Source organism: Alosa alosa, chromosome 15 (genome assembly GCF_017589495.1).
Source record: "Alosa alosa isolate M-15738 ecotype Scorff River chromosome 15, AALO_Geno_1.1, whole genome shotgun sequence".
In the NCBI taxonomy this organism is placed as follows: Eukaryota; Metazoa; Chordata; class Actinopteri; order Clupeiformes; family Clupeidae; genus Alosa; species Alosa alosa.
Window position 1 is genome coordinate 9449523 of NC_063203.1, and position 71536 is coordinate 9521058.

Consider the following 71536-nt stretch of genomic DNA (forward strand, 5'->3'; position numbering starts at 1 on the left):
ATACACAAGTGCAGGCTGTTGATGCAGTGCGACAGGCATTGCAGAAGCTCTTCTGCGTCACTTTCATGTCAACTGACAGGGTCTCCCCATCTCTGTCTCCTGCCAGGGAGAAGGAGAGGGAGAATCTGTTCTTGTCAAGCTCTGCTGCTCCCAAACAGAACACTGACAGTCTTTGTCCAAATGTGGTGCCTGCAGAATGCTTGCTGGAGTCAGGAGATGTGCTGTATGTGATTCTGCCTTACACTCAATATTCTCTTCAGGACATTGTATCATATAGCCCAGCTAAGCTTTCCAACAGCCATGCTAAAGTGCTGTTCATTCTGTACCAAGTGCTCATTGCTATGCGTGCTTGTCAGGCTGCAGGGCTGTCATGCGGTGAGGTGTCTTTGATGGACGTAGCAGTGGATGAGCAGCTCTATAGTCGCCTCAGTGTGTCACTGACACACTATGAGGAGCTGGGTGAGCACAGAGATGCTGCTGACTACATTACAGGTAAACAAGTGCCAAGAAGTATTGCAGTGAAAGACGATGCAGTTGTCAACAGTGGTGTGAGTGGACATCTATGCAGGGATTGTTTTGGGGACCTCAAATCTCTGGTTTTAGACTGGGTCCATGGTCGCGTCAGCAACTTTCGCTATCTGATGGAGTTGAACAGACTGGCTGGAAGACGGGAAGGGGACCCAAACTATCACCCAGTCTTGCCATGGGTTGTTGACTTTACTGTGCCATATGGAAAATTCCGTGACTTGCGGAGGTCTAAATTCCGTCTCAACAAAGGTGACAAACAGCTGGATTTCACTTACGAAATGACCAAAGAAGCCCTTGCAGCAGCAGCAGCTAATGGAGGAAGTGGAGGTAATTTCTCTGGAGATCTCGGTGTGTCAGTGGGAGCTGTTGGCACAGGGCCATCTGACCACCTTCATGTACCCCATCACATCTCTGACGTCTTGTCAGACATCACCTATTATGTGTACAAGGCCAGACAGACCCCCAAATCTGTGCTGTGTAGCCATGTACGATCCCAATGGGAACCCAACGAATACCCAGCCAGCATGGAGCGAATCCACAGCTGGACCCCAGACGAGTGCATCCCAGAGTTCTTCACAGACCCCTCCATATTCCGCTCCATCCACCCAGACATGCCAGACCTAGAGGTGCCTCCCTGGTGTAATTCATGTGAGGAATTTGTGGAGGTGCACAGACGTATCTTGGAGAGCCACGAGGTATCTCAGCAGCTACACCACTGGATCGACCTCACATTTGGCTACAAACTGTCAGGAAAAGAAGCGGTTAAAGCCAAGAACGTATGTTTGCACCTGGTGGATAACCACACTAATCTATCCTGCTATGGGGTGGTGCAGCTGTTTGACCAGCCCCATCCTCCCCGCCTTGCTCCTTATCAGTATTCCCCGCCAGAGCCTCCCTATCTTGGGCCTGCAGCTGTTCCTTCATGGCAAGTCCCAATCATTGCATCTGTGGCAGATGTTGTGGATGGATCGGTGCCAGAGGCCACTGGCTGCGAGTCTGGTGGCTGGACAGTCGTTGACCGGTATGACGACCTTGAACAGGGAATGGAAGCCTTGGACTCTTTAGGCGCACCCTCAGGCATGCCCTCATTAACATCATCCTCTGTTCCAGTTCCTTTAGTGAACCCTGCTGTTGGAAAGGCAGGTCTAGAGCACTCAACGTTGGCAGTATCTCCATCACCAAGTTCCCTGCCAACTGAGGGCTCGGGAAGCATCACCAATGCTTTGGGATCTGGCATTCGCGCCATGAGAGGTAGCACTAACAAGAAGCATGGTGAGAGTAGTCACAGTGCCCCAAATCCAGAGGATTTTAAAATAACCTTGCCAGAGGGATTCAGCCCATTGCAGCCTTTAGAGGAGTTGGAGAAGCTTAATAATTTCCTTGTTAAAGGTCTGCGTGCACACGTTGAGTCTAGCAAGCAGAAGGAACAAATGCAAGCAGCACCAGTGTCACTCACAGATCTCTTTCAGAGGGATATGCAAGCCTTGGGTGTGCTCATTGCAGAGATTTTTTGTTCATGCAAGCTGCGGGGGATAAAATCAGGCTCTCCCTTGAGACAGCGTTTCCAGGCTATCATGAAACTATGCTCTGCCAGCTTTAGGGATGTTCCATTAGCACTGCATCACGCCCTGGAAAATCTTCTGCATATCCACAGACACTCTAAATCAGACAATTTGCACTCCTTTCCATATCCATTACTGTTCAAATATGATCCTGTTTATGAGGGCCTTCCGCCACCAAACCCATGGCAGCTGCTCAGCCCGGCTCTCTCCCCGCTGCCTTTTCCAACATATTTCCCTTCTCTGCACAAGTTCATCTTCTCTTACCATTCCAAGATGGAATCTCCCAGTAGCACCCAAGGTCGCGACATTGTGTTCCATTTATGGCAGCAGCTTGAGACATTGCTGCAGGACAACATTACTGCAGAAGGGCTGGAGATCCTTCTGCCTTTTGTGCTTACATTGATGATGGAAGAGTCCACCGCAGTGTATGCTGCTTGGTACCTCTTCGAACCAGTTGCTAAGGTCCTGGGCCCACGCAATGCTACTAAGTATCTACTGAAGCCACTGATTAGTGTGTATGAGAATCCTAGATGTTTGCGCAGCCGTTTCTACCTCTACACCGACTGCTTTGTGCTGCAGCTGATTGTGCGACTTGGATTGCACGCCTTCCTGGCCAGCCTTCTGTCCCATGTCCTGCAAGTTATCACAGGTTTTGAAGGCTGCAGCAGGAATTCTGGCTCTACCTGGGGGACGGGTAAAGCTCTTAGAGGTGTCCCTGGTTTGGGAGAGGATGAGGAGGAGTACTATGAGTGTGACAATGGCACAACTTCTGCGGTTAGTGCAACTGGAAAGGCCAGAGGTGGTAGTGGCACTGTCAGTGGAGGGGTAGGTGACCCAGGACTGGTGGACTTCTCCTCAGGTGTAAGCCTAACTGACCAGGTCTTCCTGACTGAAGGTGAGGACTTCCAGAACGGATTTTATGTCAACACTGGAACAGCTGGGCCTCCAGGGGAAGTCAGTCTCCCTGTAAAACAACAGAACAGTCAGAATTCTGCAAGTAAAGACACAGACCAGGAATCCCTCAGTGTGGGGAAACTGAGCGACAAGAGCAGCGCCAGTGAAGTTTCCATTGGAGATGGAGACTCAGCCAGGGACCGTGCTAGCTTGAAATCCACTGACAGCAATCAGGACCTCAAGCAGGCTAGTGATGGGGAAGATGGTGGAGAGCTAGATGATGATGAAGACACTGTGGGTGGCAAAGAAGGCACAATGCAAAGAGTGTCCAGCCTGGAGCTTACCGTTTCTGGCTGTTTGGAAGAGTCAGGGGCTACTGTGGTGACACTGGAAGGAGAGTTCCTGAATGGCATGGAGCAAGGGGAGGCAGAAAAAAATATGGTGGCAGGAGATGAGGAGCCTGACTCTTCAGAGGACTCCACAGAAAAGGAGCACAAGATCCTGCTTGGTGAGTTCCCATTTTGTTATCTCAATTTATGGTTAAAACACGCAAAAGTAAATACTCTGTCTGTCTCTCAATGCTGTACTCCGAGTCAATTCAATTCAATTCATATTCATATTCAAGTGTCCTGTGATTCTGTGTTTTACAGATACTGTATGCAAGACAGTCAGATGGCTTTCGGCAAAGCTTGGCCCCACAGTAACCTCCAGATATGTGGCCAGAAATCTCCTGAGGTTGCTCACAACGTGCTATGTTGGTAAGCTGTTACATGACTTGCCACTACAGAGTATCATTTTGACTTGACAGCTTTGATCTCATTTGCCCCTCTTTACCCCTCTTTACCCATAGGACCTGAGAATCACCAGTTTGTACAACCTGTGCCAGAAGAAAGCAGCCTTGAGAGTGTTGGCAGTGTGTATGAAAAGAAACCAGTGGTTGGAGACCAGACGGCTGGCCCAGTTCTAGACTGTCTCATCCATGTAGCCCACCTTTATGGAGAACCTGTGCTGACGTACCAGTATTTGCCCTATATTGGTTACCTGGTAGGAACTGATCACTTTTCCCAAGTATCTGATACTGCCATGTCTATTTTTTTTTCCATTTTGTTATGAGCTGAACTGACCTACTTCCTGTACCATCTCAGGTGTCCCCGCCCTCCTCCTGTCGTCTCAACACAAGGAAAGAGGCGAGTCTGTTGGGGGCGGTGGTGTTAACCCAGAAGATCATTGTCTTTCTCTCGGACACCACATTGATGGATATGCTGATGAAGATCAACCAGGAGGTCCTCTTACCACTGCTGGACCTCTTGACTTCTCCTCAGATGGGGTAGAGCTTCATAACACCATCTAAGTCAATGTCCTAACCACAAAGTGCTTTCCATTAGCGCCGCTATCCGTGTGCTCTGTAATGTAACGTTGCTATAATGTCCCTGTGTGCATTAGCTTTCCCAGTGGGGTGCAGACACGCTCTGCTTTGTGTCTGAAGACCATCAGCCTCATGGCATTGATCTGTCTGCGCATCGGCAGAGAGATGGTGCTGCAGCACATGGCCGACACCCTCCGCAGATTCTTTGAGGTCTTCTCCCTGCTGCAGAGTCTGCAATTACAGGTGAACCATTCAACAGTGTGTCATGAAAAGAAGTGGTTTGATGATTAACTGTTGTTACTGGAAGTTAATGGCATACTTGGAGGTTTCAGAGTCATCATGTTGCATGTTACACTCGATTAATTTGTAAATAATTAGTATGATTTGTTTCTGACTCATAACCTATGCATTACAAGAAGCATGTAATTAGATATGAATTTCATTCCATTTTCAGATGGAGACTGCCCCTCGCAGGGAGGTGGGGGAGTGTATATTTTTGGATGCTTGCAATCAGCATGGCGATGATGTCACCTGTGAGCTCAGGGTCCTAGAGGAGCTGCAGGCTGTGTTCAATCCTGAAATGGCATATGCATCCTACATTCCTTTCTATTGTCTTATTGGTAAGCCCATCGCCTTAGAAATGGCCATTGCATCATGGCAAAATGGAAAATTTGTGATCTTTTTCTCTTTCTCTCTTTTTTTAAAATATATATCTACTCAGTACTTAACTTCCATTTTCATCAACAGGTGATCCAGGAATTTGCAAACTGGTACCCAACCATGAACTGGTTTGGCGTCTCGGGCAGTCATACCATGACAAAATAAACCCAGGTAGCCCAGACCCCAACTCAGCTGCAGGCCACAGACCTGAACAGCCTCCCACCTCTGTGGGACTGTCCCCAGGCTCAGGCCGACGCATCACTCGCAGCCCTTTCCCCACCCCCTCCTCCACTTCCACCCCACTAGGGGGAGACACCCTCCCAGAGTCGGGGACCTTTGGCAGCCATCTCGTGGGCAACCGGATCCAAGTCTCCCGGGAGTCCGAAATGGGAGTGAGCCCGATCTTGTCCAGCATGGACAACTGGGGCCGTGCGCATCCTGCTTACATTCCTCCAGTCACCTCCTCGTTCAGCTCGTCCTCCACTGTCCCGTCCTTCTCCGTCTCCTCCTCCTGGGTGCTGAGCTCCACGCCAGAGGACAGCGCCCTCAAGCAGAACCTGCCCCTGAGCACACGAGCCCTCCAGGGCAACTGGCTGGCCTACTGGCAGTACGAAATCGGGCTCAACCAGCAGGACCATTTCCACTTCCACCAGATCCGACTGCAGAGCTTTCTGGGCCACACAAGCACGGCCAAGTGTCTGGCTCCGCTGGCGGGCGAGGATTACTTCCTGTCGGGCAGCAAGGACAAGACGGTGAAGCTGTGGCCGCTATATAACTATGGCGACGGTACGCGGGAGATGGAGCCCAGGCTCACCTACGTAGAACATCGGAAGTCGGTGTTCTACGTGGGCCAGCTGGAGTCTCTGCAGGAGGTAGTGAGCTGCGATGGAACTGTGCACCTGTGGGACCAGTTCACAGGTGAGAGACAGACCCAACATGCCTGTCATGCACTTACCATGCACTTCCTTTTCTATGTAATATTGTCTCTTTGTTTTACCATTCTTTTGGCTTGTACTTCTGCACTCTCATTTTTGGTTGTCTTGTGGTTAGTGATGGGCAAATGAAGCTTTGGTGAACCACTGAACCACAGCAGTGTGAACCTAGCGACACTAGCTGAAAAGCAAAAAGATGGCCGCCACACATACATTTTTCAACATAAAAGTCCTTAGCAATTTTTTTGGTTACATATACTGGTTTGGGTAAGGACTTTTATGTTGAAAAATCTACATGTGGCAACCATATTGGATTTTTTCATTAGTGTTGCTAGCTTCACACTGCTGTGGTTTAGTGGTTCACCAAATCTTCATTTGCCCATCACTACTTGTGGTGTTTGCAAGGTGGTATTTGTTGGTCGCTTTTTGCAACGTAGCTTGAATGTTAGTCCTCACTGGCAAGTCATTGGATAAAAGCGTCTGCTAAATTAATACATGTGTACAGGTGTGCTGATAATTCTAATTCTTAAAGCAAAATTATTTATTGTTGATGCAGATTACTCCCCAAAATGTATGGCTTAATGGTATGTGTCTGTGTCAATTAAGTGATTTATATTTTCAGTTGCTATTTAGTACAAATGTTGTTAAATAATAGATGTTATATATATATATATATATATATATATATATATATATATATATATATATATATATATATATATATATATATATATATAAAATATATATATATATATATATATTTATAAAAATGTCCTTTGTTGGCCAATCGCTTTTTTATTGTTTTGGTACTAGGTAAGCAGATACGCTCTTATGAGGCATCGGATGGAAAGAACCCCATCACAGCTGTCACCGCCATGCCCGCGCCACATTGCAGCGTGGTGTTCGGTAGTGCCGACTCCGTCCTCCGTTTCATCGACCCTCGCAAACCAGGCCTCCAGGTACTGCCTCTCCGCCATCTTAAGTCTCATCCACTCATTCTGTAGTCAGTTGCGAGACGGGATTCCCCATCCACCCCTCCCTGAGCTCTTTACAAATGTGAAATGCATCCTCAAGGTTATTCCCTCCATACGGTCAAGCGTCTGAATTATTTAAATGGCATGTAATTGCATTGCTTGGCTAGAGTGTTTCCCGTTAATGTGGTTCTCGATGTCTTCTCTTCCTGTCAGCACGAGTTTCGGCTGGCCTACAACAACATGAGCGCGGGGCTGATCCGCAGCCTGGCCGTGAGCCCCGGGGGACGCACTGTAGCGGCGGGCTTCTCCTCGGGCTTCATAGTGCTGCTGGACGCACGCACAGGCCTGGTGCTGCGAGGATGGCCTGCCCATGAGGGAGATATTCTGCAAATGAAGGTATGTGCATGGTTGTATGCACATGTGTGTGTGTGTGTGTGTGTGTGTTTGTGCGCGTGTTTTTACTTTTATCTTTAGCCTATAGGTGTGCTGGTTTGTATTTTGGCTGGCGTGACTATGAGGAAAATATCCTGCAAATGAGGAAGTGTGTGGGTGTATTTGTACGCATGTGTGTGTGTGTATGTATTTCAATGATTATGATTATTTGTATTTCTGTGTGTGAATGTTTTGTGTTAAGTCAGGGTGTGAGAGTATTTATCAGTGTTTGTTGTATGTGTGTGTGTGAGCCTCCCTTTGTGTTGGTTTATTTGTAGGCAAGCCTTATTATTAATTCCTTTTTCTCTGGATGTAATGCTGTTTTGGGTAATGCATTTTAGCCATCCTCATAAGACAAGGGATTACGTGAATGAGTCATTCGGATTGAAGAACCTAATCTATTAATTAATTCATTAATTAATTAATTCATTAATTAATTCATTAATTAATTCATTAATTAATTAATTAACTGCTAGCCACTTCAGTAATCGGTGATGTTACATATTCATTTCTATGCTTAAAGTAGCAAACACCGGCTTTGAAATTGCTTTAGGTTCATGTTTTTGATATAATGGGCAGTTGGTACAATATAAATATTTCGTAAGATGATTCATTATATCACATAAACGGTCAGACCAGGAATCAATTAGTTGATTTCTAATCCTCTGTGTCAGTAATGTAAAAAATGTTTTGTTTTTACAGACACACTACTTATACACTTAGTGTACATGTTCGTACTGATCGCTTGTTGTTTTGTGTAGCTTGTACAAATCTGGGCATCCGTGGCCTACTGGTTAGGGAATCGGACTTGTGAGTGAAGGGTGGCCGGTTCAGTCCCTGACTGGTAGGAAAAATGTGGGTGGGGGGAGTGATTAAAACAGCTCTCCTGGTGCGGTGGTGGAATTGATAACGTAACATAGGTAAAATCAACATCTCTCATCTAGTAGAGTCAGTCATTGATCATCTTGCCTAGCGTTCATGGGCTTCGGAAAAACCTTTTTCCGAGTGAAAACATCATCATTCCGTGTCATTCACGTCACGTAATGTGTGAGTCAAACTGGGGCTAGATTTTGCCAACAGAGTTGCCCAGTTAAGGGCTCGTCATCACTTTTGTCGTCACGTTGTAGTTCGTTTGTAGTCCATGTGGCCTTTCATGTCCAACAGTTTTAATGTGAACTTGGGAATTTGCTGTTTTTGTCACTTGAAAGCTGCATATCTTTCTCTCACGAGCATCTTACACTATATTTTAAGCAAATACAGTTGTTTGTTTAGGATTAGTGAGTGTATGTTTTAACCTTTGTTGTGGCATCCGTGTTTGTCACACATTCCGACGGCAAAGCACTTGAACACTTGCTGTCGGAAAAACAAAGTAGCCATGGGGGCGGTCCTTGTCATTCCGAGGTGCTCTGAATGCACCAATAGTATCCTCAGCCTGCTCTATCCAAGTCTGCTTCAGATAACTAACATGTTAAAAACACCATATGTCGTAGTCATGTATTCGTTACATGCTGAGTGCTAATAGACATTTTGAGCCCATTTTGTTAATTTATAAATCGGGACTGTTGTGAGAAGTTTCAAGTTCTTCATGGTTGGAGTGAAAGTTGTACCCTTGTGGGTTTGTTTGAAGCAGTCAACACACACCAGTAACTAAACAAACTTTATTTAACCCAAATCAACAGGTCAAGGATTTTGACTCAGAGGCCCAGGTTTAGGCAAATATGGACATGGATTAGTCATTATAGAGGCTTCAACACAAGTCTCTATGTTCTTGCATTTGTTTTAGACTAGGTTGTGCCTTCCTAATAAATAAACTCCATTAAATTAAAGAACCTATGTGTGAGATTCGACTTCATCTTAAATGGCTTAAATGTAACAGAATTCTATTCCTAATACAAAGCTTTTGTATACAGATGTTACACAGTGTTCACACATCTGTACCAGGGCCATTCGGCACACATACATACATACAGTAAATGCATACATTTAGGCATGCATACTTCTTGTGCTCAGGGATGTGACGGAAATGAGTGGCAGTGATGAGTGTCATCTTGTGTGTGTGTGTTTGTGTGTCTTGCCAGGCTGCAGAAGGGAACCTGGTCATCAGCTCCTCCTCTGACCACACCTTGACGGTGTGGAAGGACTTGGAGCAGAAGCCTCTGCACCAGTACCGCTCTCCATCGGATCCCATCCACACCTTCGACCTGTACACCTCCCAGATAGTCACCGGCACCGTGGCCAACAAGATAGGCGTCTACTCCATGAACGACATCTCTGCCAGCCCCACCAGCTTGACCAAGCTCAGCTCCGAGAACTTCCGCGGGACCCTCACTAGCCTGGCGGTGCTCCCCACAAAGAGATTGCTGCTGCTGGGCTCAGAGAATGGGGCCATCCGGCTACTGGCCTGAGAGCCAAAGCCCTCAGCAGCAGCAGCAGCAGCAGCAGCAGCAGCGGCAGCTGCAGCCTTGGCCATTGGTTCATGAGTGTCCTTTTCCCCAAAGCCTGTCTGCTGTGTCAGCTGTAGCTCCAACTCAGTTAAGAATGAGACTTAATCTCTGGATAAGACCAGAGGAAATCACTCAATTCTTTTTCTTTTCTTTTTTTTCTGGCTAAACCATGGAGGGCCATGTGACTCTTTCAGCCTTTCAAGCCTCACACAACAAGGACCTCACTTAGTACCCTTAAAGCACTGTTGGTGACCAAAATAGCATTTGTAAGAGAAAACCCACAATCAAGGATGGCTTCATTAGTGAGAATATGTAATGGAAGTCATACAGTTTTATGATTTTTATGGGGTTATCTTAAGAAATGATGACTAGTTACTGAGATATATGAAATTCCTGTCACTTACTGGGTTGAATATTCTTTATTGGAATGGATCGCAAGAACTGCTCAGGAAAGAGGAGCCAAGTCAAAGTGGTGATGTAGTGTTTACACTCTCCAATCAGATGTCTGAGAACACCAAAAAAAATCATCAGAGGAACAGAAAACACAAAGAAAGACACTGTGAGATTCATGGACCTCCCATCATGTCTCCCGATAATGTCACAAAGGCGCTAGATGCACTCAACAGCTATGCAGTATTCATTCGTAATTTTTTTTATTGTTCCATTTGCAGGACACCCAGCGTCTTCTATTTCATCTCTGAATCCCTGTGTGCAATTCGGTAACCTTTTTCAGTGGGCGATGTTTATTGGAAGCAGTGTCCTTCAGATGTTCACTGGGCTCTATGTGTCTTATTTAGTCACTGCGAGAGACTGGGCGCCTTGGTGCCAAGGCCACATGCACAGCAGTGGTTGACTCTGACTACATTGCGAGGGGTCCAGCTGATAGCTCTGATGGTACATGCTGAAGCCTGTTTCATGTGATAGATATACGTTGAAATACTGGGATTTCGATCTGCACTTACTGATAAGGCTAGATGGTTTGTTTTTGTTGTGTACTTTAATCGATACAGATTTACTGATTTGCATAGACACAATTTCATGATCTAACTCCTTGCTTAACTGCTACTAAAACCCACATTTTAAAAAAATATTCTGCCAGGTGTTGACAAACATTACATCAGCGCTAACTGATGTAATTAAATGTACTAATATAGTAAAGTTTTTTTACATGTTTTGTAGGTCCCCTAAAAAAATTGCATCATGTTGGAAATATGCAGTTTATATCAATCTCTGACTCCCTCAAAACAGTTGTATTAACAGTTTGTCTTCTAATGCAAGACGGAGTTTGTGTTGACGTGATTATAGACACAAGCAATAGTTCCCCAACTCTATTCTCACTTTCCCCTAAGGTTTGTCTCCTACAGAACTGTTACTACAAGGCTAAAATTGATGTTTAACGTCTGTGTAGAATCATGCCTAACGATTCATTGAAAAGTGTGCACTGAAACATACACACATGGTTACAAACAAACAATTTGTGTGTCTGTTAATTACATATTTAATTGAAAATGCATCCTTTATAATGTCCTAGACCTGAGAATATATTTTGAATTTTTAATGATGCCCGTCCCCTCTTTGTATACGGTAAAAAAATATTTAGTGGTAAAGCTGTTGCTGATTCACCGATAGAAGAACTATTTGTAATTCACACATTAGTCATTTTTCACTGATTGACATCAAACATGACATCAGAACCTCTCTGATCACACATTTCAGCCTTAAAGCCCAGAATGATGTAACTTCATTGTAGTCATTGTTAATTGAAGTTCATCCAAGCTTTGAAATTTTAACCTCTGATTTTTTTATATACCAATATCAAAAGTACATAAACTGAAATGATCGTTGAATAATCATTTAATCATAAGAAAATGTTGGTTTTACATGTGAATTTGTCCTTTTTGAGCACACAAAAGATCAAAACAAATGCTTATTTTATTTATTAACAGGTTTAATAAAGTATTATCTCTAGAATGATGAGTGAGCATTTTCATTTGTTAAGATTCACCTAGCAAAACACATTTTATTTGGTAAATAATGTTTGCTAAACATATTTGAATTTTTGTGATAAATGTAAGCCATTTCCTCTTAAGGAGCTTGCAATGAAATGGAATGGAAACTATAGCGCCTTTTAATGCCACATTGGATCTTTGGAAATTCCGACCTCCGATAGAGGAAAAGTGACATGAACGCAAAGTCCGGTCGGATTTTTTGCTCGATGACTCATGCTGATGTCTTGTGCCCCGAGGTATCTGACTTGACAACTATCATATTCTCCAACTATGGCGGCCTACCTTGCAACAACACAAGAGGCGAATTTCACTCTCATTACAAATAGGCATGGTAATTTATCACTAAATTAACACTTGATGGTAATTTTGATACCACAGATGAATAGAGACCCAGTCAGACCAATAGTATGAAAAATCAGGAACAGAGTTTATTTACAATGATGCGCATCAAGGGAGAGACAGCATGACTTCACCTAAAGATCCATCAGCTGCTATAACTAGACAAGGAAATAGTTAGGGTTTAAGTATCCTTCCAGGCTGACGGGAGATGGTGTTGGTCATCCCATCTCACGTGGACTACACTGAATCAGACTCTGATTAGTGGCAACCTGGCAATCCGGAGCAGATAGCTACTGACGCAGCCGTGCAGAACAGTAAAACACTGCAAAGTCATAATATTCCTGCTTATCTAAATACATAGTCGCACACAGATATACACAGGGACAGTACAGATATCATACAGTCATTACATAGAATCATACTTTTAGTATCAAAGTGACCCACTAATGAGAAATGCAGAACATTAAACCATATATTAGAATATTGGACATAATGTTCTATTCCACTTTCTCTCACACTACAGATAGAAACACTCACCCAAGACATTTTCCTTCTTGCTATACCATAGTAAACAGTTCTAATAACTCATGCATTTCCTGTATTTGTTTTCCGAGCTAATCTCATGTACACTCTTTTTTGGGAGGTCGGGATTTTTTAAGTCAGGTCCTCCGAGCTTATGAATGGCATGAAGACAGTAGGCTAGAAACATGATAATAGGTTTTACTGGTCAGATGCTGCTGCCGGATTAAAGTCTCATGTCAACCCAAGGAAAAAAGCATCTGACTGTTTAGACACAATAAAGGGGTTATGCACATGCAACATTCAAATTCCTTATACATTCAGACCAAAGTAGTTTTAATCTCTTTTCATTGTAGCTCTCCAAAGGCCATGCACTCTGTGACTGAGTTTAGAATTCATTTCCTTTGTCAGGGTTTAGGCTGGTGATCATTGCCTGCAGCTGTGGTTTATCAGGAAACAATGCACCAGAAGGATTGCAGCTCCCTTCATCCCATGTGTCAGTCCTGCCTGCCTACAGTGGATGGTGGTGTGTGTGCTCTGTCACAAGAATTCAACAATAAGGCCCATATCCTGGAACTGAGCTCACATCATTTCCTGTGAGATTGTTTTTATTTGGTTGTCTTTATATAAAAGGGCACATCTGCACAGTTCACATTTCTCAGGCTTGAGGTTTGTCATGTCTCAATATTTACATTTACAAGTAGTAGACTTATATGAGACACCGATCAATTATAGTTGAAGATTAACTGCTTAAAGGGCAACTGCCAAACTTTTTGATTTTGTTACTTGAACCGTAGAATTGTACCTCAAGGTGACTGCTTAGCTCTTCCCATTGTCCATTTGTGTCTGCCTTTAGGAGTGGATCAACAGAGTCTCCATCCTTAAATCATCACGGTAAGATACCAAATGTATTTCCTGACACCAACTAATTTCTCAGATCCAACATTTGTCATTAGACAACGTTTCTCAGTTCTTGGTATAAGGAATTTGACAAAAACTAAAAAAAAAATGCACCTCATTATAAAGGCTAATATTTGTCCCTCTGGTGCTTGAGACTATCTCTATTTAATTACAATTTAAACTGTTATATACCATACCACTTAATGTGTACATTTGCCTAGATTAATAATAGTTAACCAAATCATGTTTAACCTAAACTATATTGTTTTCAAAGTTTACAACTCCTAGGGTTATGGAGAACACAGATTACTTATCAACTCATGTGGATTACAACAGATACTGTTTATTTTCATGTAGGATTTTGACAGAAGTTTTTGACTGAAATGTCAAATGCTTTGTTCTTTATACTCAGGAACCACATTCATATTCATAAGATTTCTGTGGAGATTGTTTTTGCTCTGCTGTCTTAGACTGTCTAAATAATTCACACAGTTCCCAGAAAATGTAAATAACAATGAGAATTAGTTTTTGCTGTTGTGCAGAGGCTGTAATATTGTCGAATGACATTTGAGCAACCACGAGAAGACCTTTAGCCTCCAAACTTGTATTGATTTTGTTACTTGAACCGTAGAATTGTACCTCAAGGTGACTGCTATTCCTCCATTCCATTTGTGTTGTTTGAGTCTTCAGTTTGAAAATTCGGCATGCTTGCTTTGACGCTGTTGCTAACATAAAATTGAGTGGGTGAATCACTCACAGTATTTTAAAACCAATATAGATACCAAGTTGTCATTATTGATCTCTCTATAACAGAGGGAGAAGAAAAACAAGGACATGTGTCAGTACATGATCACATTATTGTATAAAAGTAAGTTAGACATGGACAATCATGGTTTTGATATTCTCTTACACAGTGATATAAAAAAACAAATTGTTGGTAGAAAACCGTAAATGTGGACACATTTACAAATAAGTAAACAGTTTAGAATGGATATTGGATAGTCATCCCTGGCTATGGAAACTGTTCAAAGTCCAGCAGACTTTGCTTGTTTGTTCGTCTCTACCTTTCTAATTTTGGTTTAAAAAAAATCCTTTTTCTTTGACAGTCTGGCTGCTAGGACATGGACTACAGACTACTTGCACTCCTACTGCTTTGCCACTTTAGACATGCATGGACAGTAAGGCCTTGAATCATACTGTTTAAAAAGACAACACTGTTTTGGGGTTCAGAAAAATATAATTGCTCACCCTTGTCGTTAGACATATTGTATTGTCTTCTCATGTCATCATAGGATGAAGAGGTGATAGAAGATGGGAAGATCCCATTAGTGCCACTCATTCCACTGATGCCCAGTAAGCCAATAGAGGTCCGCACCACCAGTGATTAACACATAAAGCACAGTGTCCAGAGTTCCAACAGCAGTCATCGCTGTGTCTAAACAGGATGCTCTGTTTCAGAATTTAGGGACGCCGCCAACTACAGGGCCATCGTCTCTTCCCCAGTCCACATCAAGTTCCATTGGAGCACTGGACCACACAGAGCCGGGCACAGTTGGCCGAGACGGGACGTCAGAGGAGGAGACAGATGGCCTCTGTGCTGAGCTCTCCAGTTCAGAGCTCAAGGAGGCCATAGGAAGCGGGGTCATGAAGCTGGGCCTGAAGCTCATGGAGAAGCTGCCGATAGGGCCTGAGCAGCCCAACGTGATCATCTCGCCTCTCAGCCTTTCCCTGGGTCTCTCCCAGCTGGCCCTGGGTAAGGCTTCAGTCATTCATCATATTTTGTGAGGCTGAAATGATAGAAGGAGGTTGCTAAATGCAAAGATCTTTTCAGACACTGTCCACCTGATGCAAAAACTATCCTAAAATTCTTTTGCTTGTGTCATCACATTCCATGAAAAAGTGATGAAAATTCACTGCGGGTGTCTGGCTGGGTGCGTTTGCACGTTATTGTGCTTTGCAAGTTTCAAGAAAGCGCCTGATAGACTGTCTCTGCATCTTTTTTCAGGAGCTGTAAATGAAACTGAGCAGTTGCTACTGGAACATTTGCATACAGACGCACTGCCCTGCTACCACAAGGGGCTACGTAGCCTCCTATACCATCTCCAGAAGAGCAACATTCAGATTGCCACCCGCATGTACACTCAAGAAGGTAAGAGCAGGGCTCAAAATTTGCAACATAATGTAGTTCTATATAATATGAAGATGTAGTTCTACTAAATATGAACCCTAAAACATAAATGTGTAATTGAAAGTATCATCCCACATGTTTGAAGACAATGGCAGTTCTGATCAGTGTTAATGTTTGAAAATTATTAAAATATTTGAATAATCTAAGTGCTCAGTGAAATCCCCCCATAGGATTTGAGCCCAAAAAGGAATTTGCCCAAATGTCCCAGGAAATGTATGGCTCCGAGCCAGAAGTGTTGGCTGGGATAAAGGAGGTTAATGAGTGGGTAGAGAAAGCCACCAGTGGTCAGGTGACGGACTTCTTGGCCAGCCTTCCACATAATCTGGTGCTTATGCTCATTAACGCTGTGCATTACAAAGGTGAGTGCAAAACAGAACATCTGTGTTTGACTCTCAGCCTGCTGAATAGCCCAAGTCAGTTGAATTATTGAGGTGGTTTGAATTTGTGATGTTCTTTTTGGAGCTTTTGAAGGATGACTCAACACTGATTAGTACTGTAGGTTTCAAGTAATCTTCATGTCTCTCTCACAGGAAAGTGGCAGACATGTTTTGATCCCAGACATACCTCCAGCGATCTTTTCTACATTGACAACAAGCATATTGTGAATGTAGAAATGATGGTTGAACCCAAATACCCCCTGAGACTTCTCATTCATAATGAGCTTGATGCTCAGGTAACTCATCCTCTGTTTTCCTTTTTCAGCAAATAGTTGTTGTTGTTGTGGCAGTATTTGATGTGTTTTTTTTCTTTACACAAAATTGTAAACAAACACATTTTCATACTTGCTTTCTCTCTGTTTGTCACCTACAGGTTGCTCGTCTCCCATTTAAGGACCAAATGAGCCTTCTAATAGTGTTGCCCATGTCAGGACAGGTGAACATGACCGACATTGCAGCTAATTTAAATACTTCAGACCTCTACGCCCGTTTTCCAAAGGAGAGGAGCATGCTGGTCCGACTGCCCAAATTTAAGCTGGAGTACGGTCAAGAGCTAGAGGAGGCCTTGACCAGCATAGGTAAGAGAAAAACCCTGTATGGACCAATGCAGACTAACATTGCTGACAGAGTCCTCCTAACAATTACAACATGTTTTCTGATGATTTGCCACATTGGCAATTTTATCTCATTCCACTGCACGTCGTGCCTTACAACACCTTGTCAAACTACACTACTGGTATGTTATTTTCAGTGGCACAACTGACAAGGTGTAAAGATGCAAATGAGATCCACTCTATCACTGCATGCCCAAACAGTTGCACACTTATTCACAAAAAGTATTTTGTTGGACTTTGTATTTTGAATACTATGCGCTAATGCACCCAACATCACATTTCTTTCTGCCCAGAGTTGCGTTTTGTTTTCAAATATCTTGCATTGATGATGATGGGGAGGGTTCTAAAGCCATTTATTTGGTCCAAGCAGTGTATATAAGTATATATACTCTCTGCATTTATCCCAATCCGTGAATTAGTGAAACACACTCAGCACACACTAGTCCCGGCGCAGTGAGCTGCCTGCAACAACAGCGGTGCTCGGGGAGCAGTGAGGGGTTAGGTGCCTTGCTCAAGGGCACTTCAGCCGTGCCTACTGGTCGGAGTTCGAACCGGCAACCCTCCGGTTACAAGTCCGAAGCACTAACCAGTAGGCCACGGCTGCCCCTCAGTGCATGTCCTGTGTGCATTTGTTACCTCAATTTTCCCCACACAGGTTTGGGAGAGCTGTTTACTAGTCCAAATCTGGCAAGCATCTCCGACAGTCCCCTGGTAGTATCCAGTGTCCAGCACAAAACAAGCATGGAGATCACAGAAGAAGGAGCTGAGGCTGCAGCTGCAACCAGCATCTCCATCTCACGCTCTAACCCCTCCTTCAGTGTCAATCAGCCTTTTTTCTTTGCCCTCATGGACGACCAGACGTTAACACCCGTCTTCCTCGGCATTGTCACCAACCCCAATCCTGAGTCTCCCTCCATGGTTACGGCATCAGAACGTCCAGATAAAATGGGTTTCCCTGCCATAAAGGACAAGATTTATGGGGGTCACCCTCCTAAGTAAGAAGACCACTGTTTCAAGTTTAAAGGGATTTTAGACTGACTAGCAGATCAACACGGATGGAAAAATCCATTACTACTTTCAAATCCTTGCCAATTCCTCCCTTCTGCAAAAAAAAGCAGAGCTATAGAGACGCTGAGAATGTATGGATTTTCTATCTGCAAAAACATCAACTTTATATTATTTTCAGTGTATAACAAAACAAAATGCCCCTCTTGTCTATATTTGACTTTTTGATTAAAGTTCTAAATTATATACTGGCTTTAGATTAATGAAAAGTACCTTTAAATAATTGTCAAACTTTGTTTTCTGTGGTCATTTCAGCCTGTAAGTGAATAAAAATGGAAAACACTGAAGTAATAAACATTCCTTTGACATTGTCACATCAACTGAGGATCAATAAAGTATCTATCTATCTATATATCTATCTATCTATCTCTTGTAAGTCTGATCAACAAAATGTCATTGTTATGCTTTGCATTTGTAGGTTGTGTGTGTATGCGTGCACACCTTCAGCTCTGCCTCCTTCGCTTGTATGTCCAATCACTGATATTAAGTGTCTAAAATGCAGTATATCATATTGCCTACACTTTAAAAAGCAATTGACCTGAAAATGAAAGGGCAAAAAGCAACATGACAGTCTAACAGATGTCTATCTATCTAGCATACATTTTTTCCCTTCCAGACAGAAACTCTAAACACGTCAAGACACAGGGCACTGCCTTACCTGTACAGTCCTGGTGTATTCAGTGAGTGATCATCCACCTATTGAAAATGCGTGTTTTAAGACAACTTCATCTCCAAATTTGGCCAGAGTCAAGTAATAATAATAAATGATAATGATTTATAATACCTATCACAGCATCCAAAGCGCATTACAGTGAAGTGGGAACCTCAACCACCACCACTTGGTAGGACCCACCTGGGTCAAGCAAGGCAGCCACGCACCAGCTTTAGATGAAGTGTGAGAAATAGGGATTTGAAGAGGAAGATTCTTCTTCTTTGTGGAGAGCCGTTTGAGTAAATTCAACTTTCAAGATAAAAACAGTTTTTTATCGGAAGGCACACACATCGGTTCTGACAGGGGGTGGGAGATCCTAAATGAATGGGCATTCTATGGGGTTACTGCCTCACACCTGCCTTTTAGTCTAACCACTTCAGTAAAATCCTTTTCTTCATACAGGCACGGTGAAGGCCAGAATGGTGTAATAGGTCAACACTGCCTCCTGACCAGGTTCCTTAAAGGTTTTCACCAACTCAGACCCCCAAGTATACGTTTTGCCTTGAGCCTGGTTTTTAACACACGATCTGATCTTGTTTGTAAGAGTGCATATTTAATGAGATAGGGCCTCATTTGCATATTTAAACAATAAAATAGAAAAAAACATGCAGTACATTTTTTCTCATCTTCTCATTCTCAACATAAGTAATCAACGTTTCATGGTGATATAACATTTTACCCTATTCACCTGTGTCTCACCTTAATTATCTTATATGCTTTATGCTAATTGCCCAAAGTGCAACTTTTAGCAACCAAGTTGAATTTCTTCCACTAGGCCTATAGATGACATTTCTGCAATACAACTTTAGGGTAGGCTACTCAACATTTCTGGGTTCAAGTAGGCCTAAATGCAACTAGACTAATAGGCTATGCAATCTTTGGTTCCACCCGTTCAAAGTCGGACATTTAGTAGGCCTATGCATTGCGTTCAACCTAACCCCATGCATCACATCGAGTCTGCATCAAGGCGAATGATCCTAATCAGTTCAGTGCACTCACATTATGCAAAATGTATGGATTGTGATATTGAAATATGTAGATTTTGGTAGTTTGGTCTTTTCATGTAGCCTTGGCAACTAGACTTCAAGTAGGCCTGAATAATATGCACATGACATGTTAAACTCACCTCAACATAATTTAACCAGCCGCCGGCGATGCTGGTCACTGCTACAAACAGTGCAGCGTGCAAGACTATCATTGTTTCTATCAAGAAGACTAAAATGATGTTTTTTACTAGAAAGAAAATTGAGGAAAGTCTTAAACTATGTATGGCAGGGACTTGAAAAGGGTTGAAAGTTTTAAATTTCTTGGTGTCTTTTTTGACTCTAGACTTACATGGAGGGAGCATATCTAAGGTTATTGACAAGTGTAAAAGAGTGATGAATTTAACGAGGTGTCTTAGTGGAATGGACTGGGGGGGGCAGACATAGCTTCTCTGAAACAGATTTATATTTATTTAATTAGAGCTAGAATGGCCTGGTACCTACAAAGGCGAATTTGGTTTTAACATCTATATATATTCTGAAAGTACATGTTATAAGGATTCCATTTCACCCCACTTTTACATATGCACAACTTATTGTTTTCACAGCCACACAATTTGAAGTTCAACAGTGTATATCAATGGCAGACATAGTATATATGACTCGGTACACACTTAGTATGGCCTGGTACCTACAAAGGCGAACTTGGTATAAATATCTATATATATTCTAAAAAGTACATCTTATAAGGATTTCATTTCACCCCTTTTACATGTATGGTCAGGTACCTATAAAAGGCGAACTTGGTATAAATATCTATATATATTCTGAAAGTACATGTTATAAGGATTTCATTTCACCCCCCTTTTACATATGCACAACTTATTGTTTTCACAACCACACAATTTGAAGTTCAACAGTGTGTGTCAATTACAGGCTTAGTATGTGACTCTGTATAGGAGTTAGTATGGCCCTGAAAAGACTATATATATTCTAGTACATGTTATATGATATCATTTCACCCCCTTTACATATGCACAACTTATACATATTTTACATGTTATAAGGATTCCATTTCACCCCACTTTTACATATGCACAACTTATTGTTTTCACAGCCACACAATTTGAAGTTCAACAGTGTATATCAATGGCAGACATAGTATATATGACTCGGTACACACTTAGTATGGCCTGGTACCTACAAAGGCGAACTTGGTATAAATATCTATATATATTCTAAAAGTACATCTTATAAGGATTTCATTTCACCCCCCTTTTACATATGCACAACTTATTGTTTTCACAACCACACAATTTGAAGTTCAACAGTGTGTGTCAATTACAGGCTTAGTATATGACTCGGTACAGAGTTAGTATGGTCTGGTACCTATAAAGGCGAACTTGGTATAAATATCTATATATATTCTGAAAGTACATGTTATAAGGATTTCATTTCACCCCCCTTTTACATATGCACAACTTATTGTTTTCACAACCACACAATTTGAAGTTCAACAGTGTGTGTCAATTACAGGCTTAGTATGTGACTCTGTATAGAGTTAGTATGGCCTGGTACCTACAAAGGTGAACTTGCTATAAATATCTATATATATTCTGAAAGTACATGTTATAAGGATATCATTTCACCCCCCCTTTACATATGCACAACTTATTGTTTTCACAGCCACACAATTTGAAGTTCAACAGTGTGTGTCAATTACAGGCTTAGTATATGACTCGGTACAGAGTTAGTATGGTCTGGTACCTATAAAGGCGAACTTGGTATAAATCTCTATATATATTCTGAAAGTACATGTTATAAGGATTTCATTTCACCCCCCTTTTACATATGCACAACTTATTGTTTTCACAGCCACACAATTTGAAGTTCAACAGTGTGTGTCAATTACAGGCTTAGTATATGACTCGGTACAGAGTTAGTATGGTCTGGTACCTACAAATGCGAACTTGGTATAAATATTTATGTATATTCTGAAAGTACATGTTATATGGATTTCATTCCACCCCCCTTTTACATATACACAACTTACTGTTTTCACAGCCACACAATTTGAAGTTCAACAGTGTATGTCAATGTGAGGCTTAGTATATGACTCGGTACACACTTAGTATGGCCTGGTACTCACAAAGGCGAATTTGGTACAAACATCTATATATATTCTGAAAGTACATGTTATAAGGATTTCATTTCACCCCCCTTTTACATATGCACAACTTATTGTTTTCACAGCCACACAATTTGAAGTTCAACATTGTATGTCAATGGCAGACATAGTTTAAGACTCGGTACAGAGTTAGTATGGCCTGGTACCTACAAAGGCGAACTTGGTATACATATCTATATATATATTCTGAAAGTACATGTTATAAGGATTCCATTTCACCTCCCTTTTAAATATGCACAGCTTTATTTTTTTTTTCAGCCACACAGTTTAATTATATTGGTGTAGAAAAAATATAGCATTCTAAGGTGTATTTTCGATTTAAATGTCTTATTTAATTATTTTCTAACTTGACTTTCCCTTTGGTAACACAATACAGTTTTAAATTAATAATTTTTAAACATATTCATTACTTTTTCATAGAAAAAGTAATGAATATGTTCTGACTTTTATTTTGAAGGATTCGCGAATGGCGGCCATATTGGAATTTTCTTAACTGTCGCTAGTTTCACACTACTGTTTTTTGGGTACACTTTCGTGTAGTCTGATCAAAGATCGTTAACAATCTTTGGTCTGATGTGAAATGGGTCTTAAATGTTCCTCTCCACTCTGACTCTGCCATGAATCATGTTCCTAAAGCAACCGAAGATAGTGGGAGCAGAATGATGTTGAATTTTCATTTATTATTGGTAGCAGTTCACCAATAATTGTAACTTGTCCAGTTATTTCTCTAAGGACTTTATTGATTATGGGATGTGAAGCCACTGTATAACATATAATTAATGTAAATCCTAAAAAAGGTTAATGATGGCGCGATTCCCGCGACTTAAGACATTGCACCGGATCTAAATAGTCTTCGTCAAATGACGCAAGGGAAGTTGTGAACAATCACAGTATATTCGCGCGTTTGGAGAGAGTTGGCGCGCCTTGTAAGCTTGGCACAACAGACACTTTGCGTAGGAACACAGTGTCAGCGAACATTAACTTTAACATTTTGTCCTTTCACCATTAATATTTACAGAAAACATGGATGTTGTTCTAACAGAGGGAGCAATAGAGGTACGTAATTCCCCCCCACACATTTATTGTCTTTCTGACTATTTTATTCCAGATTTGAAAACCTGCTGAACACAACAATTTGGTGCGAAGTGCTAACATTTACCAACGTGGTAAACAGGACATGCACGTTAATTAAGCTCTTCAAATGAACAAGTTTTGGACAAAAATATTATTTTTGTTATGACTGCTATAAACGTAAATGGTGTTCATACTGAACCTGACAGTTGATAGAATGAAGACACTTTTGGCTAACGTTAGTCAACGTTCCTGTTAGATGCGTAACCTAGCTAAGAGAGTGGACCAATGCTAAATATAACTGTACGCTAGATGCCATAGCAGTGAAAGCCCAAAGTACAGCTTGCTGTGTTCGAGTAGTATCTCAAGTCTTTGGACTATTATAGTTATGGCAACACTGATAGCATAGTGTAGCTTGCTAAGTTTGCTAACAGATACCTGAATTGCTTGGTCGCTGCCTAGCTATCGTTAGCTAACTGTTACTAATGCAGCTCAAGTATAAGCTCATGTTGACAAGTCTTATTGTAGCTAACATCTAACTATGGGTAATTGTACAAATATATCCTCATGAGGGCTGCAATAGCATCTTCGTAACGTTATCTGAGGGGAAAAGCGAACTTAACGTATTCGTTCTGGGCCTGGCCATGAAATAGCCCGGAAAGTTGTACTAGTAACACAATCCTACCTTGAATGTCTTCTGTCATATCAGTATTAGCGATGCTGCTAATGGAGTCATTGTAGCAATCAATGACAATTCAATGCAGTGATTTGGCAGTGATGTTCCTGGAACCCTTTTTGTTTACCAGGCTCTGACTAAAGGCCAAGATGTCAGCAGCCCAGTTTTGCAGTTGGTGGTGAGTAGGCTACCTCACAATTAATTTCCTTTTCCTGCACTGCATACTACTGTCCTGCTTTTCTTTTCTTTTTTTTTTTACTGTCACACATGTAAAGTAGTCTAACATTCCTACATTGTCATGTAGTAACATTTTCTGTGGGTTTAAAGTGCATCACTTGTGTCATGAAGGTTTGCCTCATTCTGCCTACATGTCTCTGCCATGCACATAGCTATTGTTCTTTTGTTTGGCAGAATATTCGCAAAATCGATGGAGGGAATGGACCGGCCCGCTTCCGCCTCATGATGAGCGATGGACTGCACACTATGTCCTGTGAGTGTCTTTGTTCCTGTTAAAAGACAAACAGTTATACCTCCAGTCTCGTAATACTCCTGTAAGAGAGCCCTGACATATGTGATGGTGCTGTTACCACGTAGCATCCTTGTGCTACACACTACTTTTAGTAATGGCTTTGTTTTAGGTCATTCAGGTGCTTACACTGTACAAAATGGACTACCTAGTAGATGAGGTTATTAAGGAGGCAGCACTTTCTGTCATATCAACAGACCCGCCCTAGAAATGGAGGGTAAATATAGTTTTGCTTTGAGTAGCACCAGACTTTCTAATGAGGAGACAGCACTCAGAAAATCCTCCATAGAAATACATGGGGTTCGTTTGTAACGCCAATATGGCCGTTGTCTACACATATCCCACCCCTTCCTCGGCAAAACGTCGACATGTGAATACATTGAGCCAATCATGTGGTGTGATGTGAATACATTGAGCCAATCATGTGGTGTGATGTGAATACATTGAGCCAATCATATGTTGTGTTGTGAAGACATCTTCCCAATCATGTGTTGTGAACTTGCCGCTGGAGCAAGATTGGTGTCGTGAAGCCTTGCGCACGCGCATTTCTGCTGAATAGGACGCTCTATGAGTGCCCAAAAAGCGTTGCTATATGGCCACCGAGTAGAGGGACTTGCCTAAAAGGACTTTGGTAGCACTGAGATTGTCGGGTTCCTCCACATGTTTGTTTTTATGCAGGGTTTTAAGTGCCCCTGGCCTGCCAGCAGGAGGTAGCATCTGTGAAGTTGAGTGCCAAAACATCAGAGGGTACAAAATATCCCAAGAAGAATCGGTTTCATCCTCCTCATGTGGTCCAATGTAGCCAGAAGTTAGGATGACTCGTTGGCTCGTACATAACTTATGACAACTCGGGCACCTATTAAGCAGCAATTTTGTCTTTGTTGTTTGTCTCAAGAAGAACCTTGGCTTAGTGAACTGGGATGGATGTGTGTCATGTTTCAGTCTGTACAGTTTCACAGTTGCCCGAGATGACACCTGTGTGCATGAGATGGCTATCTCTATTGTGACTAGGGTTGCAAAATTCCGGGAATTTTCAAGTTGGAAACTTTCCATGGGAATATATGGAAATTAACGGGAAATAATGGGAATAAACTGGGAATTTTTAATATGGCAAGTTAGTCTATAACAGGAAACTTAAATGTAGTGGACAAAACCCCATCTTGCAGCATAATATTAGTTAAAACAACCTGATTTAATGCAATTTCAGTCAAAATTCTACCCTGCACATACGTCAATCACATGCACACAGCAATCAGCATAGGCTACTAGACATAAAGGAAACCTATGTGTGTTCATGTGCATGGGGAAAATAAATTCCCAGTGAAAATGTCATCTCATGTGGGAATAACTGGTGTGAAACTGGGGGAAGTTTGCAAACGGAGTTGCCCAGTTATTGGCTTGCCGTCACTTTTGTCCTCATTCAAATGGGTGTATGGCATTTTGCATAAACTGTAATTGGAAGATTAATCTGTCTGATTAAGCTTGACAATTTATATATAACTTAAATAATCTATAAGGTTTGGTTAGGGTGGTATGTTGTGTCATTATGTATGTGTGTGTGTATATATATATATATATATATATATATATATATATATATATATATATATTTTTACCATTTTCTGGGATTTTAACTGAACAAACTGATAGTCAGTTAATGTTCCAACCAATCAGATTTTGTTGTTGAGTGCGCGTGGTTTATCTTGGGCAGTTGGTTTCAGTGTTGCTAGCTTAGCACGCTAGTAAACCATAGGTAGAGAATAGGATTCCCGCTAGCATGGTAGCTAGCTTTGTATGCTAAGCTAAGCGAAAATGCGAACAAACAAATCATATCGCTTATTACGAAACAAAATGTTAATGTTTGTATATGAAACAGTATGAATTACCAAAAATTCTGTAAATTCCCATAATTTCCTTTTAATTCCATGAAAGTTTCCAATTTGGAATATTCCCAAAATCCCCCAGCTTCACTTCCCATGGAAAGTTTCCGGAAATTTACCGAAAATGTTCCGCCCCTTTGCAACCCTAATTGTGACTGATTTTGTCTCTGCTACAGCTTTTATGCTCTCAACACAGCTCAACCCAATGGCAGAACAGAACCAGCTGGCGCCCAACTGTGTGTGTTTGCTGAAGAAAAGTGTGACCAACGTGCTCAAAGATGGACGGTAATAGCTGTGGTTGCGCTCTCTTTTTTTTTTGTGCTGCAGGTCATTTTTATGTGTAACTTTTTTTCTTTTTTTTTACCGAAGCATGGCAGATATGGAGATCAGGATATGGCATCGTAATGCAATTCTCATAATTAATTAGTAATGACACGTACACTTTTTCATATGTTAACAGATTCCTCTTCATGGAAAGCAAGATGTCTATGTCTGTCTGATTTCTTAGATTTTCCTGATTTCTTTGATTGGGACTATTTGTGTACCATGTCTTTGTGAAACTTTTTGTAAGGTTTCTCTGTATCCGAACTTCTGTATCTGAAGTATCTCTGATAATATTGTGTAGTGTTTTTTGCATATGGATTGATTGCATTCTCATCCCCCCCCCCTCTTGAACCCTTGTGCAGACGTGTCGTGGTGGTCCTAGATGTAGAAATCATAAAAATGGCCGAGGAGGTTGATGGTAAAATTGGTGAACCCACCCCCTATGTTGAAGGTATGAAGCCAGCAGGGTTAAAACATGTTGTTTATTTTCTACTGTACAACCGATGACTATTTTGCCCTTGCCCACTGAGGCACTAGAGAGGCTTTTATGACTCCTCTGTCCTTTCTCTGTCCTCCCTGAAATAGTGTGTGTGTACTGAAATAGTGTGTGGGTACTGAAATAGTGTGTGTGTTTCCCCCACATTCCCATCCTGTAGGTCAGGCAAAGGCCCCACAGTCCGCAGTGCCTACCCCTCCTGTCCGCCCTTTGCAGTCCCAGAATGGAACTGATGGTAAATGACAAATAAGCCTCTGCTTGCTATTCCTCCATTTTGAGATTTGGATGGAAGTAGGTTGTGTTTTACTGTGCAAAAAAAAGTTGATTTATTTTAAGTTATTTGTTGTCCGGTTATTGGACCTCTTGAAGTTTTTAATTCATCTGAAATGTAGAGAAAAAAAATGCCTGAGGCACAACTATTAATTTTGCACAATATGGGGTCAGTGTGTGCAGGGCACTGTGTTGACCATCAGGTGGCAGCATACAGGCCTGTAGTAGAATTGGAATTAAGTCGCCTCGTTTGGCTGCTTTGGTCCATTACATTGTGTGCAGCGATAGCTCACTGTTTGTATTGATTATAAGATCAACTAGTGAGATTGGGCTATCACACTGGCTAGAAGTGTGGGGAGGGGGATCAATTCGGTTGAGTATTGTGATAATTTCAGGTTTTGTGTTGAATCACATTCGATGTCTTATTGATCGTTCATCCTTGAATTATTAGTACCCTCTACATTGTATATGTCCATTAAAGCAATTGATAGCCTGTAAGGATAATGGAATTGAATGGAAATCCACCATTTTGCATTATTTCGGAGGATTTGCCGTCATTGGTATCATTCTCTGCCTTTTGTCTTACCATTCATCATTGAGATGCCCAATTCAAAATTAGGAGAGGAGGCCCACAGAATTACGATATATTATGTAACTCTAAGCTCATGAAATTGTGGCTAAAATGTGGTTATTAGCTATTTTTGACTAGTGATGGGAAGTGCAGGATATTTTTGAGGAGATTTGCAATGACGTTTGTCCCCTAGATTTTCCATACATTTAAAACCAGACTGCCAGATGTATTAAATGCCACTTTACCAAATTCAACATCTGTTTCACCCCTTTGTCTTTCCTTGTCTTTAAACAGGTATGAACAAGGGCTCAAACAAATCTGCATTTGGCAAAAAGCCACTGGTTGCACCCAATACACCAGGAGGCACATCCAAAATTGCCCCCATTGCCAGCCTGAACCCATATCAGTCCAAGTAAGTTGCAGAAATGTCTGCCGTAAATGGGGGAAAAAGGCACACAATGGAAAATGGAAAAAAGGCACACAATTAAACAATGTGACTTGTTGTCTATAAAACAACCGTTAATAAAGTCAGGGCATCTTACTTTAATGGGTCTTTGAACTGCCCACAATCATTCATTAGAAATCACTTAATGGCTTTGAAAAACTTGAAAGTGCATGCTGGTGATGGCTGTAACATTTCACTGAGTATTGCTATTGTAATGTATTGAAAGTGAGTGAATATTTCTTTGCTCCACAGGTGGACTATTCGAGCTCGGGTTACTAACAAGAGTGGTGTCCGTACATGGAGTAACTCGCGAGGGGAGGGAAAGTTGTTCTCCATGGACTTGGTAGATGAAAGTGTAAGGAACCAATTTATTTATTTTTTACTTTGTGTCACTCTGGGGGGAAAAATAGTATATTTGTGATTTGGTTATGGAAGTGAAACATGTTCTGATTCTTTTTCCTAGGGAGAGATTCGAGTGACTGGATTCAATCAGGAGGTGGACAAATTCTACACGCTGGTTGAGCAGGGCAAGGTGAGATTTGCCTTTCCGTTTGTGTGCTTGTTTATACTCCTGTGTGAATTCTTGCATGTAAATGGCAGTAAATAAAAATATGTTGTGGCATTGATTGCTCTGCACATTTAAAGACAAAGCTACGCCTTTACTGTTAGGCCCGTGCTACACCCACCTGGTCCGCAACTGAAGCGCTCCGCATAAGCTAAGAAATTGTTTTAGAAGACTGGTCTAATTTTTTTTTTTAAACATAGGCGCCTTTATCACGTGTGGTGTAGCCAGTTCCATTGATTATAGTGGCAGCTAATTGTTACAGGAGACACTTTGCAAATGGGACCCTTCAGTTACATGCCTGGTGTAGCCTTCCTGTTAGACATATACTAGGCAGTGGTTCTTTTTGAGCAGTTCAGATTAAATTCATTCTTGCCACTTGCTTTCCCCAGGTCTACTACATCTCCAAGGGCTCGCTGAAGATGGCCAATAAGCAGTACTCGACCTTGAAGAATGACTATGAAATGACGTTGAATGGTGACTCCTCTGTTATCCCTTGCGAGGACAGCCACGATGTGCCCACCTTGCAGTGCAACTTCGTGCCTATCGGAGACCTGGAGGCGCATGACAAGGATGCTATCGTAGGTAAGCAACGGCAACAGGAGGAGAAGGAGAATGAGAGCGGCCTACCGTGACTCCGAGTGGCTTGATGGTTATCATTAATAACCGCCTCTCTGCCATAATTACCGCTGGTTGAGCTGTCCCAGCATCTCAGTTGCTGTAGATGCAACCGGGGCCCAGGAGGCCAGGGTAATTATAATAGTCGCGATAAAAGTAATATTAATAATACTGATGACAGTAATGGCCTGTGGCACAGATTGACTTTGGTCCCACTCCCATACCCCTACCCTCCCTTTCCCACTCTCGCATAGCTTTTTTGCGAGTTGAGAAGAAGGCGACTGTCACCGGTGAAATTAGGAGGTAATAAGCATGGTGGTAATTATCATAATAGCGACTGGAGCATGTAGTGCATCGGAGCTGTCTCGCGGTGGGACCCCAGCACCATGTCACCGGCGATTAGAGGAAGTCAGCTTAATCATGGCCAAATGAGTCACAACAATGTGGGATAAGAGATTTCTTTTTTTTTTCTGAAGACGGCAGCTTGGGGTGTGCGCCGTACAGAGCTGCGGTGGTGGCGTGTGCGGCTAGATTGGATTGTATGCTTCTCGTGTGTGGGTTTTAAGTGCGTGCATATGCATCACGTCTCAGGGAGGTCTTTAGAGCCACGCGGCAGGTGGTCGCAAAACCTGACGAGTCTTTATGCCACCAATACGACTGCTGGCTTCCCCGTGGCTTAGGCATGTTTACACAGGGTGTCACCAGAGCTCAGGGGATTGTGACAGCCATGCTCCGAAGGTGTTGAATTTACAAGTAAAAGTACAGCACTACCAGGATCAGGTATAATTTTGAATTATTTACTGTCTTAGGGAGAATGTGGGTCTGTAGTGCTAACAGCACTCTTGCTTTGAACCTCACTCTCGTCCTTTATTTCCAGATGTGATCGGTGTAGTCAAGACCGTGGAGGACGTGACTCGCATCACCACCAAAAACAGCCGTGAGGTGTCCAAGAGGAACGTCCACCTGATGGACATGTCTGCCCGAGTCATCACCCTCACCATGTGGGGAGCTGAGGTGAGTCCACCAACAGTGGCATCAGGGGTGGACATCCTGGCTTCAGAAGATAAAAGGTTGTTTCAACCTTTCCCAAAATGGATTCTAATTAGCACAATTCCTCAGTCGGATAGATCAGCAAATTAGTGAAATCGCCTTAAGTGCACAAGCAGAAAAAGGAATACATGACAGGAATACATGTCTTTTACTTTCTGAAACCCAGGTTGTTCCCTACTGCCCAGCATGCGTTAATGCTCTAGCCTCTGAGATTGAGGGGATGCCAAAGCTGCACAGTTCTCCCGTCCTGAGCTTAAACCAGCAAACGACTTGTGCTGTTATGGGTTTTCTCCTTCCACTTGTCCTGTCAGACAAGGTGGCATCAGTCAGTAGTTGGGGGTTCTGACTCATGCTGGTAAAGCAGAGGGAAGCAGAAGGGGTGAAGGCAGAGGAGGAGTGGGAAGTAGGGAGACAGAAAGAGCCAGCCCACCCCACCCCTCTCTCCGCCCCCTACCTGTCCAGCCTGGCAGTCTAATCCGGAAGCCTGAGTAAACAGCACCACATGTGGTGTGTGTGTGGGGGGGCTGCTTTAAATGGAGCGGTAGTGGGCCCCCGCATGTTTGTGGAGCTGGGCCACACAGGGACGGCGTGCAGGTTGCCACCACCATCCTTTCATTGCGCCGAGCAGCAGGAGCGTCGGTTTTGTGTTTGTTTGGCAGTCTGCTTATCTGGTGGGATTTGCAGGAGGCAGTGTGATGTGTGCTGCATAAAGAGCGATTTAAAATGGCAAGAACCTGCGCGTCAACTCCTATCTGATCCACTGACTCCAGTCCTTGGCTCACCCTCTCTCTGTACATATATTTATTTATGCAGAAGGAGACGGTGTGTGGCCCAGATGCAGTGTGTACATTTTGCAGCTGTTCTTATATCTTGTACCGAGGGTTGGGCACCGAAACACGGTTCTAATATGGCACCGGTGCCGACACAAACGGTAGTAACTGCATCAAATAACAACGTGGATTTCAGTGCCTCATTTCGGTGCTTAAATAGCGTTATTAATTTATTTATTATTAATTTATTATTAGCATTTTTAATTTATTTTTTTTATACGAGGCATCACTGCATGTCATGCGCCATATCTAACGTCTTGCTCTGATAGGAACACATCCAGATACAGTTAGCTAACATATGATAAACACTGGATGTATAAACCAGAGGGGTGCACCACACAGGCGAGTGGACAGTGTTTGACAGCTTGCGTAAGCCCAAGTAGCTTACTTTAAATCGATATCGCGAGCTCCAAAATCTAGCAGTGGGCCTAACTACACACAAGCAACAGTAGGCTAGCCTATATGTTACACAATATCCTTGCTAATGCGCTAACTGATATTTATTTGAAATGTTATAAGCAAAGTTGTAAGGTGAAAACTTTATTTCACGGTGTGTTAAACAACATAATGGCATGATATTAATCTTTCATGTGCATGAGGCCCATAGCATCACAATGAATATGAAGAACATGTTAAAAGTTAGCTGGCAAAAACATAAATATGTACAGTAGGTTACATACCTGATGTCACTGAGCTGTCAAAGAGGCTGTTTATGTTTCTCTCTCTCTCTCTCCTTCACAGGCAGAGACGTTTGATGGCAGTGGGCAGCCCATCCTGGCCATCAAAGGGGCACGTCTCTCAGATTTTGGTGGCCGCTCTCTCAGTACCCTTTTTAGCAGCGTGGTCATGGTGAACCCAGACTTGCCAGAGGCCTACAAGCTGCGTGGCTGGTGAGTAGTTGGTGCATGTTGCCAGCTTTAGGCATAAACTGGGGTGTGATGTTAATGGAATTGACCTAGCGTTGCCCTTTGTTTATTGGCTTCTGGTCCTGCATGTTACCCTTTGAGTTGGTTTGCTGAGCTCAAGGCATTATACCATTGCCTAACAGAAAAACATTTATGATGATGAATACTACCAGGCCTCATACAACATTCCCATTACATGCATCAATAACCTGGACATTTTCCTTTTTTTATTATTATTGTTTTTGCACAATATATCGGCGGCCGATAAGTGAAAAAATGTAAATATTATTATTGTTCCGACAATGGAATTTTGGGGCGATAATTTGCGCTGATATTTGCCCTAATTTCTCAACTACATAAGGCCCGTCTGGCTACATGAGCTTGGTTGGCTACTTCTTCTTCAAAATAATGTCATCTGTGTGTGGATGTATTTCACCATTGTAACAAGATCTTCATTCAATTACCCACAGTTGAAATTATACATAAGTACTGTATATATGTATATAAGTACTATACCCAGTTTCTAGCCGTTTATCTGTGTTGAACGTCACGTTCACTTAAAGGAGCAACACATAGGCCCAAGCTACTGCTATTTCTGCTGTATCATTGACTTGACTATTATGATTTCTGTCCGTCATTGGTGGTAGGTAAAATTACTGCAATTAAATGATGCTTATAAAATGTTGTCCCCAATTAATTTTTCACATTTGTTTTTTAAGAGTAATATTATCGTATCGGCCACAACAAACCGATAAATATTGGTTATCATTATCGGCCCTAAAATTCCATATCTGCATCTATATTGGCTCATCTCACATAAAATATACATGTGGAGTTAATGGGGCTACAGCTATGAATTATTTTAGTATGGATTATCTTTAGTTTTGAAAAGACTGATCAAGATTACACACAGTTTTGAATGTTGTTGTTGGCCCTTGAAAGTTACCATTCAACCAGATGCATATAGTCGACTGCCTTTAGCTGGGGGGAAACTAACTCTGGTTGCTACTCGCTACAATAACCCATTCACTTGACACACTATTAAAAAAATTCCTTGTTTACTTCCACATTTTCATCTGCCTCTCCCAATATTTTATGACCTTCTTACCTTATGAGAAGCACTTAAACAATTAGCTTTTAGTCTCTGAAATGTTGTGCTCATTCCTGCTGATGACGGCCATGAGCAGTGTCGCGTTATGGGGCAGTTTGTTTTGCCTGCACGCTGTGCGCACACCCTGCACCAGGCCCCGCTGAGAGTGTGTGTGTGGCTCTGCAGCTGTAGGGCTAAAAATGACTTCCTGAGGCCCCCAGGAGAGACCACGTGCTGGCGCTTTAATGACGAAGATTTCCTTCATTAGCAAATTAGTATATGTGAGGGTACCGAGAAGGATGCTCTTCAACTCAGGCTTGCATATAAATGCAAATGGATTTTAATCCTCTGTTACGATTTTTCGGTGGGAGCCCCCACGGGATGAGTGTGCACTCAACGAGAAGATAAATTGAGTCTGTTGTGATGTGTTTAGCATTTTCTCTTTCTGATTTTTTTTTTTTTTTTCTTTTCTTTCTGTCTCTGGACATTTTAAAATATATGTCTGCTTATGTGGTTGGCCCAGGGTATGTAATGGTAGACGACATACCGGGGGAAGGAACTGGTTTGCCGAACACGTGGCAGTGATTTTAAAATGTCAGCCACTATCACGGGAGAACAGAACTTCTCTTATTCCTTGAAGACACAGTTAGTTATATTGGCTGCGCCTGCGAAGGAATTGTAAAGCAGTTATGACTCATTCTTTCATCTTCTCCCTCCTTGCTCTTTCTCATGCCAATTCTGCTGTTCATTTCCCAGATCATGGCACACGCTGTTTACCACATCCAAAAATAAGTACACGGCTGCCTCGTGTTTTCCTCAGCGCCGAGCGCTGGTTGTCGGAACGGCGGTTACTGCTGCAGCTTGAACAGAACTCAAGCCGTGTTTTGGATCGCGTGTGGGCATTGTGCCTCGGCTTGTAAGGACTCGGTGATGGATTGGGGAAGAGGAATGAAGCAGACTGTATGAAACAAGGCAGCATTTAGGTGCCTTAGCAAAGGACCACCTTCCTCGTCCGTTTACTCTTATGTCCCATCCCCCACCCTCCTTAACCTGTTCCCTGTCCTTTGAGTGTCATTGGAGTTGCCCCTTCATCTTCTGAGTTTACGTTGCTTAAGCCAACAGCTGGTTAGGGCTGTCTGCTTGATTTTATTTCACCCTCCGTGCAAGATGCGATCGATAGGTCTTTTGCTTTGTTCGCTCACCTCGCTGTGACACTGGACCCTGTCCCTCAGGAAAATCCCATGAAAGCCACGAGTAATTGGGCCCCTGCACATACCAATTACAATTCATTTTCTCCCACGTATCGAACACGGTGACGAGATTAAACTAAAAATGTTCTCCCTCTTCATCGTACTCTATTCCTTTATCGTTCCACGTCCCCCTTCCTTTGCATTTTCAGATTTCTCTTTCAAAATCAGCTTTTGGTAATTATTTTATGGAGATCTGAGGATTTGATCTCTATAATGAGGGCACTAGAATGTGCCTGTGCACACCAGGTGGTTGCAGCGGGGTAGAAAGTCGCCCTAATATGCTCCCAATCTCTGTGCTTACCCAATCCTTCTCCCTCCGGGCTGCAAGCCCTCTTGTGCCTCCCCTCCATCCCCTAAACTGCCTCTTTTTATTTGTTTCTGTTAGCTACTCTGACATGGCTTGGAGCTCAGGAAGGCTTTTAAATCTAAATAATCATCCCAGGTGGGCTAGGGTGATGGGTTGCTCTCTCTCTTGGGCCTCCGTTTAATGAGGCTTTTCCAGATCTCTCCGGAGGCACTTTCCTTGCCACCAGTGAGGGTGAGGAGCATGTTGCTGCAGGAGCTCTTTGCCTTCCAGGGGTCTTTCTCCTCACATGGAGAGCCAGAGATAACGAGCTATTAAATGTAGTGGACCCCCTCCTCCTCCTCCCCTTCTTATTTCGTTGTTACCTCCCTCAGTCTCTCTCTGGTGCTGCACGGCTAACTGACCTGCGTCCTCCAGGAGTGGAGCGCTCGTTGTGGAGGCTGCAGTGTCCCGTCAATTAGCCGTTAAAAAAAACGGCAGATTCTGCGTGGCCTGACCTTTCCCAGCAACTTGCCTTCCCTGCTTTAGAGGTGCTTAGCAGGAGAAACATGCCCCAAACCGACTCCTCACTTCCTTCCCTCCGTCAGGCTGCTCTGTGGAGAACTTGAGCCTCCCGTGTGCTAATGCAGCTCATCCCTGTCTGGCTTTGTGATTGCTGTGGCCTACTGTTACCGATGTAGCTGAACCTAATTCAGCACTGATTGATGCTGTTATTCATGGTGCGCCTTATGCGATTAAGTGTTACATGTTATCTGTTGATGCTTTTAATGTTGGATGTAGGCGAGGGGGGGTTTCAAGATTCGGATATTTGACTGGAGATGTGTGATGTGGATCCATTTGTCACAGAGCCCGCTGAAATGCGTCTTTTCCCTGCGGGTCGGTGCGCTAAATATGTGTGGATCAGTGGTGTCAGTCTGATTTCCTCCCCCTCTCATCTTATCCAGTATATCATGGGAAATGCGAGCCCATCCCATTGGTGGGTTGTATCCAAATGTCCTTGTTCTCACAAGAAGACTTTGTGAATGCGAACTCTGCCTGCTACAAAGCCAGGGATGTGCTTTTGAAATGGAGGCAGGGCTGAGAGCCTGAGATTTCCCTCTGAGGGGAGCTTCAAGCACACGGCCTATGAAGCTCTGCTAATATCTGTCTGTCTGTCTCAGCCCAGCTCTGGTGCATAATGGAAATGAATAATAATTACATTTTCAAGATGAATTAAAATGTTCACAGTTCATTTTATGGATATGGCAATGCGGATTGTCTCGTTAATTTTGTACCTCCGCTGTTCCATTTGAAATCATCCCAGGAAGGTAATTTGTCATAAACCTCTGACTTAAACCTTATGCATTTGATTATTGCCCCTGTTTTATGACTGTTTTTGCTCTGTAATTGTGTTTGTGCAGATTTTTCTTTTTTTTGGGGGGGGGGGATTTCTCTCCCCCTCCCACGTCCTCTCTCCCCCTCCCACATCCTCTCTCCATCTCTCCCTTGCTCTGCCTCACTCTCTCCCTCATGTTTGTGTTCCTGCTTGGATGTCTTTCTTGTTTTCCCCTCAGAACAGTGAAGTGCAGCACCCAAAGGTTCACCACTGGGGGGCAGTGTGTGTCCCCTCTGATGGCCATTAGGTGGCATAGCCGGCCTGCTTTGTTTTTTTTTCTACCCACCAACTCCAGCTGTCAGTCGAGGTCCATGTCATGCCTCGGAGTCACCGCATTTCACTGCCATCTCTCTCTCTCTGTCTCTCTCTCCTCTCTCTCACTCACTATCTCACCATCATTCTTTTTCTCCCTAACACTATCTTCCATTTCTCTCTCTCTCTCTCTCTCTCTCTCTCTCTCTCTCTCTCTCTCTCTCTCTCTCTCTCTCTTTTACTCTGTCTTCCTGCTAGTCACTTAGTCACAGTTCTGCGATCACTATGACCAGTCTCACCCTGGTCACATCTGCTTCCTCCTATTCTTTCCTTGTCACCTGACAGCAGTGCTAGCTGCTCCTCCCTCCCTCCCACACACACACACACACACACACCCACACCTGCCACCATTGGCTTGTAACTTTGCCCCCTCACTCTTCAGCCTTGGGAGATCACATTGAATCACATGCAGGTGGGGGTGGATATCATCTACCATAAGCATCCCTGCCTTCCCATGCTGCCAGCTTACACAATTGGGTTACCATACACACACTATTGCTGTTACTTATTAGTTTCTGCTTATCTGCAGTATTGTGGCGCCTCTGGTGCTGTGCCTATCCGTGTTGCGCTGGTGCTTGCTTACATTAAGAAGCACCTTCGAGCACATGATTAATGTTCCAGGAAGCGTGTTTACGTGGAACCCTTATAAAAGTGGTAATAACTACTGGGCCTTGTGCTGAACACCATGAAGTCTGGCACAACTAAATACATTTATGCTTTGAGGGTAGCTCATCAATTTTTAGGGTTATAGCAGTTTTTGCTGTTCTGTGTCTAGACTCTGTGTCTATAGTCCTAGCGATAGACATTAATGCAGCTCATGACAGATTCTTGTCATGGTTGGATTTTTCGAGCTATATATATATATATATATATATATACAGACATTTCCCTTCTCTCACCTAATGCCTAGTGTCTGTGTTTCCCCTTGGTCCTCAACTGTTCTGTCATAGTGCTACATTGTTAATTTGACAATATGATGGCTCCTTCCTTTCTTTCACCCTCTCCCATCATTCTCTCTCTTTGTCTGTCACTCTCTCTCTCTCTCTCTCTTTGTCTGTCTCTCTCTCTCTCTCTCTCTCTCTCTCTCTCTCTCTCTCTCTCTCTCATATTCTTTTCTCCCCTCTTTGTCTGTCTCTCTCTCTCTCTCTCTCTCTCCCTCCCTGTCTGGAAGTCTTATTGTTGACATGCCGCAGTGAGCCTCAGTCTCTGGCTGCCTCTATTGGCGGATTTTCTGCCGTTTCCAATCTCTGTGCTCCCTGAGCGTCAGTGCCCTGGGTGCTCTCTTCTCCCTGTGAAATCCTCTCCATCTGGAACCCTGCTCTGCATTAGAGGTTATTCATCCTATTCAACAGGCCAATGGTTCGATTCATGCCTCTATGCTGGATAAAGGGAGAAACATATTTCTGGCAAACCCTCCTTCTGGAGACACAAGGAAAAGGGTCTGGTGGGTGGTGGTGGTGGGGTGGCGGCAGCAGCAGCATGCTTTTCTTTTCTTTTCATTTCATTATGGAGTTAATGTGCAGTAGTAGTCTGCAAGGCTTGAATAAACTCTTGAACTTGACTCTGTCAATTTCTGGGAAACTTTCAGGTTTTTTGCCCTCCACTCACAGGAACATGAGTTCCCTTTCTTTTAATCACAAAATTAGGTTGATTCATTTGCGATTCACTGTTTGTCCTATTTATCATACCTCACTCGTGGCACACACACACACACACACACACACACACACACACACACACACACACACACACACACACACACACAGGCATAAGAAATATACACAAACAGCCCACATGCACAGCAAATCAGGGGACGATGCATAGATGAGGGAATAGGTGTCATGGGAGGGAATTAAACACATTTTTCAGGGGGAGGTAAAATTGGCAGCGCCCGGCGACCAATAGGTCCAATGCTCTTCATTAACAGGCTTATTTTCAATTAGTTACAGCTTCCGAGAACAAGCCCCGGCCACTAGAGCACGCCTCACAGAAGCCCATCAGACGCGCCGGTCCGAGGCTCTGACTGGCCATCGATCCCTCCTACTCTCCTCCCATCTCCCGAGTGTGTTTTCTTTTCCCCCCTCACTTCCTCTCCCCTTCTTTCTGTTTCCATTCCGTGCCACTCGCTCTCTCACTCTCCCACTCCCCTCTTTCACTCTTGCACTCCCGAGCTGGCCCCTGTGTGCTCGGTGAAAATGGGTTTCTGATTTCACCAGCACAACCCTGACCCCCATCTCCCGTCACTGGTGCTCGCGCCGCTGATTCATTTCACAAGTGCTCTCAGGGCCTGCTGTTTTTAGCCCCCGTGTCCCCGGTTTCAACTGCCACCAAGCAAAAGATGCAGCTACCTTTTGTATCTTTCGCCTCCTTTTATAGATGCAAAAACGACCCGTAGATATGGCTTTTTACACTTGTCAATGCATCACGAGACCCAACCAGTGATATTGGTATTAGTGAATAATCATAGCATCAGGGTAGACGATGCGATTGAAATTATGTTTGTTTAGATGAGAGAACGCTTTGTATGCCTTTGGCTCAGTGGGAGCAATAAAATATGCATGAACCAGACCAGGAATAAGGAGTGCAATTTATTTTTACAAAAACATATGTGCAGTTTTATGATGATCTGCATTTGCAGGGATATTTGAAAAGACAAAGAACTTAAATGATGGAATAGAAGATGACCGGCACATGAAACAAGAGATATACGTGAAATTATTTTGTGTTGGCCCTCCACAGAGAAATGTTTTGGAGCAGGGACTGGCAACACATGCCAGATCTGATCTTGTGATGTATCTCATGAGTGTGTCTATTGCTCCTGAATGTCAGATCAAAGTAAAGAAAAATGAGAAAATATTGATGTTTATGTTTGTAGCCTATTCTGTGACCTACTAGTGTGCTTTGATGTGATTATTCTGCCAAAAATTCCAATGGTGTTCCCATATGTCTAAGTAATTTTGTAAGCAAGGAAAAATATTGAAGATGAAGTATGTTTTTTTATGTTATGCTAATGTTGCTTGGTGTGATGGCGGCGGCGGCAGCAGCAGTAGCAATAGCAAGAGGTATAAATGTTTACAAGAGTCAATGGCAGAGACAGTATCTGTCGGGAATCGAAATCGGCAAAGTCTTGTATGAATGCACAGCTGTCAAGGGCTATTCTATGGCAAAGCGCCTGATCAGTGTGCTGAGTTGAGTGGGTTCGATTAGTGAGATAAGCACCCCATGTACGTCAGTAGTGGCTTCCAAACAGATGAGCTGCTGGACTGGAGTGACACCAAGCTTTTCTCTCCTTATGGTTGCAGGTATGATAAGGAGGGCCATACGATGGATGGGCAGTCCATGACTGAACTGAGGGGAGGTGGTGGCGGTGGAGGCAACACCAACTGGAAGACCCTGGCAGACGTCAAGAATGAGCACCTGGGTCACGGAGAGAAGGTAAGCTTGGAGACATGAAGACGCACACACACACTTACACACTAGACAAGATTGCTTTTTAATGTGCTGTTGTGTATATATATGAAGTTAAGAATGAGAATTGCTGCCTCTGTTTTGAAACTGAGTGGGTGATCCAGGCGGAGTCCAGAAATTCTTCACAGGCCCTTTTCTAGAATAATATGGCCAGATTTAACAGAGCTAATGTAATGGACACTCATGGAGCACTGATTGTCTCTAATTCAATCATATATCTAAACATGTTCATTTAACACATCAAATAAAAACTAGATCTAAAAGTACCATTCCCCTCATGCGAAGCTCAAGATGATATCAAAACCCCAGTTTCACACAAAGGATAAAAAGTATTTAGTGCCCCCCACACTGCTCAGTGCTTTTCTGTAACACTACTACTTGGGAGATAAGCACTTATTCAAAGCACGACACCCAAGGACGCACGGCTGTCAGTGAAAGCATGCCTCGGAGCCAAAGCCCCCATACGACAGCGGCCGACCGTATATTACTGCCGGCTATATTATGGCAGACAAAAACTTTATTAGGCGGTGTCACCTTGTCGCTCCATCTGTGCGACTGTGTGTTCTCTCGCGTCTCTGCTTGAATGGTGGGGGCGGTGAGGGGGGCGACCGACTGGACCATTGAAGTGACTCCGCCATTCATTGTGGAAGACCCCAAATTCAGCGCTTCGTCTTGGCACTCATTAGTAATTAACACGGGTGCCCTTACAGCCTGGATTTCCGTGTGTGTGTCTAAGGAGGAGTGGAATTGTGTGTGTGTGTGTGTGTCTAAGGAGGAGTGGAAGTCACTTTCACCGCAGCCAGATCGAGGCTGGAGATTATGAGGAGTCCATTTATTGAGCTTTATAATTAAATGATTATGGTCGGATAAGCGGTGTAATAAATCTCTGCTAGCTCATCAAAATGTCCCATGTAGTCATATGAAAGCACACCTGTAATGCAAACACACACACTTCCACACGTAAGCACACATATCGTAGCTTACACACACAAACACACAGATCCAATCTGAGCTGTTCTGAACTGCAGTGTCATTATTTGCTCTGCAGTGTCATTTTATTAAGCCCATCTCTTTGAGTAAATGTTACATAATGTTTAATAAAAGAGCAATCAGGAATTTAGTCGACGATAAGGAGCCATTTCAAAAAGACCTACAAAGCCATTTGAGGAACAGCTGAGGTGTGTGATATTAATGCAGCACAGAGCGACAGCATGGAGAACCAAAGCGAGAGCAGGCTTTTGATCAGCGGATAGAGGAACACCAGGGTGAAGTGTCCATATCAAACTGGAGAGGCTGCATTTTCAAGCTGAAAACTGTCAAACAAAAGGGCTCAATGTCCAGGCCTGTTTGTGTGGCAATAGCAGGTGTGTGTGTGTGCTCTCTGGCTGTAGTGTGCTTCCCATGACGCTTGTCTGAGTCTCCTGCCTAGCTCCAGTCTGTTCGTCCATAATCCATGCATGAAAACTCCTCACCTTTTGGCGAAATTCGCCGTTTTGAATCCAAAATAGGGGACTTACATGGTTCGCGCAGATCCGATGAGAAAGTATTGTGTGTGTTGGGGTGGGGGGTGGTCGGTGTGATGGCGTGCGGTGTGATGGCGTGCGAGTGCAAAAAAATATTTAGCCGCACTGGTGCGAATGACTTCTAACCATGTCAATGTCTATAAAATACACCGCAACATCGAGAAACATTACTGGTGCAAACCATAGAATCACGTCGCGAATGCAGCATAAGAACTACACCTCCCATCAACGTTAGCAGTTTGGCGTTTGTGACTTCGCTAGTAGTCGCTTCTATCAAATCCAAGAGGCGCGCAGAAAAAGCGGAAAGTTAGACTAGCCAGCCAAGATGCAAAAGATTGAAGAAATTAGTTATTCTATCCACGAATTCATTGGATATAGGAGGAACAGGATGAGATTCTGAGAATGCAGTGAGAGAAGGAAAGGTAACCTAACATGCCTTTTAGCCCAGTTGATGTATTGGCTGCAATATGCAAAATATAGCTGTAGTGAACTGGCACAAAAGTAGCCTCCCGTAATACTCCCATTTTATTCAAAGGTAGAACGCTACTGACAACTCCAGGCTTCCACGCATGCTTGTTTGTTTAGACCGAATACAAGCTGGAGTGCAAAACGAAAGTAGGCCTAACGTTTGCCTACTGCCCCCATCAATGCAGATATTTCAAATAAAAACTAAAAGTATCAAACATATATCCTTGATTAGCCTATGTTGGGTTTTGTGGAAGAGAAAATGGACTGTTTTAATAGTAGTATTAGGCAGTATGCTGTCAGATAAGTCACCATGGGCATATTTGGATTAGCTATAGATGGATTCACAAATAAATAAATTAGCCTACATTTGGCAGGATACTTAATAAACAGGCTAAATGCAAATATGACAATGTATTATATTATTTTACATTAACAAAATGTAGGAAAATAGAACAGACTGAAAATAAAGTAGGCATTGATCTTTAAAATCCTGTTTCCTGTAGCCTAAATGTTGTCAGTCATTCTTAATATTCGCAATTGATGCACTGGCATGTTTAACTGTTAGCTGCAGTATAATGTTACATTATGTGTAAGTTAAGTACAGAACTGACTGTGCGCCCAAATTTTTGTCTGTGCTCCTAAATTTTTTAACTTGGGCGCACAAGTGCTCCTGAAAATAAATGTTAGTGTAGAGCCCTGGGGGGGGTATGGGGTTAACTAGGGCTTAAATGATTCATCGATTTACTCGAATAACTCGATTACCAAAATGACTCAAGACAAAAACCCTGTCTCGAAGCCTCATTAAATTCCTATGACGCGCACTATACGCGCAGGGATCTGATTGTTCCACACGGACCGTTGTTCAGGAAGCACACCACTAGCGCGTGAATCGTGATCCCAAAGATCGTTAAGGCGGAGCAAGATACTTCGTCGTAGTTCATGTCTATGGGCGCGAAATGGGGATCGAATCCTGTCTGCATAAAGAGGCGTGTTGATGACATATTGATGTGCGGACATTGCAACCGGCCAACAGCAGCGGCATAAATAACCGGCGCACACCTGATAGAAAGTCGATTTTCTCCAGACTGGAATGCTCAAAAATGCTAAAAATGTACCTGAAATGTTCAGAAGGGTTTGAGGATCATGAAAACGTGCCCGAAATTCACATTCCTAACTCTATAGAACCAAGCATTAGCATATGTGGTAAAATTCTGAGCTATGCCCATAGACTTCAATGGAGCAGTCGCTGCCTCTGCTCTGCATAAAGGGGGATTATGACCCCTTGTGCGATCCGGGTTCCCGGAAGTGGCTCCTGATGAAATATCTTGCTCCGCTTTAACAATCTTTGGTGATACATTCTGAATTTAGCTGGCGCGATGGCGGAGTCAAGATGTCCATAAATGGCAGAGAATGTCTAAAGTTTTCAAGTAAAGTTTTGGGATCATTACATACTCAAAAGGAAAAGAACAAGCATCTGAACTGAAAACATCCACTCCATGCTGTTTCACCAAGCGTCAATAAAGTAGGCCATCTAGCCTATCTATCATCTACGTAGCCTATAGCCTACATTGATGTTGGCTGATTTTAATCACATACTGTATTTGTAGCGATGTCGTGATATAATGTTAAGCTTTGAGGTTTTTAAGTAGTAAACTTATTCACGTTCAATTGCAAGACAGTATGCCTAAAAAAAGAACCCTTATACACATGCATGCACCCTCATCTTCCCACGCATCACCTTGCTTGGCGTGCACACATACACACACAGGTTGCTAGGTTACCATAGCAAATAGGCTCACCCCAGAAATTATTTTTTAGTAGCCTAATTGTAAAATTATTTGTTAGTAGCCTAATGGTAAATGCTGCAGGTGTAGAAATCTACATAAAACAGATATTTACTTTGATGTCAGGTCTAGATTACAGCATGAAACTTGTTGTGCATATTAATACATTAAATTGCTTTCCCTCTTCTCCCTCCGAGCACTTCACAACATAGCTGGGCGAACAAAGCTGTCCATACGAAGTCATTCACAAGAGGCTGCAATTTTACAGAGAGCATTTTGAACATTATTTAATTGTTGGCACTGGCACTTATAAACACTAAATGGGTAAATTGCAATAAATGGGCTTAGTTTTGTAGCCTGATGTTGGACTTAGAATAAATACCTCTGTGCCAATTGCTTGATCATTTTACAGCCATGTCATTTTCGTTATGCATTATTTGTTTTGGTTGTTTAATAATGAAAAAAAAAAAATCCGATTAATCGATCGATAAAGTGCTAGATTAATCGATTACAAAAAGAATCGATAGCTGCAGCCCTAGGGTTAACTGAGTTTACAAATCACGCGCAGACACGAACGCATCTTGATCACAAGAGCCCAATTAAAAACTTGTCTAATCCAGCAACGATTATGTGAATGCAGCCCCTATGCATTTAGCCTATTAAACAGTGGAAGCAAATTTTTGCCGTGGATGCAACACGAACATATCGCTTGCGCTGGAATAGCCTCCCTGTCTGTGTGACTACAGGTATGCGTCTGAAATGTCAGTCGGAATGTGACCCCAGCGAGGAGAGATGCTTATTGATGTCACAGGTGGGCTAGTTGAAACTTTCAACTTCTGTCAGAAAAAGACGTTGAGATTGGTTTAGCAACGTAACATAGGTTGTTGTTAAAGTTAGCGATATTGGACAGAAATATAGACATAACAAGTTCATTTGATGAAGAATATGTGCAGTTTGAGCCATCTAGATCGACAAAAGGTGAAGCAAATAGGCATACTTTATCAGTATAGCAAAGGCTAATGTGAATAACTAATAGTTGAATTAAATGCTCCTAAACTGGGCTGGTGCGTTTTGTCGAGTTCAGAGACAAAAGCAGTGTTTGACATGGTAATGCTGTCTTTTAAGAAACGTTCAGTGGCCTGATCAGTAGGCCTAGTCTGTGTCTACAGGGTTTAACATGTAATGTGAACACTGTTCACACAACTTTTTTGGTTGGTTAAACACAGTAGCACAATGCCACAATCTGTAAGTTACCTAGGCTGCAGTTTACAACATTTCAAACCAATTTTACAAATTAAAGCCTAGTCTACCCTACCCAAGTTTATTTATTACCTGGTTTGGTCCAACAAATATTCAGACTTATCTTATTCAGACTTATTCAAATAGTCTACTATGAAGTGTCCATTAGGCCTATGAAATCTTCAGAAATGTCTGATAACTTCAGGCACAAAGAAATAAATAATGAAAGAAAGCTCATGTAGATTACTGAGGAGGAGAGGAGGGCCAGGCTGAAGCATGTTGCCAAACAGCGCAAGTGGGCCCCTTCACACTTAGGCTCAAGCCAAAAAGTAGAAATAAAGGTATTTTTTGTAAACATTAGTCATTTTGTAGTTTGTTTTCTTTATAAATCTCTGGTTTTAGGCAACTTCATACTCCGTGGAAGCTATGCACTGTTGGCAACAATGTCACTCGTGCTTGCTATGAAATGGCCAATTCCCTCTGCGCGCCCTTCTCACCTTTTTCACCCCTGACCCGTTTTCATGCCTGATAATCAGTCCTGTATCGTCTGGACGTGCTACTTCTGGTTTCATCATCACTTCCCAGAAACGTCCTCAAAACGCCAGCCCTGGCATCACAGGGAGCCGTTCATGTTGGCTCCGGGCTCTGCTCGGCTGTTTTAATAGCTGTGTGGCCCAGCCCGACTGCACGGCACTTCACTCCACTGAGCTGCTCCCACCCCCTGCTGGGCCTCTCCTGGTGCTTCAGCAGATTTGTGTGCGTAACCCTAAACTGACTCCGGAGAAGTCATAGGGAAATGGCGGAGTCAGTGCTTTGCAGTGCTCGCAGGCTGGTGCTCTGAAATGACAGCATTCACTGAACGCAAGACTTGTGCGTGCGCGCACACACACACACACACACACACATACGTACATCTCAAGCCTTGCCTGTCCTCATGTTCCTGCTGGCTCCACGGGGACACGAGGTCAGTCCTCTGAAGGCACTGTGCAAGTCTGCTGCAATTAATTGTCCTCTGTCATAACATCTTTGTGTCACAAGCGCCGATTTCCACTCCACCAGCCTGGCCTTCGCCCCACCCCACTCTCCCCACTGCCCCAAACTCAACCCTGCCAAGGACCTGCCAAACCCCACTCATCGCCTCGTCTCAGTCGTGGGTTAAAATGACAAGACACTACTACACCAAAGGGGGAGGCGGGGAAAAGTCACAATTTTGCTTTTCTCGTTTCTATGCAAACAAGACGCCTGGTATTTTTAATTGTGGTGGAGTTTGCATGATTAATCACCGTCGAGGCAACATTGGAAGTGCTGTTTGTTGTCGGATCAAATAAGCAAGATTTAAAGGGGTATTTTCCTGCCATTAAAAAGCGAGCCTTTAGTTCTGCATTTTGCCTTTGTCATTTAGTGCTCCCGAAGGGCTTTTGTTGTTTATTTCTAGTGACACGCTATCAATTGCCCCCCTCGTAGAAGTTAATTGGGGTTGAATTTTTGCAGCACACCGAAAGAACGGTCAGCAGTAAACCCCAAAAAGGGACAGGGAAAAAATCAATTATTGTCAGGGAGTGGAAAAAAAAGTCTTGTTTTTTTTTAGCTCATGTCCTGACAAAAGAAGAGGTTGCGGCAAAATCCTGAAGTCTTCAGCGTAATTGTTCAGCTTGAAGAGGAACAGAGTTCTCTCACATGCAGAACAAACTCTGAGGCTAGCTGTCCCAGTTCTGTCCATGCTCACCTATAAATGATGCTGAAAAACACAATTATGAATCAAGACGTCCAAATTATGAAAATCTTTTCGCCTTTTTCTTGGGGTCATCATGAATAGTGGTCTAATTAGTAGTTCCGTCCCACAGTGAAATTCAAATGACTGCCTCCTCTTTGCCTTTGAGTTTTTCCCAGACGTTAACCAAATTTAATGGCCTGTGTGCTGTTGACTAACAGTTTCATCACCCCATAGATTTTGCTCAGTGCTCTTCCACGAAACAGTCACTCACATTGAGCCTCTCTTTTTGATGGATATTTCTAAGCACCCCCATAAAAAACAAACCCTTAGCACAGTATTCTGTAGTAGTACCTTATTTTCAATAATGGAAGCACCTGACTTGCCATTCAATTTTTCATGATGCAGACCATGGACTGCATCCTAAGAAACCAGGAACTAGAGCAGAACTGAGCATTTCCTTATGCAGACCTTCAACCCCAGCTGTTCTGACCCCCTGTGCCCCCTTCAGGATTGGTCAGTGCAGGCCAAGGTATTTATTGGTCCATTGTCCATTGTACACACCTGTAGAGTGGTGTGTACAGGTAAAGATTTAGGGCACTAGCTTTCAGTGAGACCCTATAGACATCTACCTCTGACCGTCTAAGCACCCTCTTCATTTAATGGCATCCCCTTTTGGGGTACCAACAAAAGAAGCTATGCCTACACTTACTTTACGGAGCTCCTTGTAGTAGTCTGCTGTCCTGACCATAAACACCCCCCAACCCTGCCCATCTGTTGGTCTGGCCAGGTCCCTGTAGCCATCTGCCTGTTATCCATCCGTCTGCTTTGGTGCTTGGGCCCCAGATTTGGAACACAGCAGTCCTTTCACTCTCAAATTAAGCCGTTTCCCTGCGGCAGACCCCCCTCGTCGGTAGCGTTGAATCATCGGTGCTCGCTGTACCGTACTGCGCCGCTGCATCGCCCGCCTCTCATACATTCATTTATTCCTGCACTGCTCCGTAATCCCCTTCAGGTGCTCGCTATTTTCTGCCCTGCAACGAATGATATGCTAAAGGCCTATTTATATTTATGGGGGTTACGCTCTTTGCATATTGTGGGGCCTGGTGACTGTGCATGAGTCCCTGTTTTGCATTTGTCACAGGTCCTATTTAGATGGCCGGGCAAGGCAGTAATTTTTTGGGGGGGAGGGAGAGGGGGGATTTCCTATCTCCAATTAATGATGGCACCTTGCCCAGTCCTGCAAAGTTTATTTTATTTATTTATTTTGTATTCATTTTATTTTCTGAGGCATTGGCTGCTTTCATGGCTTAAGATGTATTTGTCCTTGCTGTGGTGCATTACCAGACTCGGCTCAAACTCAGACTCGGAGAATAAGAGCTCTAGCAAACATAAGTAAGGCACTCACAGCATTCCCATTAGTGATCAGCGGTGCAGGATTGTGTGTGTGTGTGTGTGTGTGTGTGTGTGTGTGTGTGTGTGTGTGTGTGTGTGTGTGTGTGTGTGTGTGTGTGTGCGCGCGCTCACTTAAACACACACACATACTCACTTAAACACACGGCTTCTCGTTCTCGGTGTTCATGTGAGGTTATAGCATCCTTTCCCAACCTTGGGGTCGCCTGAGATACTGGGTATCTTACAATTGACCAGTACATTACATTAAATATACATTAAATAAAAACTATTTTTAAAAACCCATGTAATCGGATCCTTCATTACAATCTGGCTACATAAAAATAAACGTAGACAGCCCGCATGAGATGCTTGATTGACGTAATCATGCTTGATCAATGTTCCAAACAAAGTAGTAAAACAACCATACACGCACAGGCAGCCAAACAAATTAGCTTGCTAGGACATTTGGGGAAAATCGAAGTACCGCTCTCGACTGGGTGTTGAATGATTGGGGTCGCCAACGTTTTGTGACCTCAAAATAGGGTCACCTGCCAAAAAAGGTTGGGAACCCCTGGGTTATAGAGTGGGAGTGTGGGTAGGAGATTATGCTTTGGGCTTTGGCTTACTAACAGGGCTCCCCATGTCTCCTGGTGCCCTTCCAGGCTGACTACTTTAGCTGCATTGGGACGGTGGTGCACCTGCGTAAGGAGAACTGCCTGTACCAGGCCTGCGCCAGCAAAGACTGCAACAAGAAGGTGGTGGACCAGCAGAATGGCATGTACCGCTGTGAGAAGTGCGACAAGGAGTTCCCTGAGTTTAAGTACCGCCTCATGCTGTCGGTGAGTTGGCCTGAACCCTGCTGATGGGGCCGATCGTCTTATGCCCCACTGTCCCACTGCATATTAGATCTCACTTACTGTCACGCACACTCACTTTCTCGCACACTCACTCTCGCGCACGCTTGCACACTCACTCCCTCGCACACTCACTCTCTCACTCACTCTCCTCTCTCTCACTCACTCACACACCTCCACTGCTACCTGGCTAGGGCACAGATATACCCAGCTTTTGGCAGTATTTTGCAGATCACATTCGAATACAGACACACAGACACACACAGGCTCTCTTTCTACTACACACCTACACCTACAGTCCTGTATGCACTCAGAAAGCATACTCGCTCTTTAACCCTTTAAGCGCCAGGGTTTAAAACAAACAACACTGGATTTTGACATCAACATTTCAAAAGCCCATGGGTTGAAAGTGGTCAGAGATAAAGTCCTGCTGTAAATGTGAAAATCATTGAGTATGGTCAAAAGGGGGTAAATACAGGATGTTGACATTTTCTTTATTTTTTTTCTCATTTTATCCACATAACAAGTGAACAGGAAAACAGTAAAACAGAAACCAACATTAGTAAACTATTTACTATAACCACAAAGCCTACTATAGCCTACCATAAAGTAGGCTCATCAATCTGTTCCTATTTCAGGTGATTTTGTAGTTCTTCACAGCCCTATTTTTACTACCCCTACTCTCTATACCACGTCCATTATGGACACTACCATCATGTTTACCACTGCCATCTCCAGCTATGTTGGACAAAGGGTTGAAATAAACATTGTATGCTTAGAGGACACTGTCGTGCAACCACAAAGATGCATACACAGACGCACCGTGACTCACTGTCAAGAGATGATCGATCGTCATCTCAAAAAGTCAGATAGTCAGATAGAAAGTCAGAATAGGTGAATAACAGAATAGACTTCATCACACATGAACGTTTTATTCACCATTTGGTGTATTTCTGCTTCAATTTGCACAACAGCTATTGACAGAATCGTTTCCGCGATGGATGTCTGCTATCTAGTGGTAGAGTAAAAATTAGATTTGACCCCGTACTTGGATCTATCGTCTGTTTTAATCAGTGTTTGTCGCAACTTTGCGACTTTCGTGCTTAGAGAGGGTTAAGCTTGGAATTGGGAGTCGGTGTACACACACGCACGCACGCACGCATGCACACACACGCACGCACACACGCACGCACACACACACACACACTCCTGTGGCCAGTCAATCACAGCCACCATTTCTGTATCTATTCTATCTCTCCACCTGTTCCCATTTATTCCTTTAACCCTTTCCCTTCTTTTCCTTCCTTTATGTCTCTCAGAAGAGTCTGATTCTCTCTCTCTTTTAACTTGTCTTTGACTGTATGATCTGCATAAATTGCGGATTTAGAATAGTTGTATTCAGCTGTGTTTTCTATGCTGATGATTCTCTGTAAATGGATGTTTTTTTGCCTGGGGTGTGTTCTCACCCTGAAAATATGCCAGAAGGCTTTCAAAAATTATGAATGCTTTTCTCTGAGGCCAAAAATTATATTTATAAAAATGGCAATAGAATATAACTCAATTAGTCAGCGTGGAAAGCCTTAGCCTGCCAGACCTGTGAAAAATAAGCGGATTGCCTTTTGTTTCACAACCTATTGCGCGCCAGCCCACTGCTATTCTTTGCAGCTCTATAGCATAAGCTGCGAAATGCAACGCCATTGGGAGTGTGTGTGTGTGTGTGTGCACAACAGGAATTGGCTGGGCTCGGATGAAGCTATAGAGCCAAACAAGCACAGGAAGAACAGTCCCCCGGAGTAACAATTGGTGTACAACTTGAAAAGCCAAACCCCTTACTATTAGACGACCACAATTCCAACATCATCTATAGACCAGACAACTGGGTATTTTCTGCCCTGTAGTTTATCTTTGTGCTGCTTTGTGTTTTCTGTGTATGATGAGTAATATTTCTTTTCTCCCCTCCTCCTGTATCTTTGTATCTCTGTTCCCTTTTATCTCTCCCTGCGTCCTCCTCTCATCCCCCCTGCTCCACCCCTGCCAGGCCAACATAGCCGACTTTGGGGATAACCAGTGGGTGACGTGCTTTCAAGACACAGCTGAAGCCATCCTGGGCCAGAACGCTGCATACGTTGGGCAGCTCAAGGACTCGGTGAGTGTGTGTCTATCGTGTCTCTGTCTCTCTCTCTCTCTCCATCTCCTCCTTTTTCTCAGATGAAAGTATGTCCAGAGGCTGTGGTCAGGGACACTCACAGGCCACACACAGTGGAGATGGGCACTGGGCTAAATTAGATTTTTCTCGTCTCTGCCACGTGATTAGGGCAGCTGCTCACATCCAAGGATTTCTCCCTTTTTCTCCTCCTCTGCAGAATCCGAGGGAAGGGCCATTTGTGTCCTTACATGTTCCTCAATTTAGATTGACACATGCCAGACTCTGGCAAACTCAAAATTTGGAGTTTTAAGTTTTTTTTTTTTTTTTTGTTTGTTTTTTTACCTCTCCCAACACACACACACACACACACACACACACACACACACACACAAACTGTTTTTTCAGTTGTGCTCACATCTTCTCCATTGTTCTCTTATTTCTCTCCTGGCACAGAATGAAGCGGCTTTTGATGAGATCTTTCAGCAAGCCAACTTCAACACTTTTGTCCTCCGCAACCGAGTAAAGCTGGAGACGTACAATGTAAGTAGAAGGAGATAATTGGAGATAATTATTTGACAGCAACACTGTAAGCAGGAAGAAGCACTGAGCCGTTGTTCATTTTTGTACATTTTTTTTTTTTTTTTTTTTTTTTTTTTTAAGAAAAAGACCCTGTGTTTTCTCTGTGCTTGGTTGGCTTGTTCTCCCTCAATGTTTTTGCCTGTTGTGGGAAAAACCTCATTTACGTCTATTCATTCGTACCATAATTCAAAAAAAAAAAAAAAAAAAGAAGAGACCTGCCAGACTGTCTTCAGAGTGAACAAAGGTACTGTATTTCCCTCTGCCAAGTGTTGTGTATGTTTGATTTGGACGGAACAGCGGCATCAAAATTGCCTCATTTTCCTCTTTTCAATCTTCTTTCAATGGATTGCCTCAGACTAACTCGGAGGACTCATCCATGAAAAAGAAGCCTGATTTGTAACATGCTGGGCTACCACTGAAAAAGGGTTTGCACATTCACAGTTAGCTGGCGGGGGCTGCTTTTTTCCTCCCCCCTGGTACTGGAGCTTTTAAAGTGTGTGCTGTGAGCAGCCACCTGTCGGCCAGGACTGGTTTAGAGAGAGAGAGGGACGGTCTGAGCTGCTGTGGAGCTTAGGGTGTCACATCAACATAGTCAGTGAAAGGGGTCACTTGAGAAATTAACTCCTACATAAAGCTAGTAATGAAACCAGAAAGATAATCACTCAAAGGTGTAACCCTAGGATGGAACTTTTTGTGAATGCAGATTGTAATAAGGTGTTCGGTATTATGCAATTGAGGTTTTTTTTTTTTTTTTTTTTTTTTTTTTTGTGTTTGATGGCTCACTTTTTTGGCATGAAGGGATCAAGGGGGTTGTTCATTATCCAGTGGGCTTGAGAAAGCTGTTGGAAATCATATCAATGGAAGTAGACTGGGGAAAAAAATAGCATTGAAAATGGGGTCATATGACGTGCATGAACGACTCATCAGAACCTATTAGACATTTATGAGGAACTAGATGCCCAGAAAAAGAAAACATCTGTTCACACCATGTTTTTTGACTCTTTAAGATTTTTCTCCTGAATATCATAAAGTCTCACAGTTAGAGATGGATGAGTTTTAATTCTCAGCTACCCAGTTAGAAGGGTCAGTGTCAGGCATTTATATATGCAGTCTCTGAGTTACTATAAATATCCTCTTTAAGCTGCTGCGTCATATAGGACAGGGACGGTATGGATTTTTTCTTACCGCGGTTGAAAAGCAACAAAGTCCCACGATTTTGCGGTATACCGCTTGAAATCTAGGCTAGGCTGCTTATGGTAAATTTTCCATTCTTCGTATTTGTTGATAAAAAAAAAAAAAAAAAAAAAAAACACAGCATGTTCACTTTGTCAAGTTTAAGAAAGGCCCTGAAAGACGTAACTGTTACCTGAAGCTATGCCTCATTTTTTGGTGATGAATGATAACTGTGATGACCTCAGGACTGCGGTAATGCGGTTACCGTCCCAGCCCTAGTGTCGTCCTTCTGTACCTTTGACTGCCATGCTGGCTGTTGTCTTATTTACCTCCCTGCCATCGCAAACAGGACTGGCCATGTCTCTCTGCAAGATGCAATTGATCTTAATGGCATGTTTGTGTTATTGCGATCCCAGTCTGATGATGAGGTTAAAATTAGCTTCTGGGAAATAATTGCGGGTCTACAACTCAATTTTGGAGCCGAGACAGCCATCCGGCAACGGCCCCGTGTAGACACTGAGTGGTTTTGATCCACCGTGTGTGATCTAATGCAATCACCTCGTCGAAGAAAGGCCCTGTCAGCACATCCAGGGGTGACTTTGAACCTTCTGCTCAGGAGACCCAGCGAGTGTGGACGGCCCCGCAAGCCGCTCACATCACAGGAGACCTTTTCGCCGCCTCCTCCTTACGCTCTTGTTCTCCAGCCAAACTCAGGGATGAGAAGGGGGGGAAAAAAAAAAAATAAAAAAAAAAAATATATATACACACACACACACACACCATGCAGGTGTGCATCTCAGCAGGTTGAGACAATGCAAGACAGGACTAAGAAATGAGGTGAGAGAAAAAAGGAAGAAAAAGAACAAGGTACATTTTCCTATATGACCCTGTCAACAAGGTCTGTGGCTAGATTCATTTATTCTTAAGAGGATGTGGAGACAAGGGCTGTGTGTGTGGCAGAACTGTACAGTGACAATGCGGCGCAGAAGGAAAAAGAGGCCACAACAGACATAAAACCATTTTTTGACTCCCAAGTGCAAGCCTTCCCCCGCTCCCCGTCCAGTACCAACAAATGAAAAAAGAAAATGGGGAAGGAAAAAAAACCAGAAGCAGACAGAAGTGTTGTGGATTTGCATAGCAAACTGCCCTCTGATTCTCTCTGCTTTGCCCACATAAATCCTGGCATTCTGGCAAGATATGACCAACACTAATCGCTTGACAAACTGTCACAGTTGGTTGGGGGGAGCTGTTCTCACCCCCTCTCCTCCCTATCTCCATACCTCTGTTTTGGTGGTGTTGGAGAGAGTGTGTGAATGTTAAAAGCACCAGGGACCAAAGAAGAGTGTGTGTGTGTGTGTGTGTGTGGGTGGTGACTCTGAGTCAGTCATTAGGCAGTGAAGAGAGCTACCCTCCCTCAGACATCAACTCAGAGAGAACACCACCATGGCGGATACAAACCTATCCTCACACCTCTGTGTGTGTGTGTGCGCATGCCTGTTTATATTTATGTCTGCGTATGAGGTAGAGTGTGCATGAGGTAGACGGTGCAAGTGCGAGAGAGGTTGGGTGGGGGTTAATGTGTGTTCTCAAGCCTCTGATGGTGGGCCAGAGTGGTGACTGAGGAGCTCAAGGGTAGAAGTGAGGGCTCATGGGAGTTTGCTGTGTGCTGCTGTGCTCTGCTCACTCCACTAAGAACTGTCCTGTGGTCTGTGCCACGTCCAAGTCCTTAACAAACACAGGCAGATTTGCTTGGGGGCCTGAACACTCAGCGTGGGCACATCTAGCTTAAACACCCTGTAACACACACTCATTTATACACACACACACACACACACACATATATAGACTGCCAAAACCCTTACTAGCCCAAAACCACACACACAGTCCGCATCATCAGCATGGCGAGTGCCAAAGCTCCACTAAGCTGACAAGCTGGATGCTTAGTGTTCGATCTCAGGGCTTAGGCCTGGTTGGACATGCCCACCACTGACCACAACTTTCTCGCATCAAAGGTGCTTGCACCAGACATCTAGTATATTCTATGTATATATTTTTTTCCCCATCTGTAGCACACCCATGTCAACACTGTGAGAATGCTGCAGGATACGCAGCAGACGTGCAGAGCAATGGAGAGGGAGAGATGGTAGATGATTGGTTTCCCTGCTGCAGGCACCCCTACCATTATCTAATCCAGTCAGATACCTTTTGTGTCATACCTATTCCTGTTCCTGAGCCGCAGTGCACCGAGCTCTCCGAGTGTGGCAGGCAGCACTGGGGGAATCTAGAGCTACAGCTGAGTGGATCTATAAGTGTTCCACCTCCGTTTCCATGTCTATAAGAGACTTAAATGCATTAAGGCCACGGAGCACCTGCACATCCCTGGTGGCCACCTGCACTTAGTCATACAAACACTCATCCTTCTGTTTGTAGCATTGTGAGATATTGCATCCTTACATTTGAGGATCTTTTACAGTTGTGTTCAAATAAATAGCAGTGTTTTTAAAAAATAAATAAAAAACAAATCAATAGCTGTGTTTTTTAGGCTATTTCCATATTTCAAATGTAATGGAAACATTCCTCATTCAATTCCAAATCAAATTATCAAGTTTGCATTGTTTTTTACAGGAAGCCAAAAAAAGGAATATCAGTCTGTTCAAAAAATAGCAGTGTTGACATTTTCTTTTCAACTTCAAACAGTTGGTATAAAGTACACACAACAAAAATGAGCAGGGATCATAGACCGTAAAAGAAATGGAAGAACAGACTCCCTCGTTTTCAATGGGAGGGCACTGAGTCAAATTGAACGATTTTTCAGTTGGTCCCCCAGTACTGCGCACTCGCACTTAACTTTGTGACGTTAGCATCGAACTGAATCTTGTAACTCATGATGGATACAGAGAAATTCTTCACACTTCCTTCGCCTTCAAAGTCATCAAAGTTAAACTTTTATTTATTTAATTAATTATTATTATTATGATTATTATGATTATTATTATCATTATTATTATCATTATTAATATCATCCTCACAAGTGATATCAAGTCGTGTTAATGTTGAAACTACCACACATGATCATCTTCAAAAACGGTCATGGTAAAACAAAACAAAAATGTTATAGCCTTGAAGCTAATCTTCTTTCCACTTTTCCGACCTACGGTCAATCCATCGAAAACCTCTGAAATGATTATCGTTAGTGCCGTTTTTCATTAGGTTTACTTGCCTCTATGCAATGCTTTACCTTAACATACAATGCTATTGCAGGCTACATAGCTTTGTTCATGAGTTTCCGTGCTGGCTGGACTGCGCTTCTTATCCAAACAATACGGTTATCTCCCTACGGTGCGTTAGCTTCCCTACAACCGGACATGCTAAACATTCTTCTTACGGGAACCTAACTTTACGTACGAGGTAGTCGAGTCTTGTTTTGCCTTTTATTGTTTATGTAGATAACACAGAAGCTACAATATCGGCACAGGATATATGCTATATGAAGTTATGGTATTTAAAAAAAATCCTAAAATTAATGGGCTTCTATGGGGGTTAGCGGAGAAGTGGTCCCTCCAGCCTCCATTGATTCTTCTACTTCCGGGAATTCGCCTGCCCCTCTTGGCAGGGATAGGAGTAACAAGGGAACTAATAATTTTAAATTTCCCATCATGGACTCAGGGGCAGAGGCCCCGCCCGGCCCGCCTATAGCTCCACACCTGCACACACATCAGATATGTATTGAAAATGAAAAATTGGAAAAAACAAGATTTTAAAGAATGTCAGTGCTTACTTTACTTTCAGTCTGTTCTATTTTTCTACAATTTGTTAATGTGAAATAATATAATGCATTGTCATATTTGCATTTAGCCTGTATATCAAGTATCCTGCAAAATTTAAATTTATTTATTTGTGAAACCATCTGTAGCAAATCCAAATATGACCATAGTGATCTGTCTGACTGCATACTGCCTAATACTACTACTGAAAAAGTCCATTTTCTCTTCCACAAAACCCAACTAGTCTAATCAAGGATATTTATTTATTTGAAATATCTGCATTGGTTGGGGCAGTAGGCAAATGTTACTTTCGTTTTGCGCTTCAGTTTGTATTCGGTGTAAAACAAGCATGCATGGAAGCCTGAAGTTGTCAGTAGCGTAAGAAAGCGGGAGTATTGTGGGAGGCTGCTTTTGTCGCTACAGCTATATTTTGCATATTGCAGCAAATCCGTCTACTGGGCTAATAGGCGTGTTACCTTTTACTTCTCATATCATTCTCAGAATCATTAAGTCAGAAGCAATAAGCGCATACTTCTCATATCATTCTCAGAATCATTAAATCAGAAGCAATAAGCGCATCCTGTTCCTCCTATATATTTCTTCGTTGTTGGTACATTTACATTTTTCCGATGAATTTGGTGTATTGAAGAAATGAGTTCTACTTTGCATCTTGGCTGACTAGTCCTAATTTTCCGCTTTTTCTGCCCTTTGATAGAAGCAACTAGCGAGTGACCAAGTTAAGGTAAAACAACGCAAAACTGCTAACGTTGATGGGAGGTGTAGTTTTTATGCTGCATTCGCAACATGATTCTATGTTTCGCACCAGTTATGTTTTGTTGTTGTTGCTGTGTATTTTGTAGACAAACATTAACATGGTTAAACATTAACATGGTTATTCATACCAGTGCGCCTAAATATTTTTTGGCACTCGCACGCCATCATTCTAACTCGTATGTGCGATTGAAATGAGCGCACTGTAGAGTCCTGCAGTAGAAACCTGTCGCAGTTGTTACATTACAGTGTTGGCTCTAATTGGTGTCTCTTTTTGTTATTGCATAATGATTATGTCCGTTATACTGCTGCTGATATCGGCTGTACTGTTAAAATGTCATGATTGTGTTAATGACTCAATTTGTACCCCTGCTCAGCAGATAGGCTTTCTTTTTATTGAAATTATCTACAAGGAAGAATGTGTCTAGCTTGCTGCCATCAGTGGCCCCTTGAGGTCATTATACAGTACAACCGGCAGAGACTGTTAGACCATTTGAGTAAACACTAGATTAAGCACTGTTTAGTCATTCCAAGACGATAATACTGGATTGTTGTTTTTGGAGCCATACACATGACCCTACCACAGATCCATGAGGCGTCTGCTGTGCCTTGGACTAAATTGAGCTCTGTGTGACACCCTCCACCCTGCCGTCAGATCGGTAAAGCTGAAGCACGCTTTAAACGCTGACTTGACAGTTACTCCCCGAGCAACAAAATGAAAGGTATAGGTTGTGATCTGCTGACATCACCATATCTGTGGTGGAATGCAAGGTTTTAAATGAGCTACCTAGGGAGGGCCCTCCTTGACTCCCCAGCCTTGCAAAAAACAGGTCTGTGGGCAGATCATACATTGAATGTCTAAGTATGTTTAAACTAATATGGTGTGTATATGGCTGTTTGGCCAATAAAGAATTTGCTCTGAGGCTCTAGACCATTTGGTGAATTACAACCCCATACCTGTCTGATGGAATTCTTTGGGGCAGGTTATAGTGGGGCAATAGTGCCTTTTCTAAGAAATGGCGTGCCCTGCTGCACCAGGCCCAACACCTGACTCGGTCCCAGAAATGGGTTTTTGGGTTAAGCTACCAGATTGAGGAGTTACCACAAAGCAGTTTTGTGCAGGGAGATTAATCTTCTCTTCCTTCGCTGTTACTCTCCTCTCTCCACCCCTACCACTATATGCATCTCCCTCAAACATGTTAGATGAGTCCCACTTGCGTCCTGCTTAAGAGAAGCCATAGCCTGCCCCCGAGTGAGGCTTAACTGCTGAAGAACACTGATACTAATGTGAATGCTGTGGGGCTTGAGTGGTGTAGGGGAGTCTCTGAGACCCCCCCTCCTGTCGTCTCATCCTCTTCCCCTCTTTCCTCCTCTCTTCTGCTCTAGTCTGCTCTGTTATTCATGCTCGCCAGGCTGCTTGCGTGGGCCTGAGTTGCTGTGTGCAGCCGAGAACGCTCTCGCCCATGGCAACACACACACACACACACACACACACACTGTGCGCACCACCAGCAAGCCAGCTGGATTGCTCTCCTCTCGTCACCCTAGCTCAGCTCCCCCCTCCTAACAAATGACCGAGAGCTGAGAGACAGTGACTCGGGCTTCTCCATTTCTTCTTTTCTCTGAGTTGGCTGCACTCGAGTTGGCTAATGCATTTCTTTTTATTATTATTATTCTCCCGAGGTCCGTTGTGCCCGGTCGTATTGTAATTCTTGCAGCGGGTGAAAGGAGCAGGAGAAGAAGAAAAATCCCTCAGTCTCATTCACCTGCACATACATAATGCTAAGGTTGTCGCTATGGGTCATTCTTGTGCTCCTAGAAAAACCTCTTCAGGCAGGAAGTGAAGGAAAGACTAAGATGGATGATGGAATGTGACCTCTCTTCTATTTTCTCTCTCCCTCCTTCCAGGATGAGTCACGCATCAAGGTGACTGTGATGGACGCCAAGCCTGTGGACCACAAGGAGTACAGCAAGCGGCTGATCATGAACATCAGGAAGCTGGCTGTCCAGTAGAAAAGAGCCCCATCCTGGCTGTGTCTCAGCATCTCCCCTGCCTGCCCCTCCCCACTTCCACCATTACAGCCACACTCTCAGCAGCACTTCTCTGGTGCCATGTACCCTTTCTACTCTACAGATGGATATATGTTGTAGCTTTTATTTAGTTGTATTTGTTTTGGCAGTGCGGAGTCCTTCAGGTCTTAATTGGCTAGATTTGACCGTGCCTAATTTTGGTTTTGCTCTGTGTGGCCAGCCTCCTGTGTTCAGCTCTTAGAACAGTCGGTGGAGTCATTTAGAATGTGCAGCCGTCCCCCTTGGCTCTGCTGGTCGTAGGAAAAGCAAATGGTTTTCTCTTTTGGGAAACTGCTGACGATTCTTTTTTTTTTTTTTCTTTTATCGTGGCAGATAGAAAAACTGGGGGAAAGGGGGGATTTTATGGAGAGAGAGAGAAGATGGGTGGATGTGTGAGATTCGAGGGAGGCAGAAGGTAGGGCTGGTTTGAGAGCGAGTGAGAAAGCAATGTAGGCAAGGGCCTACACTGTAGAACCGGGGATGGATGGGTGTGGTGTGTGTGTGTGTGTGTGTGTGTGTGTGAACCTGAGGTTTGCCAGCGGACGTGTGCTTGTGTGTGGTGCAGGTGGGAGGAAGTACATGCGGGCGGGACTTAGTGCAGGAGTGTCGTTCAGCAGTCAGTCAGTCTGTCTCCATGTGAATGCCCTGGACCTGCACCAACCAGATAAGCCCACTTATTCAGCCTGTCTCTTTCACTCTCTCACACACACACACACACACACACACACACACACACACACACACACACACACACAACCTTCATTCAGGCTTACTCACTCATACACAAAGACACACACGCACCCCCCACACACACACACACACACACATTATTGATATTGACATACATATACATGTTAGTACTAAAAGAAGCTACCCAGAATATTGCATAATTTATGTAGGTAGCTTTTTGTTTTGTTTTTGTTTTTTTCCTGTATATGTCCAGAACATGTTGGATTAAAAAAAAAAAAAAAAAAAAAAAAAAAAAATAAAATAGTAAAATTTCATTGTGTGGAGTTGACAGTCATTGATTTTTCTCGTTTTGTAAATTTCCTGACTAGCACCTTGTAAATGGAGCTGGTATAATAAAACTGCACCTATTAATGTGGCTTCACATCATACAGATGCTATGTGGTGCTGTCTGTGCACAGCATGTAAGGTGATGGATTTCTTTGCCCTGATATCTGTGTTCCACTCAGAGGATTGGAGTGTGTGTGTGTGTTTTAGTGTTTACAGTTGGTGTGGAAAGCCTTCAATCTCCTGAGGTCGAGCGCAAGCCACAACTTGTGCTCCTGTGTCCAACATCAGTGGCTCCTTGCCAGCCACTCCTGTGATAACTGACTGCCAACTACCACCCATTGTCAGGATGTTCTTGGATGTACTGAAGGCCATTTCCCTCCAACTTTGAATTGAATCATTCCTGAAAGTGTGTGTGTGTCAGTGTGTGTGTCGGCAATGGCACCAGTATAGCCAGTATCTAAGCGCTTTGTTTTTCATCCTTTTTCCACACTGTCAGAGGAGACCTCCATCTCAGCCAGACTGATGGGATTTTGTGAAAGTTTTTGTTTTGAGGAAAAACTGCGGTGCTGGTTGAGTGGCTGTTTATGAATTCCAAGGCCTTGTTCCTGCTCCTGTCAATCATGCTGCCATGGAAACGGCCTCTTTGTTCTGTGCTGACACATTGTGTGTCATTCAGCTTACGTTCTCTTCACTGGGAACTTGGGGAATTGGGAAATCTGACTTGCCTGCTATAAAAAATGCCCCAGTGAAAAGTGTTTTTTCTCTGCCTTTTTGATTCTCGTAGATTTGGCTAGCTAGATAATCAGTTGATCTCTCATGCGAATTATACAGCACTTTGTTGGAAAATGTAATTGAATATGATTTCCAATTACTCCTGGATGGAACAATTATCTCAAGTTCTGTTGAGTTAAAGAAACAATAGTAGATAAAATCCAAGTTGTAGGTCCCTGGGCTTAAGGTTGATGTAAGGTTGATGTGAACCTTACCTAGACTTTGTCTCGTGAGAAACAGATTTAAGCAGAACTTTTCTTGAGGGTAGAAAAATCTCACTGGTATGTTTGTCAATGGTTGCAAAAAAGGCAGAACCTCTTAGCGGAAGCCCAAAGGAGAGTACTGTGGCAATGGCTTTCCTGAAGCCTTGGCTATGCTTCGGTCAAAGCTCTGCATTGCCTTCAAGACATCTCAGTTGGTTTCAGGCCTCAAACATTAGTGTACTACCTAAGAAAAGCAATGGTACAGCATTACGCACTGTCCACATATCCATACATGCATAATGTATAGGTGCTAGTCTTTACAGGTACATCCAGAGTTTTCCTGAACGTTGTCAATGACAGCCTGTTGTCCCACAGGCATCTTGCCTATTTCTGGTTTCTCATTTTTACTGGCACGGCAGTGACCAGCATTCTCGCCTTTGCTATTTTGTTCCTATATATCCCAGGGGATCTGTGTCCCAGCGCAGAGCTTAGTGCCTGAGCTGAGTTCTTCAGCCCATTTCCCCCGCGGGACCACTGGGCATTAAAAATCATGTTGAAATCGGCCACCGGTCCTGTATTTGTTTGCTTTTAATAAGCAAGACAAAGTGAATGCTGTGTACTGTACATGCTATACCCAGGGATGGATTACTGCACGGGCCTACCGGTCCCAGGTCCAGGGGCCCAAGGGGTGAGGGGGCCCTGAAGCCCAAGCCTTTGCATGGAATCATTGCCTCAATATCAACAAATCAGGATGTAGGCTATGTATCTGATTGAATTTAGTATTGCCCATCCCCAAAATGCACCAGAATACAGGAAATCACATCAAACAAATTAACATTTTTCTGGGGGAGGAGCCCCAAACCCCCCCTCCCACATATCGTCAATAAGTGGGGGACCCTTAATACATCTGGGCCCAGGGGCCTGAAAGTTCATAATCCGCCCATGGCTATATCAAACACATTTGTGAATTGGTAATGATCATGACAATGGTAAGGACTTAATAAACGTACTAATACATCAACTGCTCAGTAATTGTTCAATCATAAACTCTCTTTAAAAATCTATATCTCTGCAATGCTACACCCAGAAGCCGTTTCTGCCTCTAAGATCTTTTCTTGCTGTTACAGCCTGTTAGCATCTGGAGTCTGGTGATGGGCCTATTTGGGATGTCAAAAGTAGATGGCAGCAGTACAATCAATGTGCATTATGCAACAGTGCTTGGCCCCAGTGATTGATGATTTGTTTACAGCACAGAAGCAGACATGAGCGATATGACACTTATATTCTCCACAGGATGCTTTTTTGCATTGCCTGTTTTCACATTCACACAGCCGTTTTCTAAAAGTTACACAGAGAGCATGCTGTGCACTATGCCATTCTCTTCATTTTCATCACATTATCCCATCTAGTTAATTTACAGCTACATCCACTCTCTTAGAATTCATTATTACTAAAATAAAAAAATCAATTGCTCATTCATATGTAGCTTCAACTTGAACTGAATTAGATGTAGCCTACATCTTAGGCTTGTGGTGGGGGAGGGGGGTATGAACAGATTTCCATTGATTCATGTGAGAGTTGGTTTGTGGACCCCTGGCAGTGACTCTGTGTCGAGTCCAGTCATGAAGGAGAGGTGGCAGCCCTGCTGCTATGGAGACAGATGGGACAGGACAGACCTCTAGAGAGAGTTGTGGTCATTGTTATGGATGGAGAGGAAGCAGTGTGTCTCTCTTAAGATGCATCGGCGTCATACATGCGATAGGACTAAGGGAACGTCTCTCCCCCCTGGTATGGTGTGTCAATAAAGGGTAATCAGGGAAACTGGCTGCCTGGCTAGGGAGGCCAATGAGTGCGGTGGTGGCTTCTGCCCAATGCTACTACACGTGTGTCACCAATTGAATCTGTGAAAACCTGTTGGTGCCAGCTTTGCAGCGGTCCGCCTACTTAATTAAAATTGTGAAATTTCATTGACAATGAAAATGCCTGGCAGGTGTGTGGATGCAAGGGGTAATAATTGTTGTGATAACTTTTTTTTCTGTCTCTCCTTGCAAAAGTATGTCAGATTGAATCTGTAAACACAAATGACTTTGTGACTCCTAGCCGCGTTTCCACTTTAATTGGATTTGCTCATAGATAGTGCTTTTGTTTACCATTGTCTGGGAATGGATTAGAGCTGCCCCCACATCGGTGAATTATACATCCTGGGAATGACAAGAATCTGTTGTTATTTCTTTGTGCAGTTTCTATAACTGTCACATTCCCCCCGTCAACCTGACAAAAAAACGTTGATATTTCAAGCAACCTCTGAGTTTCTGTATCTCACCATTTGTGAGCAACCAGCAGAGACAGAGAAAAGACACCAGACTAAGCCTAAACAAACAATATAGAGGTGAGAGTTTGATAATAGACATACACTATACATCTATTCCAAAAGCACAATATTATCCCATTGTTAATGGATCTCCATATAGCCATGAACTTCAGATTTAATTAACACTGACAGACTATTCCATAATTTCACAACATGTATTATCCAGAAATGATAGGGGCACTAGGAATTTTACTGCAGCCCCTTGAGTTGGTTTGTTGGTTGTTTAAATAGTTGTTGGTGGAATTTTCTATAGTTCTTAGAGCTGACTGAATGTGATATACAGCCGGTGTTAATACCTTGTTTCAGGAGGCTGAATTAGGACAAACAGTAACACCTTTATCTGGGTTCTTTTTCCCAGTACACATCTCTTCCACTTAGAGGAGTCTTCATATGATTTAGCCAGGCACTGGGCACCATGTTGTCCAGACGCAATGGTCCTCTAGGACTAGGTGACAGTTTACATATTTGCGCAGAGATCTTTATCAGTTTCAACTACAGCCATGCACACAGGCTGGCTTTGGATTTTGAAAGGGGTTACATTGTCACACTACTGAAATCATGTTATAGTCTAAGCCCAGTTTCCTTGCATGTTCCGATTTGTCTACGGAATTGGTATGTTTTACTGGTTTTCACTCTCCCCTCTTCTTACACCCTCAGTCTAGTGACTTTGGACTCTTCTCAATTCCAGTTAGGTTTTCTAAGCAATAAAGTGTGTTGCCATCGATTCCAGATATTGCTCAGTGGACTGCTGTTTGTAATGGTATTCCTCTAAACCCAATTTGCATTTTCAGAGTACATTCCACTCCAGAAATGCAGTTTATTTCGTTGACCTTCTCGCGCTTAGACTCTGCCTGGACAGACCAGGACAGACCAGTACTTCTAGTACTTCAACTTCTAGTAAATAATAGTGAATCTACGAGATGCACAGTAGGTATAAATGTTCACTGAGGTTGCAAATGCTTGTGCTTTGTCTACTCAGATAAATGATATTTGGCCCCTGCTGTGTCTCTGGCCCTTGATGCGCCATTGATCTGGGAGGTTATGCTAACAGCTCTGAGCAGGTGCAGATGAAGGGACCATTTTAGTATGGCGCTTTTAGTATGGTTCCCAACAACTTTAGAGGTGCTCTGCACATCATAGAAGAAAATAAAACAAAGGGGGGACTTCAAAGGTCTGCCACATCACTATAAGTCTGAGCCTGATATCAGTTTCCTCTAAAATGAGACTTTGAAGTTGCATACTTCGCTTTTATATATTTGACAAAACAAGAAAGCATCCAAAAAGAGTGTTTTTGGTGTGTCTATGTGCAGTTTTATTTATTTATTCTATTTTAATTAGACAACTAGTTGTTTTGTATGACGGACATGCTGAAATGAATGGAAAAGTTGTACCCAAGTTTACAGAAGTGTCAAGATTGCAGTTGACTAAACAGAATAAAGGAGTCAGCAACTGTCATAAGCCATTGACACATATACGAATTGTGAGACATACACCCACAGCTTGTCTGCATCTTTCAGAAAGAAAATTGGATGACTCTCTCACTAACATTCTGCCAGGCTCAAATTAGTGTACACACACACACACACACACACACACACACACACACACACACACACACACACACACACACACACGAGGCAGTCACGTCTTCCATTTGCATGCAAGACCACCAGCTCAACATGTAAGCAATGGAAATGAGCCGCATGTCTGGTGGATTTCCACAGATGGGTCTATTTTGTGTGTGTGTGTGTGTGTGTGGAGGGGGAAAGTCCCCCTCCCACACTCCTGTCTTCCTTGCCCCTCCAGGGCCTGCACAGGTCTCCTCATTCATACTAACACACACACACACACACACACTCTGCTTAGCCTCTCTGCCGTAGAGATTGCACCATCCCATCCACCAGGGCTGTTTTTTTTACCTTCATCATCTTTGACAAATACAAACACACACCCTCTCCCTGCCTCTTACTACTCCACACCTCACCCAGTGGTGTGGCTCTCAGACTGACCCATGGGTTATGTAAGCATGTGCGGCTCTTCTCATTCTGATTGTCAACCCACCCCCAACCCGCCCCTCTTCCCTCTTCCTCCCACAATACTGCTTTTTAATTGGCTAGATCATTTCGCTCTCTGTCTGAGTGGTGGAACCATTCTGCAGAACACTGCTATCGTGGAGGCACCTCCTACAGCATTGTCTTATGCTGTGACTCCCTATGCAGGCTATGGGATATAACTTCCCAAATACGGGAATAAGTCCATGAGCTAATGTCATAGAAATACCCAAACAGGTCAACGTTATGGCCTTATGTGCCCAACATTCAATGGGTTCAGTCATTTACAGTCTGGTGCCATTAATGACAGCTATTGTATTAACAATTGATATTGAGCCTAGGGCTAGAACCTTGATTTTTGAAAGAGAAAAAACCCCTCACACATTAAACATGTTGCCTGCCTCCGCCAGGCTGAAGCAATCGATGGTTGTCAGTAGGCCTATGAAGGCAGTGGGGTTGGCGAAAACAGAACATTCAACTAACGTTCTCCTAGGGTTAGTTTTAATCTTACCGTCTGTTTACGTTTAGAGATCGTTGGCTCCAGGTTATCACGCAAAGGAATGTTTTGGGAACGTCCTATTAAACTGTAAATAAGGTATCCTGCATACATGGAGATTTCATAAACAAATATGTCATAATTAAAAAAAAAAATCTTTAATTATAAAATCGTGACATTTTTTTACAAAAGGAATCATGGAGATTTGCAAGAATACATTGAAAAGATATTTGTTCCTAAAAAAAACAATGCTTTACTCACTTACTTAACCTATTACCCCTCCTAGGGGCATAGGTCGCCGACAAGGGTTCTCCAGGCATCCCAGTCCTCTGCAACTCTTTCCAACTGTCCCCAACTTAACTATGGCCTATTCGTTTGGCGTCTGCGTTAAGGTCTCGTTGCCAGCTGTTTCTTGGTTGACCTCTCTTTCTGTTCCCTTGTGGGTTCCATGATAGGGACTGTCTCGTGATATTTGAGGCCGGTTTGCGAAGGGTATGTCCTAACCATCTCCAGCGTCGTTGAATCATTTTATCATCTGCTGGTCGTTGGTTTGTGCGATGCCATTTCTGATGGTTTCACGTCAGTGGTTGAACAGTTTTTAGTGTAGGCTAGCTATCATTTTCAGGACAATTAGGGCAGGATTCGGGATTCGGGACAATCGCTTGTAGTGACAGGGTCGGGACTGGTGAGGTGCTAAAGGGAGTGAGTGTCATGGTGAAGGTGCAAACAGTAGTCCAACCATAGTCCTTAGTTATGTGTGCCTGGCAAGGTGCTCAAGAGAGTGAGTGTCATGGTGAAGGTGCAAAAAGTAGTCCAACAGTGCAACAGTGCAAGAGTAAGGTCTAGAGACCAGCATAAATAATAAATAATATGGACAAATAGGAGAGTAAAGTATAATGTAGACAAGGTAAAATAAAAAAACAATTTCAGTGCAAGAACTGGCTGAGGTAATAGGGTTATAGCCATTTATTCATTCAGTATTGTAGCAGAAGCCTGACCGCAGCCATTGATCATGTGTGCTAATATAGCATGAAAAACAGTGTAGCAGTAAAACAGTAGTGAAAACATTAGGCTGTGTACATTAGTAAAACAGTAGTAAAACAGTAGTAAGCAGTAGTGGGCAGTCAGTACTCAAAAACATGGACATGGAGAGGGTGGAGAGGCAGACAGACTAAGCAGAGAAGTCTATCTCTCCTCTTCCCTTTAGTGAGGCATTGAACAGTTCAATGGCCCTAGGAACAAACTTCCTCAGCCTTTCAGTTGTGCATGGCAGTGAGCGAAGTCTCCAGCTGATCAAGCTCTTTTAGTTTTTGATAGTGCTTTAGAGCGGATGACATTCATTGTCCAAGATGTTGATCAGTTTGTTTAGGGTCTTTTTGTCAGATATTGAAATGATGCACTCCAGTTCAGCTCCCACTACAGAGCCAGCCTTCCTTACCAGCCTGTCAAATTAAGCCCAGCATCCTTCTTCTTTGTGCTTCCTCCCAGCATACCACTGCATAGAAGAGGGCTGGCCACAACAGACTGATAGAACATCCTGAGGAGCTTGCTGCACACATTGAAGGACCGCAGCCTCCTCAGGAAGTACAGCCTGCTCTGTCCTTTCTTGTAGAGTGCATCAGTGTTGGCTGACCAGTCCAGTTTATTGTCCAGGTGTGTACATTTGGAAAGATATACTTTTCTTCTGTTTGAGTCTGAGTGCAGCATACTGTACATGTCTACCCACTGCCACCACCCTCCACCCCCCCACTCACCTCATTTTCTCTCTTTCTTTACTTTACTTGCCTTTCAGCTCCACTGTCACCCTCATCCCAAACCGGCCTGTGTGTTTGAAGGGGTTTTGTGGGTTATTTCTGTCAAGAGGGCAAGAGGTTCTGATGGAGGAAGCTTAATGTATGCTGAGAAAAAAAGACCGGGAGAGAGCAGAGCCTGGTTTGGAGCACACTCACAAGAGAACTTGTGTTTTTTTTTTCTCTTTTCTTTATCTTTCTTTTTTCGTTTTTGGTCTCGTCCTCTCCCGAGCATTCATCTTTCTTCTGAGATTTGCATGAGTTTGACATCTTGATGTCTGTGTTCCAGTAGCTGCCTACAGCGCCATCACAGCGCGCGTGTGAGAATTCATCTGACATTTACTCATCCAACGTCAGCTTATTGGACTCAAATAAAAAATTCATGTGCCCACTGAAATATCACTACACTGACTGAGCCCACATTCAAGCTCCTCTTGTCTGGTGGCCAGGCCACCAATGTTGGTGATGAGGTTCGCTGCCGCTTTCTCCTCTGGCTAAAGAGACAGTTCGGGGCCTAGCCTTGGCAGAATAGACTAATCTTGTGTTTCTACGATCTTTTTTTCCCCTCTTCTCCTTATCCTCCCTCAAAGGTGCTGCTCACTCGGCCCCCCACACTAACGCATATAACATTCCCTCATGCACTGTGAAAGTAACTGGTTTACTTACTGCCTGTCAGTCCAACCTTATACAAAGAAGATGGGAACTATATAAAATGAATGTGTATACGTCCCTTTATATGTGTATGTAAATATATACATGTACACACACATCCTGAGTCAGGATGTTCAGTACAGTCCCACCCACTGATAAAGACCTTTTGCAGCAGGTTTACGTTCTTTATGTGTTGTGTGATGCATTGTTAATTGATACTACATGGTTCATAGTAAATACATAACCCTCAGGCTCTTTGGTTGGCTAGCTCTTGTTTTTCCCCCGGCATCATTACTGACGAACACATGTGGTAATGTTAACCAAATGAGGTGCACTGCTAACAGGAGGGTAAGCAGAGTGGGAACCTGCTTTTATTTGTGGCAAGCATGTAGGGAAGGGAAGGGAAATCAAGGTGGCTGTGAAACACACTGAGAAATGCTGCCTGTGAGGATATAATTACGGGAAGCAACCGATGCCAGACATATCCCAGAGAGGGGACTTTAGGCGACACAAGCAAGTCTGTTGAGGGAGAGATAACACACGGTGTAGGCAAGGTCTATCCTTAGCAGCGACTTGCCAGCCTGGTCAATCCCAGCCCCAGTGCCGGTTGTTTTCATGTTTTTGAGAGCCGTGTTAGTTTGCTTGAAGCTGTTCGATGGGTAGGTTGGAGTCACAGAGACATCCGCTCAGTAATAAGACAGCTGTGTGGCTGCAACTAAGGACAGAGAGAGAGAGAGAGAGTTGGGTGAAAGGGAGTGGCCTCGAAGGAGGGAGAGAAATGTATCACTTTTCATCCAATCAAAACGCCCCTTTAAGAGGAGGCGTGCTGCGCGTTTTGGCATGGTGGAGCACGTTCACATCCGTGTGATGCCATGTCTGACTTCGAGGCATCAAAGCTGTGTGGAACAGTGGGAGAGTCCACCCGTTCTAAATCCCCCCCTTTCAAGTCTCCCGGCACTGTGTCCTTCTCCAGCAGCTCCCACACCCCACCCCCTGTAGGATTCTCCTGTGGATGTGGTGGGAGGTCTGCTGGGGCCACAGTACGAGGCCACAGTCTTGTGCTATACCCTGAACTGTACAGATAAACCGAGCAAGCAAAGCAGCCAAGGATTTATGGGACTGAGGGCAGTTCTTAAAGCTCTTGGGATTATTTCTCAGTTTTTGAAGCTTTGGAAGAGGATGTTAAAGACAATGTTTGCAGTATCTCTCTCTCTCTCTCTCTCTCTCTGTGTGTGTGTGTGTGTGTGTGTGTGTGTGACAGGAAGAAGTAATCAGAGGTGGAAAGTAATAAAATACATTTACTCATATTACTGTATTGAGTAGTTTTTCTGTGTATTTTGTATTTTTTAAGTCGTTTATAAAATCGGTATTTTAAATTTTACTTGATTACATTTTGAGTGAAGTATTGTACTTCGCTACATCAAAAATACCATCCGTTACTTGAGTAAAAAAAAAAAGTTAAGACTAAAGAAAACAGAAAGGGAGAGAAAAGAAATCGCGCCCTAAACCACTAGCCTAGTGATAATGATCAGCATGTAGCCTACAACAGGACATGAATCAAGCTGGCGCCATGCAGTCTTTCTGAAAGTGATGGAGATGGAGCTGGATCACGAGATGCATCAGATGACATGTGTAGCCTAACCTATGAAAGTGTATTTTCCGCTATTTCAATGGGTTGTCTTAGTTCGTTTTAGCACTAATGATAGCGGAGATATTCAAGCAAACACCATGGGATTTCGTGTTTTGACGTTTGTGCTTACCTTTCTTTGGAAATAAGTTTATTAGCAGTTGTTTCCCCTCATTTTGACGTCTCTCTTTTTAGTAACCTGACTTGGCTTTCTTGGAGAAAGACATTGCACCAGCAGCACAACAATTAGCGGTCCACTACTAGCGATGCTTAAAGGAACCGTATGTAGGATTTTGGCCAAAACTGGTACTACAAACACTTTCAAAATACTGTAGAGCGGTGTACACCGCAGATGTGGTAACTAGAGCAGAGCTGGCAACCCAGATGCCGAAACACTACTGACTTTGTGATTACTAGATAGGTGGAGGGTGGCGGATCAGGCTAAAACACAAATATGTAAACATCAACATCAGTTGAGGGCTGCAACTTCACTTTTTTAAATGACGATATCCTGGCTGGACTACTGTTGTCAGTGATATAAGTATTTGAAATTAGCATGATTTCCTGATGTCTAGTGACAAATCAGGGCCATTTTATGATTAATTGAATTACATTTCTTACATACGGTTCCTTTAACTAAATAAACAAAAGATAGACTACCTTATGAATCGTGCAGGCGGACTAAACCATTTAGCTCTTTAGCAAGGGAGAGTGAGAGTGACCTTAGACAGTTTTCACTATGTTTTGTATACAAAATCCAGTCAGTCAAACTTTAAATTTCGTCTGACATTCATTTTGACATTTAATTTGGAAGTTAAAATATTCAGGTAAAATTGTGGAATGACACAGGAAAAAAGTTTTGAACGTGCCTACTGAAATTTCTTCAATAGCTACTTTGTGGAAAAGCCTTTTTTTGTAAAGACAGCTTCAAGACATTTCCTGTATGACAAAACGTATTAGTCACAGTATCAGGTGTGATTTTGGCCCATTGTTCTAAACAGATTCCAGGGGTCCCTCTTGTGAATCCTGATCTTATGTTACTTCCAGAACTGTTTAATTGAATTTAATTGAATTGGCTGTCTTTCTGGAGCTTTCTCCGAGTGGTCCTTGGCTCTTGGAATTGACTATCCTTCTGACTCCCTGGTCAGAAATATTGCGGGGAGATCCTGCATGGCAGTGATGTTTCTTCCACTTGCAGATAATGGCTCCCATGCTGCTTACTGAAGATTCTGAAGTTTTGATTTGTATTGATCAGTTTCATTGATATGTTTTGCAACAATAAGGTTGCAAAGGTCTTGGGAGAGCTTTTTGCT

General features: G+C 43.2%; 3 protein-coding genes across 6 annotated transcripts in view; all 3 read left to right on the top strand.

Moving 5' to 3' along the window:
• The window catches only part of wdr81 (WD repeat domain 81), a 13323-nt gene extending 1560 nt beyond the window's left edge, over positions 1–11763 (top strand). For both annotated transcript variants that reach the window (XM_048264320.1, XM_048264321.1), the window contains exons 3-12: positions 1–3492; positions 3635–3742; positions 3835–4028; positions 4130–4311; positions 4428–4593; positions 4805–4970; positions 5098–5928; positions 6756–6901; positions 7130–7312; positions 9427–11763. The exon at positions 1–3492 is cut by the window's left edge and continues 59 nt beyond it. In XM_048264320.1, coding sequence (XP_048120277.1) covers positions 1–3492; positions 3635–3742; positions 3835–4028; positions 4130–4311; positions 4428–4593; positions 4805–4970; positions 5098–5928; positions 6756–6901; positions 7130–7312; positions 9427–9753 — 5795 coding nt within the window. In that variant the 3' untranslated portion in view covers positions 9754–11763. The remainder of the gene's footprint in view (positions 3493–3634; positions 3743–3834; positions 4029–4129; positions 4312–4427; positions 4594–4804; positions 4971–5097; positions 5929–6755; positions 6902–7129; positions 7313–9426) is intronic.
• A 1546-nt stretch (positions 11764–13309) lies between these two features.
• Positions 13310–18215, top strand: serpinf2b (serpin peptidase inhibitor, clade F (alpha-2 antiplasmin, pigment epithelium derived factor), member 2b). Of its 2 annotated transcripts, XM_048264323.1 has the most exons (10): positions 13310–13328; positions 13516–13553; positions 14666–14737; positions 14852–14926; positions 15018–15312; positions 15565–15708; positions 15918–16106; positions 16278–16420; positions 16558–16762; positions 17454–18215. In XM_048264323.1, the coding sequence occupies exons 3-10, from the start codon at positions 14681–14683 to the stop codon at positions 17795–17797; spliced, it is 1452 nt and encodes a 483-aa protein (XP_048120280.1). In that variant the 5' UTR covers positions 13310–13328; positions 13516–13553; positions 14666–14680; the 3' UTR covers positions 17798–18215. The 2 variants fall into 2 exon arrangements, with proteins under 2 accessions (XP_048120280.1, XP_048120279.1); XM_048264322.1 differs by lacking the exon at positions 13310–13328 and having other exon boundaries at positions 13357–13553.
• Positions 18216–22639: 4424 nt separating this feature from the next.
• Positions 22640–60245, top strand: rpa1 (replication protein A1). Of its 2 annotated transcripts, XM_048265110.1 has the most exons (18): positions 22643–22672; positions 22765–22802; positions 23624–23671; positions 23905–23983; positions 26076–26184; positions 26586–26674; positions 26880–26954; positions 27855–27972; positions 28258–28360; positions 28469–28537; positions 28960–29152; positions 30063–30199; positions 31807–31955; positions 39604–39736; positions 48552–48728; positions 50782–50889; positions 51343–51429; positions 59085–60245. In XM_048265110.1, the coding sequence occupies exons 2-18, from the start codon at positions 22770–22772 to the stop codon at positions 59187–59189; spliced, it is 1812 nt and encodes a 603-aa protein (XP_048121067.1). In that variant the 5' UTR covers positions 22643–22672; positions 22765–22769; the 3' UTR covers positions 59190–60245. The 2 variants fall into 2 exon arrangements, with proteins under 2 accessions (XP_048121066.1, XP_048121067.1); XM_048265109.1 differs by having other exon boundaries at positions 22640–22802.
• Positions 60246–71536: the final 11291 nt, after the last annotated feature.

What these genes read in the sequence shown, in the direction of transcription:
- serpinf2b (XM_048264323.1), top strand. Translation starts at nt 14,681, where the DNA reads ATGGACTACAGACTACTTGCACTCCTACTGCTTTGCCACTTTAGACAT. An exon ending in TGCCCAGTAAGCCAATAGAG is followed by an intron (nt 14,927 to 15,017) that starts GTCCGCACCACC and finishes GCTCTGTTTCAG; the next exon opens with AATTTAGGGACGCCGCCAAC. An exon ending in ATAATGAGCTTGATGCTCAG is followed by an intron (nt 16,421 to 16,557) that starts GTAACTCATCCT and finishes TGTCACCTACAG; the next exon opens with GTTGCTCGTCTCCCATTTAA.
- rpa1 (XM_048265109.1), top strand. Translation starts at nt 22,770, where the DNA reads ATGGATGTTGTTCTAACAGAGGGAGCAATAGAG. An exon ending in TAACAGAGGGAGCAATAGAG is followed by an intron (nt 22,803 to 23,623) that starts GTACGTAATTCC and finishes TTTGTTTACCAG; the next exon opens with GCTCTGACTAAAGGCCAAGA. An exon ending in TGGACTTGGTAGATGAAAGT is followed by an intron (nt 28,361 to 28,468) that starts GTAAGGAACCAA and finishes TCTTTTTCCTAG; the next exon opens with GGAGAGATTCGAGTGACTGG.